Source organism: Apodemus sylvaticus, chromosome 1, assembly GCF_947179515.1.
Source record: "Apodemus sylvaticus chromosome 1, mApoSyl1.1, whole genome shotgun sequence".
Lineage (NCBI taxonomy): Eukaryota > Metazoa > Chordata > Mammalia > Rodentia > Muridae > Apodemus > Apodemus sylvaticus.
In genome coordinates this window covers 167454086-167526174 of record NC_067472.1, presented here as the reverse complement: position 1 = coordinate 167526174, position 72089 = coordinate 167454086, and the positions used below count along the sequence as shown (strand labels likewise).

Genomic DNA, 72089 nt, shown 5'->3' with positions numbered 1-72089 from the left:
AATATTTTTTTATTATTTAAAACAATTTTTAAATTTAAACATATTTTGGTCTTTTATCTGTTTTATTGATTATTTTATTTATTTGTGTTTCAAATGTTATGCCCCTTCCTAGTTTTCTCTCCACAAGCCCCCTATCCCCTCCCTCTCCCTGCATCTATGAGGATGCTCCTCTACCCTCCCATCCACTCCTGTCTCAGTGCCCTAGCATTCTTCTACCCTGGGACATCGAGTCTCCACAGGACTAAGGGGCTCCCCTCCTAGTGATGCCCACTTAGGCCATTCTCTACTACATATCCAACTGGAGCCATGGGTCCCTCACATGTGTACTCTTTGGTTAGTGGTTTAGTCCCTGGGAGCTTTGGGGGTTCTGGTTGGTTGATATTGTTGTTCTTCCTATGGGGTTACAATCCCCTTCAGTTCTACAGTCCTTGCACTAACTCCTCCATTGGGGTCTCCATGGTCAGTTCAATGGTTGGCTATGAGCATCCACATCTGTATTGATCTGGCTCTGCCAGAGACTCTAAGGGGAGAGCTACACCAGGTTCCTGTCAGTAAGTGCTTCTTGGTATCAGGAATAGTGTCTGCGGTTTGTTGTCTGCATGTGGGATGGATCCCTAGGTGGGGGCAGTCTCTGGATGGCCTTTCCTTCAGTCTCTGCTCCACTCTTTGTTCCTGCATTTACTTTTGACAGGAGGAATTCTGGATTAATATTTTTGAGGTGGGTGGGCGGCCCCATTTCTCAACCAGGGACTGTGCCTATCCACTAGATATGGTCTCTACAGGATTTCTCTCCCCTTTGTTGGGTTGTAGTAGTGGGGGAGGTGGAAGATGGGGTAAGTCACTAGAAAGTCCCTGATGCCAGGGACCCAAGAGGTTCACAGGATCCAACAGGGAAGATATATTTTGATCTTATTCTTCCCCTCACCCAAGTTTGTCCAGAGTCTTTGCTCTTCCTTACCTACCCAACTTTTAAGTTTTTTCTTAAAAAACAAACCAAAATCCCAATACAATAACAAACATCCCAAACCTAGAAAATAAAATACAATATTGCCCAAAAAGAAAAAAGCAAAGCAAAACTAGCCAACTAAAGAGCCCATACCCATCACATTGTGATCAAATAAAAGTATACAGACAAAACTGTGGGGTCTATTGTGTGTTAGTCAACTACTCCTGAATATAAGATCTGCTCTGAAGTGCTTGAGATACTCAGTGTCATCCCTTTGGAAAATACTGATTCTCGCTCTCTCAGAACATAGAGATGACAGTTCCATTGTTCTCCTCTATCATCCTAGTGGCAAAGTTTATATTCATTCATTCATTCATTCATTCAAATCAAAATACAATAAAGTAAAACAAAAATCATCACATCAAAGTCTGACAAAACAGACCAATGAAGGGAAAAGGGCCAAGACAGGGTGCAAGCATCAGAGAGCCACTTGTTTCCGTGCACAGGAATACTATAAAAACACTAAATGGGAAGCCATAGTATAAGTGTATAGGACTTGGTGCAGACCCGCTGTGCAGGCCCTGTGCATACTGCTTCTGTCTCTGTGAGTTCGTGTGAGCTTTGCTCATGTTAATCTAGAGGGCCTCCTTTCTTGGTGTCCTCAATCTCCTCTAGCTCCTATATTCTTTCTGCCTCTCATTCCCTGGGGTTCCCTGAGCCTTGAGGGGGAGGCAATAGATGGTTTTCCAAGGTCCTTGGCATCATTAGCCCCAGGAAACTTGCTAGGTATCCAGTACCGTAGTTCCTTTGGAGGACCTTTAATAGCAAGGAAAGGGCTCAGGATAAGGTAGACATGACAAGTAATATTTTCCTTGGTGGCAGCAATGGCACTGGGTGGTCATAAATTGATCGGGTAATGCTTGAAGCTAATGCTGAGCATGCCTGGTTCTGTGATGTCTGAAAAGATTGGCATTGAGATGAAAAAATGCAACTGAGGTATGGAATGCCTGGAAAATGCTGGCACACTCTAGCTGGGAACTTATAATGTGGTGGCACTGGAAGAAGTTAACTCAGGGCAGACTGAGAATTTACACAGAGCCATTCTTGAACATGTGTAGTTCAAGGTCCACCATTCACCCACATCAGCTGCCAGATGAACTAGTACAGTGATGGACACGTGCAGACTTGGGAATCAGGATCTCCAAGTCATAAGGTGAGGAAGCTTGGTTTTAGTACTACACGTTGATGTGCTTCTTCCTCGGAAATGAGATAACTGAAATCCTCTATTGATGCTCTTGGCAATACAAGGAAGACAATGTATGAAGGTACTCATTCTTAGGAACGCCCTGCCATGTGGAAATTATGGAACCTTTGTTGCAGGGGAGGAAAACATAAATGTAGAGAACAGATTACTGAGATCCAAAAAGTCCATGAACAGATTTTCTATTCTTGTTGACTATAAGCTTGCAGTCTGGTCTTTATTACAGCATAGATCCACGTTGATGTGATGTCTCATTCTTAGCTTGGACTAAAGAATCAAGCATCACTTTGCCAAAGGATAGACATTTTTTCTCAACAGCAAAAATTCAGTAAGATGAGAGTTGATGCTGGTACCTTTATGACTATAGGTACACATAGCTACACACAGGTATACAAAGAGGGGAAGGAAGGTCATGTTCTTATTTTTTTTTTAAATCTCAGTGCTTTATTAAACTTGAAGCCACATTTTAAGGATAACATGAATGATTTCCTAAATTTTGGTAATAGAGTTATTGGGAAATAAGAGATTTGACTAATGTATGGGGAATGCATTAGGAGAAGAAAAAAAATCTCTAAGGATATCTTTGTGTTATTCTTTAAGTAAAAGTTTTAAAATGTTTTGGTGCTGAGGACAAAACCTAGAGACTTACACTTACTGGATGAGCAATCTGAAACAGAGCCTCCATCCTTTTTGTTTTTCTTGTTTTGTATTGTTTTGTATTGCTTTGTATTGTTCTTTTGCCTTTGAAGAATAAACATTCTTTTCCTCAAGTTTCTGTTTAGGATGGACATCAATATTTGGTAGTTGGAAACAGACGAGTAATCATCTTGGATTTAGGTCTGGTAGGCTGGGGCAGAGGGTACTTGGATGCCCAGTTTAGTTGCTTCCCTGCTGGCAATGACACTGTAATGACATAGGAGCTGGGCTTTCAGCTGTTCCAATTTCCATTCTGACTCCTGGACCAGATATTTGTTTAGCTCCATGCTAAAGGAACACAATTGTATGTAGTACAACTCCGTAGGCATTTAGAAAGAACATGCTCCTTGGGTCTTGCTGGCCCTGTAGATAATCACGTGTGAGACAGGCAAAAGTCTCGTAGACAGTTTAACTAGAAGTTCCAATTGGGTAAAATTTTCCCTTTTACATAGACAAATAGTTTTCTAGAGCAACTAGTTCTTTATAACTTGGTTGATTTAGAGTCACTTTGCCAAAAGACTCAGGAATTCAGGATCTCTGTATTCAGTTGTTTAGAATCTATCACTTTCAGTCAATGATGTGAGTTCCATCTTCTGAGCCAAATGATGAATTCCTGCTCAGGAATCCTCCACTGACATTGCGAGGAAGCATGGACAACCCTTAAGTGCCTCTGGGTCAATCCTTGGTTCTCAGGCCCATCCTGCTCCGTGAGAATCTTCAGCCCTATGTTACAGAAGAGGAGCCAGGCTTTCACAGATTAAGAAAACTTTCAGAAGCTGGGGAGGCCTTGCTTGCACATCTGGCGTCTGCTGAGTCCAGTGCCTGGCTAGGTGTGGAACGTGTCCTTTACTGCAGTGTGAATATTTTCTGGCCAAATCATGTGCCCTGTCTGGATATACACCATTCCATGTATGTATATCATGTCATGACATGCCCTTAGAATTTCTGAGGAAGGAAAAGTTAAGTCTGAGATAGGATCTGTGAGACTTTGAGGAGAGAGAGTGTAGACTTTGCACAGTATTATTCTGTATTGTGACAGAAGATTTTGCTGAAGTTCAGGAATCAAAATGAGATGATCTCAGATAATGCTGGTCATGAGAATCAGCCCATCATGGGAGAGAACAGATTGTGGTTTAGGGCTAAGAGGATGTGTGATCACTTGGAAAAGCAGGCAGGTTACTATGCCTGGTGTGCTAGAAATCTCGGCATTTGAACTGTTAAAGACATAACGCCTGGGCCTGAGGTGATCACTCAAAGGGCATGCATGCCCCCATATAAGCATAAGGACCTGAGTTCAAATCTCTAGCATTCGTGTAAAAGGAAGGCATGATTGAATGTGCCTTTAATCCTTGTTAAAGGGTGGGGACAGAGATCCCAGGAGTTCTCTGGCCATCTAGCCTAGCTGACATAGCTAGCTTCAGTTTCACTGAGAGACCCTGTTTCACATAGGGAATCGCTGACATCCTCTTCTGGCTCCCATATGTTCACAGTGATGTCCCATCACATGTCCCATACTAGGGTGATGTAGAAACAAAGGATAAAATGGATTAACAAAAGCTAAAGGACATAAATGTGCCCCACCTCCAACCCCATCCCTGTGAGTACTGAGCAGGCCAGGCCTTATCTTGAGTTTATTATCCTGTTTCAGCCCAATTGCTGGGGTTCTAACCCACAAAACACAGGCTGGTTCTAACACACAAAATAGTTTACAAATACTCTTGACATCACTGGTTTATACTTTTCCTCACAGAACATCATGCTCCCATTTATTTAAAAGAACATAAAATAAAGAACAGCCTAATTGTAATAGATTGGGTAAGTGGGAAATAAAGATGAAGACATGTTTAATTAAGTCTTTGGAACAAACATGTAGAATGAGATGAAGAGATGAGATGTCCTTGTTTAGGAGGGCCAGCTCCATGTAGAAGTGTTGCTTAGATGTGTCCAGACAATGGAAGATGGTCACAGGCACATCTTTAAAGGGAGGACCCAGTGTAGGCTTGCTGAGCACCCAGAAACATTTTGGTGCACTGTGTAGGAATAAGCGTTTGTCTGAGATGAACTGCTCAGCAATGTGTAGGAGGAGGGTATAAATGAAGGGGACACCAGAATGAGGCATTTGAAGTAAGAGAAGAATTCTGAAACTCTAAGCTTTGTGTAGAGCATAAACCTACTTCCTTTTCTCTTATTGGGTGTCATGAGTGGAATTTGGTTTATAGAGAAAAACTTATGTGAGAGGATTCTTTTTTCTTGTAAATTTAATTTAAATTTTATTCATTCACTTTGCATCCCACTTACTGTGCCCTCCCAGTCACCCCCTCCCATAATCCTTCTCCCATTCTCCTTTTCCAAAGAGCAGGTGGGGGCCTCCCTGGGTATTGCCTCCACCCTGGCACCTCTAGTTTCTGTGAGACTAGGTGCTTCCTTTCTCATTGAGGCCAGACAAGGTAGTGCCGCTAGAAGAACATATCCCATGTGTAGGCAACAGCTTTTGGTATAGCCCCACTCCAATTGTTTGGGACCCGCATGAAGATCAAGCTGCACATCTGCTACATTTGAGCGAGGAGGCCTAGGTTCAGCCAGTGTTTGTTTTTTGGTTGGTGGTTCTGTAAGACCCTGGACAGCCTTAGTTTTCTGGGGACCCCCTGAATAAACAACATGGAGCAGGGAATCAATGCAAAAAGCAATAGGAATTTATTATTCCAACATGCATTGGAGTTGTCCTGCACTGGAAGGAGAAATGGCACCCCCCTCACCCCATTTGATCAGTCTTTATACAGTTTGTCCTGCGGAATGTGCTTACTAGCTCCAGATCATATCCCCAGGAGGCCGATGGCCTGTCTGTCCTGTGGAATGTTAATTAGCCTTCCCTTTCTGGAAGGGGGTCTGGTGGAATTTTCCAAAAGGTCCTGACCCTTCAGTTCAGACTCTGGGAGCCCCAAGGATCCAGGTTAGTTGACATAGTTGATCTTCCTGTGGAGTTCCTAGCCCCTTCAGTGCCCAGAATCCTTCTCTGTATTCTTCCATAAAAGTCCCTGGGCTCCATCCACTGTTTGGCTGTGGGTGTCTCTATTTGTCTGAGTCAGCTGCTGGGTGGAGCCATGAGAGGTAGTTGGAAGTTAGTTCAGATCCAATAAGAATTCAGGAGCCCCTTTTTGGATTCACAAAGGAGGCCATGGCTGTGATATCCAGATAGCTTGCTAGGGCAGGTCTGAAGTTGAAAGAGAAAACATCCTCCGGGAGTTCAGAGAGGTACCTAGCAGTGGATGTACCACCACCCCCTCAGGAGTTCAGAGAGATACCCAGCAGTGGATGTACCCCCAAGGAGTTCAGAGGTGCCCAGCAGTGGTACCATTCTGTGTTCTCAGACAAGCTCTCTCAGTCTTGATTGAGCAGGAAATGAATTTGAAGGAAATCAAGAAGCTCTATACACAGTACAATTCATATTGTTTTTTCTTATTAAAGCTGATGGTCCATAAGCACCAATGATCCTATTTTAGTGACTGTTTTACCTCAACATTTCAACCATATGTTAAAATCTCTTCACATAACACAGGAAAAATGAGATTAAATATTGAAGGAGGTTTTCCTGAGATCCTATCATCAAAATCAGGTCCAATACCAAGCTTGCTTAGCTGTTTTCTTTTTTTTTTTTTTTTTTTTTTTTTTTTTTAATCGATATAATTTATTTACATTTCAAATGATTTCCCCTCTTCTAGCCCCCCCCCACTCCCCGAAAGTCCCGTACGCCCCCTTCTCTTCCCCTGTCCTCCCACCCACCCCTTCCCACTTCCCCGTTCTGGTTTTGCTGAATACTGTTTCACTGAGTCTTTCCAGAACCAGGGGCCACTCCTCCTTTCTTCTTGTACCTCATTTGATGTGTGGATTATGTTTTGGGTATTCCAGTTTTCTAGGTTAATATCCACTTATTAGTGAGTGCATACCATGATTCACCTTTTGAGTCTGGGTTACCTCACTTAGTATGATATTCTCTAGCTCCATCCATTTGCCTAAGAATTTCATGAATTCATTGTTTCTAATGGCTGAATAGTACTCCATTGTGTAGATATACCACATTTTTTGCATCCACTCTTCTGTTGAGGGATACCTGGGTTCTTTCCAGCATCTGGCAATTACAAATAGGGCTGCTATGAACATAGTAGAACATGTATCCTTATTACATGGTGGGGAGTCTTCTGGGTATATGCCCAGGAGTGGTATAGCAGGATCTTCTGGAAGTGAGGTGCCCAGTTTTCGGAGGAACCGCCAGACTGATTTCCAGAGTGGTTGTACCAATTTGCAACCCCACCAGCAGTGGAGGAGTGTTCCTCTTTCTCCACACCCTCTCCAACACCTGCTGTCTCCTGAATTTTTAATCTTAGCCATTCTGACTGGTGTAAGATGAAATCTTAGGGTTGTTTTGATTTGCATTTCCCTAATGACTAATGAAGTTGAGCATTTTTTAAGATGCTTCTCCGCCATCCGAAGTTCTTCAGGGGAGAATTCTTTGTTTAACTCTGTACCCCATTTTTTAATAGGGTTGTTTGGTTTTCTGGAGTCTAACTTCTTGAGTTCTTTATATATATTGGATATTAGCCCTCTGTCTGATGTAGGATTGGTGAAGATCTTTTCCCAATTTGTTGGTTGCCGATTTGTCCTCTTGATGGTGTCCTTTGCCTTACAGAAACTTTGTAATTTTATGAGGTCCCATTTGTCAATTCTTGCTCTTAGAGCATACGCTATTGGTGTTCTGTTCAGGAACTTTCTCCCTGTACCGATGTCCTCAAGGGTCTTCCCCAGTTTTTTTTCTATTAGCTTCAGAGTGTCTGGCTTTATATGGAGGTCCTTGATCCATTTGGATTTGAGCTTAGTACAAGGAGACAAGGATGGATCAATTCGCATTCTTCTGCATGCTGACCTCCAGTTGAACCAGCACCATTTGTTGAAAAGGCTATCTTTTTTCCATTGGATGTTTTCAGCCTCTTTGTCGAGGATCAAGTGGCCATAGGTGTGTGGGTTCATTTCTGGATCTTCAATCCTGTTCCATTGATCCTCCTGCCTGTCACGGTACCAATACCATGCAGTTTTTAGCACTATTGCTCTGTAGTATTGCTTGAGGTCAGGGATACTGATTCCCCCAGATTTCCTTTTGTTGCTGAGAATAGTTTTAGCTATCCTGGGTTTTTTGTTGTTCCAGATGAATTTGATAGTTGCTCTTTCTAACTCTGTGAAGAATTGAGTTGGGATTTTGATGGGTATTGCATTGAATCTGTATAGTACTTTAGGCAAAATGGCCATTTTAACTATATTGATTCTACCGATCCATGAGCATGGGAGGTTTTCCCATTTTTTGAGGTCTTCTTCCATTTCCTTCTTCAGAGTCTTGAAGTTCTGGTCATACAGATCTTTCACATGTTTGGTAAGAGTCACCCCAAGATACTTTATACTGTTTGTGGCTATTGTGAAGGGGGTCATTTCCCTAATTTCTTTCTCAGCCTGCTTATCCTTTGAGTATAGGAAGGCCACTGATTTGCTTGAGTTGACTTTATAACCTGCCACTTTGCTGAAGTTGTTTATCAGCTGTAGGAGCTCTCTAGTGGAGTTCTTTGGGTCACTTAGGTAGACGATCATGTCGTCTGCAAATAATGATAGTTTGACTTCTTCCTTTCCAATTTGTATCCCTTTGACCTCCTTATGTTGTCGAATTGCCCGAGCTAGTACCTCAAGTACAATATTGAAAAGATAAGGAGAAAGGGGGCAGCCTTGTCTGGTCCCTGATTTCAGTGGGATTGCTTCAAGTTTCTCTCCATTTAGTTTGATGCTGGCTACCGGTTTGCTGTATATTGCTTTTACTATGTTTAGGTATGGGCCTTGAATTCCTGTTCTCTCCAAGACTTTAAGCATGAAGGGATGCTGAATTTTGTCAAATGCTTTTTCAGCATCCAATGAAATGACCATGTGGTTTTGTTCTTTGAGTTTGTTTATGTAGTGGATTGTATTGATGGATTTCCGTATATTGAACCAACCCTGCATTCCCGGGATAAAGCCTACTTGATCATGGTGGATGATCGTTTTGATGTGTTCTTTGATTCGGTTGGCAAGAATTTTATTGAGTATTTTTGCATCGATGTTCATAAGGGAAATTGGTCTGAAGTTCTCTTTCTTTGTTGGATCTTTGTGTGGCTTTGGTATCAGCGTAATTGTGGCTTCGTAGAAGGAATTGGGTAGTGTTCCTTCTGTTTCTATTTTGTGGAATAGTTTGAAGAGTATTGGTGTTAACTCTTCTTTGAAGGTCTGGTAGAATTCTGCACTGAAGCCATCTGGTCCTGTGCTTTTTTTGGTTGGAAGACTTTCTATGACTCCTTCTATTTCTTTAGGCATTATGGGACTGTTTAGATGGTCTAGTTGGTCCTGATTTAATTTTGGTATTTGGTATCTGTCAAGGAAATTGTCCATTTCCTCCAGATTCTCCAGTTGTGTTGAGTATAGGCTCTTGTAGTAGGATCTGATGATTTTTTGGATTTCCTCAGTTTCCGTTGTTATATCTCCCTTTTCATTTCTAAGTTTGTTAATTTGGATACTTTCTCTGTGCCCTTTGGTCATTCTGGCTAAGGGTTTATCTATCTTGTTGATTTTCTCAAAGAACCAGCTCCTGGTATTGTTGATTTTTTGTATGGTTCTCTTTGTTTCTACTTGATTGATTTCGGCCCTGAGTTTGATGATTTCCTGCCTTCTACTCCTCCTGGGCGAAATAGCTTCTTTTTGTTCCAGGGCTTTCAGGTGTGTCATTAAGCTGGTAATGTATGCTCTCTCCATTTTCTTTTTGGAGGCACTCAGGGCTATGAGTTTTCCTCTTAGCACTGCTTTCATTGTGTCCCATAGATTTGGATATGTTGTGTTTTCATTTTCATTGTGTTCTAAAAAGTCTTTAATTTCTTTCTTTATTTCTTCCTTGACCAAGGTATCATTGAGTAGAGTATTGTTCAGTTTCCACGTGTATGTGGGCTTTCTGTTGTTTCTGTTGCTATTGAAGACCACTTTTACTCCATAGTGATCAGATAGGAGGCATGGGATTAGTTCGATCTTCTTATATTTGTTGAGGTCTGTCTTGTGACCAATTATATGGTCGATTTTGGAGAAGGTACCATGAGGTGCTGAGAAAAAGGTATATTCTTTTGTTTTAGGATAGAATGTTCTATATATATCTGTTAAATCTAATTGGTCCAAAGCTTCAATTAGTTTCATTGTGTCCCTGTTTAGTTTCTGTTTTCCTGATCGGTCCATTGAGGAAAGTGCAGTGTTGAAGTCACCCACAATTATTGTGTTAGGTGCAATGTGTGCTTTTAGTTTTAATAAAGTTTCTTTTACGAAAGAGGGTGCCCTTGCATTTGGGGCATAGATGTTCAGGATTGACAGTTCTTCTTTTTGTATTTTTCCTTTGACCAGCAAGAAGTGTCCCTCAGGGTCTCTTTTGATGACTTTGGGTTGAAAGTCAATTTTATCTGATATTAAAATGGCTACTCCAGCTTGTTTCCTGAGACCATTTGCTTGTAAAATTGTCTTCCAGCCTTTTACTCTAAGGTAGTGTTTGTCTTTGACCCTGAGGTGTGTTTCCTGTAAGCAGCAAAATGTAGGGTCCTGTTTACGTATCCATTCAGTTAGTCTGTGTCTTTTTATTGGGGCATTAAGTCCATTGATGTTAAGAGATATTAAGGAATAGTGATTGTTACTTCCTATCATTTTTGACGTTATTTTTTAAATTTGAATGCTTAACTTCTTTTGGGTTTGATGAAAGGTTACTATCTTGCTTTTTCCAGGGTGAAGTTTCCCTCCTTGTATTGGTGTTGTCCTCCTATTATCCTTTTTAGGGCCGGGTTTGTGGATAGATATTGGGTAAACTTGGTTTTGTCATGAAATATCTTAGTTTCTCCATCTATGGTGATTGAGAGTTTTGCTGGATATAGTAGTTTTGGTTGGCATTTGTGTTCTCTTAGAGTCTGCATGAGATCTGCCCAGGACCTTCTAGCCTTCATAGTCTCAGGTGAAAAGTCTGCTGTGATTCTGATAGGTCTTCCTTTATATGTTACTTGGCCTTTTTCTCTTACTGCCTTTAGTATTCTTTCTTTGTTTAGAACATTTGGTGTTTTGATTATTATGTGACGGGAAGTATTCTGTTCTGGTCCAGTCTGTTTGGAGTTCTGTAGGCTTCTTGTATATTCATGGGCATCTCTCTCTTTAGGTTAGGGAAGTTTTCTTCCATAATTTTATTGAAGATATTTGCTGGCCCTTTAAGTTGTAAATCTTCACTCTCATCTATGCCTATAATCCTTAGGTTTGGTCTTCTCATTGTGTCCTGGATTTCCTGGATATTTTGAGTTACAAGCTTTTTGCATTTTGCATTTTCTTTAACTGTTGAGTCCATGGTTTCTATGGAATCTTCAGCATCTGAGATTCTTTCTTCTATCTCTTGTATTCTGTTGTTGATATTTGTATCTCTGTCCCCTGATTTCTTCCCAAGGCTTTCTATCTCCAAAGTTGTCTCCCTTTGAGTTTTCTTAGTTGTTTCTACTTCTGATTTTAGATCCTGGATGGTTTTGCTTAGCTCCTTCACTTGCATGTTTGTGTTTTCCTGTAATTCTTTAAGAGATTTTTGTGTTTCCTCTTTCATGAGCTCAGCCTGTTGACCAAAGTTCTCCTGTATTTCTTTAAGAGATTTTTGTGTTTCGTCTTTCATGACCTCAGCCTGTTGAGCAAAGTTCTCCTGTATTTCTTTAAGTGTTTTTTGCATTTCCTCCTTGTTGGCTTTTGTATTCTCCTGGATTTCTTTCAATGATTTTTGTGTTTCCCTTGCAAGGGCTTCTAACTTTTGATCCATTTTCTCCTGAATTTCTTTATGTATGACCTTCATGTGTTCCTGTACCAGCATCATGACCAGTGATTTTAAATCCAAATCTTGTTTTACTGGTGTGATGGGGTATCCAGGACATGTTGGTAGAGGAGAATTGGGTTCAGATGTTGCCATATTGCCTTGATTTCTGTTAGTGACGTTCCTGCGTTTGCCTTTTGCCATCTAGATCTCACTGGTGTTAGTTTATCTTGTCAGTGCTGGACTCACCAGTGCAAGCTGCCCCTTCCCAGTTGGCCTCTGGTGCACAGCTTACCTCCTGCACTGCTTGTAGACAGTGTGCTGCTGCCCAGGCTGTTCAGATCCCAAAGCAGGCACCCGAAGGCTCCCGCTGGGGCCCGCTGGATTCACTGGAGCACACTGACTTCTCCCAGCTGGCCGCCTGGAAGCCCAGCTAGCCACTTGCAGGACTTGGAGATGTAATGCTGCCGCCCAGACTGATCTGGATCCGGAAGCCGAGAGAGTAGAGCTAAGGGCTTCTGCCTGAGGCCTTGCCCCAGATTGTGTCTGTGGAGCAGATGGAGCCTGTGTGCACTCCCAGGGAGTGCGGAAGGTGTATGCTACTGTGACCTCCCCTGTGTTCCGCTCACTCTGCTGGGCAGCCGATCTGCCAACCGGGCTGTCGCACACAAGGTTAGCCTGGCCGCCCAGTCCCTGAGTCCAGGCAAAAGCCTGGGAGGCCAAGGTCCGAGCAAAGTTCCCCTAGAGCTATGACTGTTAATTGGGTTTGCCAGGTGACTAGGATGGCGGGCGTGCGCGCCCGCGCTCCCTGAAAGCGCCGGGAGAGTCTGCTTTGCTAACAATCACCTGGGCGGGTTGACTCACAGATTGCCCACCAAGCCGCCCAGTTCTTGGGGTCAGTCCTGTGCCTTTTGGGGCCTGGACCCCCGCTTTGTTAGCCTTAGGCTATGCCTGTTACAGGTCTGCCCGCCTGAGCTCTCTGTCGTCCTGCAGGCAAAATGGCGGCGGCGCGCTCGCAGGCCTGGGCAAAAAACCTCCTGGCTGGGTTGGCACCCCGATGGCCCCCCGACCCGCCCAGGGCCTGGGTGCAGGCCAACGCCCGTCGGGCTCAGACCACCGCGGTGTTGGCCTCGGATTATGTTTGTGTACCTCAGTCTGTCCGATTCCTGGAGTACGGAACCAAGATGGATACTCCTCTCCTGACTGGTGGGAGGCCGAGTTCTGAAGTGGCCTCCGTGCAGGAAAGGCGCCGCACAACTGCAGCTGCTTGCTGCCCGGCTGGTCAGCGAACGTCAGTGGTCGTGGGCGCAGGGCCTAACTGGTCCCTGTGACGCCTTGGTTCCACTGCTGATGGCCCTTCAGCTGGAGCAGCCACTCGAGTTCAAAACTTTTAATCGCTTAGCTGTTTTCTATTCCATCACTTTATTTCTGAGGAGCTCCTCACAAACCTACTTGTCAACAGGATCTGCCATACCATCAGGGGCTGTAGAGACTGCTACATCTCCTCAGAACCCACTCTTCTTTCCTGGCATATAGTGGCTGTTGATATTTTAATCCAGAGAAAGTATGCAATTCTTTAGTTTCTCTTGATGTCACATGGCACCATGTAAACAATTGGATGTGAGCAGAAAGAGTTCAACCACCTCTTGGATCATGAGTTTAATAGTAGCATAGCCTTCTGCAATGGTTAGTCTTGGCTGCAAACTTGATAGGAACCAGAGTCACTTGGGAGACAAGCCAGTGAGATTATCTAGATTGGGTTAATTGTAGTAGAAAGATCTATTCTGTAGGGACATCATCCCATGACTGGTGTGGTGGTTTGAATAAGAATGTCTCCTACAGGCTTTTGTATTTGAACCCTTGGTTCCCCACTTGGTGGCAGTGTTTGAGGGGGCTGAGGGGTGTGGCCTTGTTAGGGGAAGTGTGTCACTGGGAGTGGGGTTTTAGAGCTTAAAAACTGGTGTCATTACCAGTTTGCTCTCTGCTTACAGATGTGACTTATCCTGCTCCAGCCACCATGCCTCCTGCCATCATGGATGGATGCACTTGTATCCGTCTGGAACCTTAAACCCAAATAAACTCCCTTAAGTCACCTCATCTGGGACATTATCACAGCAGGAGAAAAGTGTGTAATACAGCTGGGCTTCTGGAGTGGATAAAGTGGGGAAGGCTGGCTGAGTGTGAGGGTTCTCCAATCTCAGCTTCCTGACTGCAGGCGTCTACTGCTCATGCCTTCACTGCACTCATGGGCTGTATTCTCAAACTCTGAGCCCCAGTAAACTCTTCTTAAAGTTGCTCTGAAAGCTTGTCACAGCAGCGAGGCAAGTAACTAACACATGTCCTGTTCCTGCTTTCCTTTTCTAAAAATAGACTGTTGATATTCATGGGAGTATACCATTTTTATAGTATAATCAATAAATAATATGTTTCTACTTCCTTTTTATAGTTTAATAGTGTTTTTTTTTTATTTTTTTATTTTTTTTTTGGTTTGTCCTTGGTAGTGCTTTCTAGAGGCAAACAAAATTGAAGACTGTGTTGGAATGTATCCCAATGGTAGAATACTGTGTAGAATGTGAGTCCCTGAGGTTCAGTCTCAGCACTGAATGGAAAAGAAAAAAGCTAAAAGCACAAAGCAATAAAGCATACATTTTCCTGTTCCTGATTTTCTCTCTGGTGACTGTTCTAGGCAGGCATGGCCAGGAGTGCGGAGAGCACAGGAGTGGCAAAGCAGCTGGGACAGGGTCCTTCTGGGCCCCATCTGGACCCAGGAGGTGGGCTGAGCCACAGCCCTCTGTACCAGGGGGAGAGCTGGTCTCCTAGGGGTGCTGAGACAAACTTGCAGGACCACAGGAGGGACAAGTGCCAGTCAGAGACAGTGGGACCAACTAGCACCAGAGATAACCAGATGGAGAAGGGCAAACACAAGAACATTACCAACAGAAACCAAGGCGACATGGCACCATCCAAACCCATTTCTTCCACAACAGCAAGTCCTAGATACCCCAACATACCAGAAAAGCAAGATTTGGATTCAAAATCACAGCTTATGATACTGATAGAGGACTTCAAGAAGGACATAAATAACTCCCTTAAAGAAATGCAGGAAAACACAATCAAACAGGTGAAGGAATTGAACAAAACCATCCAGCATCTAAAAGTGTAAGTAGAAAAAATAAAGAAATCACAAGGGGAAACAACTCTGGAGATAGAAAACCTAGGCATGAATTCAGGAGTCATAGATGGAAACATCAACAACAGAATACAAGAGATAGAAGAGAGAATCTCAGGTGTAGAAGGTAACATTTGCCTGTTACTGTTTTGTGAATAATAAAATACTATTATCAGCACACATTCAGTCTTTTTTCTTTCCCCCCTCATTTTTATTAGTTATTTGAGAATTTTGCACAATGTGTTTTGTTCACAGTCACTCTAATTCCCTCCCCACCCAATTTTGTGTCCTGCCTTAAAAAACCCTCACTGTATTAGTTAGGGTTTTTTTTTTATAGTAACAGAACTGATAGAATGAACATTCATTAGATTCTTTAGATTTTCTCCCAGAATGTGGTCCGTGTAGTGCAGCAGTGGATGCTCCACCTTGGAAAAGGCAAGAATCTGGTTGTTGTTCAGTCCATGAGGGTGGATGTCTCTATAGTTCCAATCTGGTGCTAAATGCCTGCTGGGTTCCTGGAGAGTTGCTGACGTTCAGTCTATGTTGGAGTTTTGAAAAAAATTCATTCTAATATTGGTAAAGAAATGCCACAGCGACAGGCTAGATGAACTTGCTATTAAGAGTGAAGGCCAACAGGCAAAAAGCAGAAGCTGCTGCCCACATTTCATATCCTTTTTTATCTGGGATTCAAGCAGAAGATGCTGTCCATGTTTGGGCAGGGATCTATGTTCCCTCACAGGAGTGTTCAGCAGCTTGTGTCTTAGTTCATTCTAGATGCAGTCAAGTCTGCAGCCACACCCACCAAGTACTTTATGCTTCCCACATGCTCTACCCCACCTGGAGTCTTTTCTTTCCCTAAAGCATCTCCAGGAGGAAATGGTGCTTCACCTTTGTTTGCTCTAAGGTGCTTGCTTAATAGTGCATTGTGGCTTTCATTTAAATATACTGATTGTTGCAAACAGTGCCCTTTTGAGATATTACTTGTTTATTCCAGTTTGGGCTGCTTGTTTACTCCTGGAACCTTTTTGGGCAGGTAAAAAGCTTTGCAACGCACATTAGACAAGGAGGCAAGGGGGATAGCCTCTCAGTTGGAGAACCAATGTAGGCACTTTCTCAGTGTTCCTGAGGTGACTCTAAGAGGCAGTGTTCTCCATATGAAGGCAGAGTCAAAGAAAGGATGTGTGAATGAGAGTTGGGTGGGAGAAATATCTGACCCCATTTGAAAGTCTTTTTTTATTATTATTTTCTATATTCTTTGTTTACATTCCAAATGATTTCACCTTTTCCAGTTGCCCACTCCCTATAAGTCCCATAAGCACTCTTTCTGCACATTCCCCCAATCATCCCCACTCCCACTTCTCTGTCTTAGTACTCCCCTACAATGCTGCATCAAGCCTTTCCAGGACCAGGACCCTCTCCTTCCTTCTTCTTGGGAATCATTTGATATGTTAACTGTGTCTTGGGTATTCAGAGCTTCTGGGCTAATATCCACTTATCAGTGACTGCATTCCATGTGTATTCTTTTGTGATTGGGTTACTTCAATTAGGGTGATATTTTCCAATTCCAACCATTTGCCTAAGAATTTCATGAATTCATTGTTTTTAATTGCTGAGTTGTATTCCATTGTGTAAATACAACACATTTTCTGTATCCATTCCTCCATTGAAGGACATCTGGGTTCTTTCCCGCTTCTGGCTATTATAAATAAGGCTGCTAGAGCATAGTGGAGCATGTATTCTTATTGCATGCTGGGGAATCCTCTGGGTATATGCCCAGGAGTGGTATAACATGGTCCTCCGGAAGTGTCATGCCTAGTTTTCTGAGGAACAGACAGACTGATTTCCAGAGTGGTTGTACCAGCTTGCAATCCCACCAGCAGTGAAGGAGTGTTCCTCTTTTTCTACATCCTCGCCAATACCTGCTGTCTCCTGAGTTTTTAATCTTAGCCATTCTGACTGGTGTGAGGTGAAATCTCAGGGTTGTTTTGATTTGCATTTCCCTAATGATTAATGATGTTGAACATTTCTTAAGGTGCTTCTCGGCCATTCGAATTTCTTCAGGCGAAAATTCTTTCTTTAGATCTATACCCCATTTTTAATAGGGTTATTTGGTTCCCTGGGGTCTAACTTTTTGAGTTCTTTGTATATATTGGATATTAGCCCTCTATTGGATATAGGGTTGGTGAAGATCTTTTCCCAATTTGTTGGTTGCTGTTTTGTCCTTTTGACAGTGTCCTTTGCCTTACAGAAACTTTGTAATTTTATGAGATCCCAGTTGTCAATTCTTAATCTTAGAGCATAAGCTATTGGTGTTCTGTTCAGGAACTTTCCCCCTGTGCCTATGTCCTCAAGGGTTTTCCCCAGTTCTTTTCTATTAGTGTCAGTGTGTCTGGTTTTATGTGGATGTCCTTGATCCACTTGGAGTTGAGCTTAGTACAAGGAGATAAGAATGGATCAATTCGAATTCTCCTGCATACTGACCTCCAGTTGAACCAGCACCATTTGTTGAAAAGGCTATCCCTTTATATATATATATATATATATATATATATATATATATATATATATATATATATATATATATATATATATATATATATACACCACCCATATATACCTCAATGGAGGAATGGATACAGAAAATGTGGTATATATACACAATGGAGTACTATTTAGCAATTAAAAACAACGAATTCACGAATTTTTTAGGCAAATGGATGGAACTGGAAAATATCATCCTAAGCGAGGTAACACAATCACAAAAAAATACACATGGAATGCAATCATTGATAAGTGGATATTAATTAGCCCCGAAGCTCTGAATACTGAAGATACAATTAGCATATCAAATGATTCACATGAAGAAGGAAGAAGAGGGCCCTAATCCTGGAAAGGCTTGATCCAGCATTGTAGGGGAATACCAGGACAGAGAAAAGGGAGGGGGAAAGATAGGAGAATGGATGGAGAGAAGAGGACTTATGGGACATATGGGGGGGTATTGGGAAAGGGGAAAGCTTTTAGAATGTAAACAAAGAATATAGAAAATAAATAAAAAATAAAATAAAATTACAGAGATTATAAAAAGAGAAAATTCTGTTTAGCTCTATACCCCATATTTAATAGGGCTATTTGGCTCTCCGGAGTCTACCTTTTTGAGTTCTTTGTATATATTGAATAATCCTTTTCCCAACTCTTCCATAAGAGTCTTTGACTTCCATCCAATGTTTGGCTGTGTATATTTCATATGTTTCAGTCAGCTGCTGGGTTGTGCCTCTCAGAGGACAATTATGCTAGAGTCCTGTTTGCAATTACAACATAGTATCATTAATAATTTCAGGGACTGGTATTTGTCCATGGAATGGGTTTCAAGTTGGGCCAGTTATTGGTTGTCTATTCCTTCAGTCTCTGTTCCATTTCTTTTAGACAGGATACATTTTGCATAAAAAGTATTTTGGGTAGGTTGGTGTCCTTATTACTCCAGTGTGGGTCCTGCCTGACTACAGGAGGTGGCTTCTTCAGGTTCCATGTCCCCACTGTTAGGCTTTTTGGGTAAGGTCAACCGCATTGACTCCTGGGAGCTTCTGAGACTTCCTAAAGATTTCCCTACCCTCACCCCTGGTAGCTGTAGTTTTACACTCATTCTCTGTGTCTCTATCCTGACTCTTAGCACACCTGATCCTGCCCCCTCATTCCCATCCTCTCCTGGACCACCTACTTCCTTTCCCCTCTCTGCCTCCTATGACTATTTTGTTCCCCCTTCTAAGTGTGATTCAAGCGTCCTCACTTGTGCTTTCCTTCTTGTTTAACTTCCTAGGCTCTGTGGGATGTATCATGGGTACTCTATACTTTATAGCTAATATCCACTTAGTGAGGACATGCCATGCATGTCCTTTTGGATCTGGGTTACCCAATTTAGGACACTATTTTCTAGTTCCATCCATTTGCCTGCAAAATTCATGATATCTTCAATTTAAATAGCTTAATAATATTCCATCTTGTAAAAGTACATTTTTTGTATTCACTCTTCAGTCGAGGGACATCAGGGTTGTTTCCAGTTTCTGGTTATTACAAATAAAGCTTCCATGAACATAGTGGAGCATGTGTCCTTGTGGTGGAGCATCTTTTGGGTATATGCCCAGGAGTGGTACAGCTGGGTCCTCAGGTAAAACTATTTCCAATTTTCTGAGAAATCATCAAATTGATTTCCAGAGTAGTTGTACATATTTGAAATCCCACCAGCAATGGAGGAATGTTCCTCTTTCTGCACATCTTTGTCAGCGTGTGCTGTTGCTCAAGTTTTTGATCTTAGCCATTCTGATTGATGTAAGGTAGAATCTCAGGATCATTTTCAGTAGCATTTCCCTAATGACTAAGGATTTTGAGCATTTCTTTAAGTGCTTCTAGGCCACTCGATATTCCTGTATTGAGAATTCTTTAACCCTGCACTCTATTTTTAATTGGGCTTTTTGGTATGCAAAGCCATATTTAACAAGTCCCATACTGAAATAATTTTTCATGTTGTATCATGTCATGATGGAATAAAGCTAGAAGTCAACAGCAAGAGAAATGTATAGAATGTATACAGAAATATACAAACACACTGAGATTGAAAATACAACTTTGGATAATTAAAAAGTCATAGAAGAAATCAAAGAAAAATAAGTTTACTAGAATGTAATGAAAAGTAAAAAACATTACTTACCAGAACTGTGGGATATCAATGATGAGTAATATACCATTATTACATATATACACACACATATATACACACATATATATACACACACATATATAACTTATAGTCCATGTGAGTGATAGGCTTTATGTTTACACAATAACATATTACTCAGAAACTATCTCCATCCATAAATGAGGATTGACATTATAATAAACATCAACATACCCACCACTAACATGGATCATATACTATAAATTTTGCCATATAGTTTCCCCATTTCCATCTTAAAATAAACAAACAATGCTACTGAAATAAAATGAATAATATGTCAATGTTCAGACCTGCATTAATTTTCATCTATATTCTTTGAAACATCTGAAATGACTATATATTATTTTGTTGTAGGTGTAAAACATGTTCTATATGAAATATTAAATGCTGCAGATATTGTATTTCAAAAGAGGTACATACAAATGCTGACCATGAGTTTTTGATAACTGGTGACAGGCTCTTAAACTATCATTAGTATTGATTATTAATATGTCAAGAATATGTTCATTTTAATTAAAAAATGAAATACTTCTTCTGTTCCCAATTTTGGACCTATTGTCACTATGAATTATCTCTTTCCCCATCTTCATCTGTCTCCAAGTTACTTACTGTTTCTTTGATAATATATAATTATATTTCTATTAACATATATTGAAAAAGGAAAGTGAAATATATATAGAGTTAAAATAGAAAAAAAATCAATCTAACTCACTGAAGTGGTAGTGGTACATGCTAGGTAACTGCTAGTTGTTATCAACATGCACCCCTCCCTCCCCCACATACCCACCCTTACCCCACCCCAGCCCCAACCCCTGCAACACACACTTATCCCCCAGCAACCCCCACCACATATACACCACACCACCACACACAACACAGACACAACCATACACACACACACACACACACACACCACATAAACCACACATATACATATACCCCCACTCACCCTTACTTCCCAGCCCCCATCACCCACAACATATACCTACCCCAAGCATCTACCCCCATACATATATACCATACTTGCACATGCAACACGGATACATAACATACATACATATCCACCACATCACACATACCATACACACATGACACCCTACCACCACATACACAACACACACACACACACACACACACACACACACTTTTTCTTCAATTTTTACCATGATTTTAACATGATGGAACAACTGTGCCAGTATAGACAGGTGTTTGCAAAGAGATATCTTCTTCAACATTCTGTATCCTTCTAAAGAACAGTAGTCAAATTTCACCATGTTTATAATCAGCATTGCTATACTGACAATATCAGTTTCTAGTATATACCATAGCATCTTACAGAAAGAGCTGTCCCAGTGGTGGGAGGAGAGTGTGCAAGTTGGTTATACTCACAGTGTAGACTCTTCTGCTTCTGATGACTTCAGTTCATGTCAGTGGCTTGATATCTTGTTCTAAAATAGACTCCAAACTACCACTTGATCTCCCCAATCCAACTTTCAGATCTACTTTTCTAGTTTTTCCAACATTTCAATGGATTGGTCTTATTTCTGTACTATTATTGAGCATTAAATATCTGCTTATCATTCTTAAGGACAAAGGCCTTGATTTTAACCCAAAACACAAGACAAATTTGTCATCACACCATAGGAAAAAAAAACCTATCAAAATACCTCTCATATGTCTGACCACCTGCACTGTTCCACACATATGGAGGGTGTCTGTGAGGGAGCTAGTCTCCTTAGACTGGAGACACTGGCCATCCTCACATGTGGTAGAACTCATTCTGTCATGACAAAGCTTACTGTCTTGTGCACTGGGAGAATCACAAGATATAAGATCCTCTGGTAAATGGCCCCGAGTAAAAACATTTTATAACTTTATGTTCTCAGTTTCAGATGTATGATTTGAAAAAGAACTTTTCCATGATTAAAAACTGCAAGAAAAAGTGTTCAATGAGAAATTTTTGGAGGATATTTGAGAAATTCTTTGACAGTGCCAAGAAAGTTGGAGAAATTCTTATTTCAGGTTCCTTTCATCATTATAAGAAAATCAGATTAAAAAAACAAACCTTTGAAAGCATTGCGACCACTGAGGCCTTTCTGACAGAAGAGCAAGCTAATGTTGTATTGACTCTCAACATCTGCTTTGTGACATCTCAGTGGTTTCCTGAAGATGGCTGTCGGTATATTCATCCTCCTCAGCATTGTCTGCCAAAGCCCTCTTTAGAACCATTTTGAGGGACTGATGCTTTTTACGCTGCCTAAAGGAGCCTACAAGGAAGTAAATGACGGGGTTGGCCGAGCTGTTTACACAGGACAGGGCCACAGTAACTTGGGAAATATGACAAAAGGGATGATGAGAATCAATCTTAAACCAGTATAACAGGAACAAGTAAAGCCCCAGAGGCAGGCCACAGATGAGGTAGACCATCACTGTGAGAGAGATCGTAATGTATAGCCTGGACAGTGGTTTCTGCCTGGAACCACAGAGAATCCTCACCAGTAGGGTCAGACTGGATCCAGAGAGAAGCACAGATAAAAAAATCAGAAATGCAGTTACAATGAAGTTAACATTTTTCCACAAATGATGATGAGTCTCACCCAGGAATGCTGAGAAGAGCCAATCAAGGATGCCCATGAGAAAGGACAGAACCCAGATTAGGGCACATATGATGACTGACATGTTTTTTGGGCGGTGGCAGTGGTACCAGATTGGCCACAATACAGACAGGCAGCGCTCCGTGCTAATAGCACTGAGGATGCTCAGGCCTGCGATATAGGGAATGATTGCTGTGTTGCCTAAGATTTCTGTGCTTAATTTATGGGCATAGATGCCATAGAAGTCTATGATCCATAGCAGAGAGTCAATGAAGTGGCAGCAGAGGAAGAAGGAGTCTGCCAGAGCCAGGTTGAGGACGTAGACTGAGATGGCTTTTCTGCTCATGCGGAATCCCAGGAGCCAGAGTACGATGGTGTTTCCTGCCAATCCAACCAGGGCAATGATGAGGACCAGGACGGAAGGAGTGAGGATTGGACTGCACTGGGAATGGCCAGTTCCATTCAGTGGTATAGATTCTGTGTTATGGGATGAGGTGGTTGGATCCATGCTCACAAATCTTCCAGTAGTGTCCCTGAGAACACAAACTATATTTGAGCATCTTAACATTGCCCCTTTTTCTCACGATCATAACGTAATATAGATATTGTTGTAGACATGGTTAAATAAAATAATTTATAAATAAAAGTTGAGTAACATGACTGCATGAATTAAGAATTCTGCACTGTACATTCATATTCATAGCTTGTTTATCCTCTATAGTCTGGGTCATTCTTCCTGTGTATAGCTCATGACCTTTAAATCACATGGAAATGATTCATGTTATTCTATTTCTTGTCTGGGTATTCTACGAGACAAACTTCCCCAATCAGTGGACTACGTGGAGTGAGCACTACTCTGTTCTGGACCAGATATTTTTTGCATGTAGAAGGACTGAGAAAAACACAGAGGTGATCATGACACCCCCGCAACCAAGATGGCTCCTTCATCCATGGAGAATGGATAGCACATTTTAGGGCTACAGTGCTAAAGTGAATTTTTTCTAGGACATTTGTTAGGATGACTGTGTCTGATGATCTAGATGGGACCCAGTGGGGGATAGTTCTTAAAGACAAAGATGCTTTCTATATTTTCTATGGTTTAGCTTTTTGTGTATCAAAGTGTGCTCTTTTTTGTAAAAGTATGTAAAATTAAAAATTCCATTTAAAAAGTGTGTGTGTTTGTGCACGTGCACACGCGTGTGTCCTTGTAGAGATCAGACTTGAAAGGTTTGGTTCTCTCATCATCTTTGTCCTGGGGATTGAATTTAGGTGGTCAGGCTTGACAAGGGAGTACCTTTTCCCACTAAGCCATCTCTCTGTCCTACATTGTTGCATAAATATTTTCTTAACAATTGAAAGAACAAATGAGGTTGCTTCTAGCAGTAGATAATTTGGATTAACTAAAAAGAATAAGTTAAAATAAATGAAAAGAATCAACATACACACATATATTACAAAGTTATAAGGTAAAATTTCATTCATTGAAATTATTTCATAGATAGGTTTGTATATTTGGAATGATATTTATGGTCAAATAATTGAATGTCTTTGTTATGAGAATTCAGGGTGACTTTGGCTAGCATCTAGAAACATTTTGTTACACAGTATGAGTTTAGTGCTTGGGCTGGAGCTGAAGTTTTTCATCAGTACAGAAGAAAAAGTAGTAGGTTAGAGAGAGGTGTATGTAAAGAGGATATGGAAATAACAATGAAGATGTATTAAGAATATGTTTTAAAGATATGCATGATATCATTTTATTCCTGTCTCTCTAAAGATTGCTAACGAAAGCTTGTGTATTAAGAGAATATATTTTGATGGTAGACGTATAAAAATGTGTGCATGTACACACACACAAATGTGTGTGTGTGTGTGTGTGTGTGAGTATTTATATATCAAATAGAGAAAGAGGAGATGACAAGATGACAGCTTGAATGGTGAGGGGACTAATTAATACCCACTGCTTCTGACTTTGGCATATGGTGAGGTTAAACAGCCCGGCAAGAGCACATTGTGTAGCAAAGAGGCTCATGTAGTGGAGGGGCAGGAAGCAGAGATGGGGTGCCTATGCCAGATTCTCCCTTCTTTCTCTTTTGTTACATTTCAAAGAAGCACTTGGCTTTTCTGATGGCTCTGTTTACATTCCTCCTTGGACTTACTGTGTTGATGCTTGCCTGCAGTGACCTTTCAGACATACCAAGAAGTGTGATTTTCTAGACTTATTTTATTGAATATATTCTTCATTTACATCTCAAAGGTTATAACCCTTCCCAGTTTCCCCCCTTCCTGAAAACCCCCAACCTATCCTCCCACACCCTGCCTCCAAGAATATGCTCCTCCACCCAACCCACTCCCATGATCCCCACTCGATTTTCCCACACTGGGGCCTCTATTGAGCCTTCACAGGACCAAGGACCTCTCCTCCCCCTGATGCACGACAAGGCATTCCTCTGCCACTCTTTTGGCTGGAACCATGTGCACCCCTTGGTTGATGGCTTAGTGTCTGGGAACCCTGGGGTGTCTGGTTGGCCAACATCATTGTTCTTTCCATGGAGCTGCAAACCCCCCAAGCTCCTCCAGTCCACCCTCCAACTCCTCCATTGGGAACCTCTCACTCAGTCCAATGGTTGGTGGCTAGTATCTGCCTCTGGATCTGTAAGGCTCTGGTAGGGCCCCTTGAAAAGACAACCATAACAGGCTGGAGGGTATGGGAATGAAACTAGGATCTTTGTTGTCTGGAGAAGGTGTCTTTTGGTTTGAGCATGTGGTTTTAGTCACTGGGAGATAATCACCAGGAGACTGGAATGGGTGGTGAGCAGTGAACTTTTGGCTCCTAGCTCTTGACCTGTAAGGTTGTGAGTTGGCAAAGGCAGTGACTCTCCACTTGCATGACTGTCCTTTTCTGCGACTTTAATCCTATAGCTAGGATTTATTCTTCCCTGGGAAATGCTTCTTCTCTTGCTATGTATAGGGTTTTGCACGCCTTGTGGTGAAAAACCATGTATTATCAGTATCCCTCAATCCTGTCTATGACTGTAAGCATCCAGCTTAAGGCAAATATTTCAGCTCGTGCTAACATTTTTTGACACCTTCTCAGGTCTCAGATATGTAAAGGAGAACAACACTGAAAAGCAACTAAAACAACGAGATCTGGTTAGTAGCAGTCAGTCTGGGAAACAAGGTCTGAATGTGATCCTGACCTATTCCCCACTTTTCTTTCTTTCATTTTGAGACAGAGTTTTTCCACGTAGCTCAGGCTGGGCTGCAACCTTCTGCGTATCCCAGGCTGACTTCAATCAAATGTAATCCTCCTACCTCATTCTCCAAGTACCGAGATCAAGGGAGCATGCAACCTCATTAAGCATTCACTTTGCCTCATAAATGAGTGTAAGATGCACCCTTCTTCACATGGCAACACACTGGAAACACTGGGATAAAAGAAGGGTGACACTCTCCCATATTTAAGGTTGCTAACACTCTTTTTAAAGGAAGCCGCATGTCTCCATCCTTTCCTTGAAGGAAGTCCAATGGCCCCCACATGCAGCTTCTCGGTATTAAAACAGAAGGATATGAACATAGACAAATATTTTTTTTTTTTAACAAACTCTGGAAACAAACATATCTGGGCACAAATCTTTACCTTTCTTCCAACGCTCTGTCAGGAGTTGAAGAGCTGACTTGTGCTGAAGTTGAAGTCTTCTGGGGCTGTGGATGCTAGAACAACCTTTTATATCCCCCAAGAAATGCTGGTAGGAGCGTAAGAGCTGCTTAACTTATTCACTTTACATCCTGCTTACTGCCTGCCTCCTGGTAAAACCTCCTTCCAATTTTTTCCCTTCCTCCTTCCCCCTCTCCTCTGAGCAGGTGGGGACACCCCTGGGTATATCTCCATCCTGGCACATCAAGTTTCTGCGGGGCTTGGCAGATTCTCTTCCACTGAAGCCAGACAAGGCAGTCCAGCTACAAGAGCATATCCCACATATGGGCAATGGCTTTTGAGAAAGCTCCTGCTCCAGCTTGTTTGAGACCCACATGAAGACCAAGCTGCACATCTGCTACGTATATGTGGTGAGGCCTAGGCTTAGACCATGTATGCTCTTTGGTTGGAGTTCAGTCTCTGAGAGCCCCAAAGGTCCAGGATAGTTGAGTCTGTTGGCCTTCCTGTGGAGTTCCTTTCCCCTTTTAGCCCACAATCCAGAGGTCAAGTGTTATAGGCTTGAGAGGTTTATGACCTTTGCTGGGACTGGTGTTAGGATGGCTGAGCCTGGTGGGTTACAAATGGCTCACCTTGACAGCTGCTGAAGACAGAATCCATTTTTACATTTTATATTAGGCACACTGCTGTCAGTGTGTGGCTGTCAGTACTGCACACTATGATCTCACTGTTCAGTAAATGAATGAATGCATGAATGCGGAACCTGATGGTAATAGGATATTTGGGTTAATTGAAAAAATGAAAAATTAAAGCCACAACAGCACATAGCTGTGTTGAGATGATGAAGGAAATTGCATTTAATACAATTCTTTTTGCAAATATTTCCTTCTGACTTTGGAGCAATTACTTACATGGGTTGGTCAAAGTAATTGAGTTTTAGCATTACATGCTTTTAAAGTGTGTACTCAGTGAGGCTTTGAGCACTTTAGAAACATTTTAATGCTCACTGTATGTGGGGTTGGGCTCGTATTTGAGCTAATTTACCCAGAAATATAGGGAAGGAGGGGTCAGTGAGGAGAGGTCTGGATACCATTGAAAGGAGGTATTTGAAGAAGAGACAGCTACAGAAGACTACTTAGTGAGGTGTATAATGTAAACACCCATTTTTTTGTCTCTGAGGACATCTTCAGTAGAATTAGTTTTCATATGTTTTTTCCTTGAGAGGAGCCCAAGGAGAACATAGGTAAAGTACAGTGTTTGGGATATAAAGAAGTACTTAAGATGATTTCTACTCACAACTTGCTCATTTCTGGGTCAAAATCAGCAGGTAACTGGGTTTAGCAGATATTTTCCCCTTTAGTCCTTGAATGCACTTCTGATATAAATGCACTTTTCCTTCTTTACAGAGAATGGTATTATAACCCACATGGCCTCATGTATTATGAACTTGAATTCAGCATGTCAGCCCAAAGGCCTGTTGATTTTTTTCTATTTTAATATTTTAATCAAAATATAATTACATCATTTCTTTCCTTCCATTTACTCTCTTCGACCCCTCCAGGCCCCTTTTATTCCCTGTCAAACTCATGGCTTCTTTTTATTTAGTTATTACTGTTATACATTTGTAAGGAAAAACGTGTAGATACAACCTACTGACTCACTAGTGTTCACTAGTGTTGCTTATAAGCATGATTTTAAGGCTGAATGCTTGATATTATATAGCCAACTAGGGGCTAATACCTGTGGAAAATTAATTTTCTATTTGTAGTTCTTAATTACCTATAGTTTTTTCTAGGGATTGGTTCCTATGAGATCTCCTCCCTCCATGTCATGGTCATTATTATAGGCATTTATCTTGTTGCAGTATCATGGGTGTAGCTTTCCTGTCATTTTTTTTTTTTTTTTTTTTTTTTTTTTTTTTTTGGGAGATACGATCTTGAAGCAGACTTCATGAGCCTATGGTTCTTACAATTTTTCTTTACCTCTTTCCAAATGTTCCCTGAGCCTTGGGTACAGAGGTTGTCTTATATATTTATCTTTTGGGGCTGGGTACCCCATGGTTAGTTGTTCTCTACATTGTGACTGGTCTTGGTTGTCTGTGATGGCCTCTACTGCTGCAAAAAAGCTTTGTTGAAAGATGAGAGCTGCACTTGGTGTGGTTATAAGCATATTTAGAATACAGTTGGGAATTATGCTGATCTAGAAAGGTGGCAATAATAGATTCTCTTGCAAGATGTCTGACATCACTATGTTTGGGTAGTTGTATAGGTTTCTAGTATCAAGCATAGTTTTCCTCTTGAACTGGTCTTGAATCCAATTAGAGAACTGTTAGTTGCTCCAAAGCTATAAGTACCACTACCATACCTCAAGGAGTATCCTGCCATGCTCTCAGTGTTGTGGTTCATAGGCATCACAGATGGGTATAATTCTTTTCCTCCCTTTGGCGACTTGCACACACCTTCTGGTCCTATGAAAGTTAGTGCTCAGGGAGATGTTCAACTCTGTCTTAGGGTTTCTATTTCTGCACAAACATCATGACCAAGAAGCAAGTTGGGGAGGAAAGGGTTTATTCAGCTTAAACTTCCATATTGCTGTTGATCACCAAAGGAAGTCAGGACTGGAACTTAAGCAGGTCAAGAAGTAGGAGCTGATGCAGAGACCATGGAGGGATGTTACTTACTGGCTTGCTTCCCCTGGCTTGCTCAGTTTGCTTTCTTATAGAACCCAAGACTACCAGCCCAGGGATGGCACCACCCACAGTGCCCCCACTTTATTACTAATTGAGAAAATGCCTTACAGCTGGATCTCATGGAGGCATTTCCCCAACTGAAGCTCCTTTCTCTGTGATAACTCCAGCTTGTGTCAGGTTGACACACAAAACCAGCCAGTAAGTACAAGGTCAGATACAGTTTGATTTCCCTGAGTACTGTGTCTGAAATACATGGCATCTTTAGCAATAGGGATTTATCTTCAGCTTTTTGGGAGGCAACTAAGAGCAACAGCAACAGTCTATACTGTTTTGGGAGCCATTTTGAGTTCTCTGAGTAACAACTTGAAAAGATGTTTCTCATGCTTGGTGTTTTGTTAGGTGGTCTATGGAGCTTGTGAGGACTATTGTCAGCCCAAGTGGCATAACTTCATTATATATATTATATGCACTTTTAAGTAAATACAAATTAATGTTTCCTTATGGATTCTCAAACATATTTAATGTTATTTATCCTTCCTCCCTCTTCTGCTGTATTGGCTTCCCTCCCCCTTCCCAATCAAGGCTCCTCTTGCTAGTTTCCCATTTCTCTCTTTATATCACTCTATCCCACTATTCCCCTCCGTAGGTCTGCCCTCTCATAACCTTATTTTTCTTTCTTGGTTTCTGTGGCTACCTCAGATTATATATTCTCATGTGAATGTATGTAGTTTGAAAGAGGACATGTGTATTTGTCTTTCCAGGTTTGAGTTACTTTGCTTGATATAATCTTTTTTAGTTCCATCTATTTACATGCAAATTTCATGACTTCATTTTTTTATAGCTAAATAGTACTCCATGGTGTATATATGCCATATTTTCACTGTGCATTTATCAGTCAGTTGAAGGTTGTTTGTATTTTCTAGCTATTGTGAATTGAACAGCAGTGAATATGGCTGACAAGCATCTGTGGAGTAGAATGTCAGGTCCTTTGGCCATGTCCCAAGGAGTGGCATAGCTAGGTCACGTAGCTGATATATCATTAGCATTTTGATAATTGTCCACATTAATTTCCAGGGTGGTAGCACTGGTTTGCAATTGCACAAAGAGGGACTGAGGGTTCCTTTCCCTCTACAACCCCTCCAGACTTTATTGTGAGTTGTAAGATGAAATCTCAAATTTATTTTGATTCATATTTCTCTAACTACTAAGGATGATAAACATATTTTGAGATATTTATTAGTCATTTTAATTTCTTCTTTTGATAATTCTCTGTTCCGTCTTGTAACACATTTTTTAGGATGGGTTGATTTCTTTTTTTTTTTTAATTTTTTTTATTCGATATAATTTATTTACATTTCAAATGATTTCCCCTTTTCTAGCCCCCCAACTCCCTGAAAGTCCCGTAAGCCCCCTTCTCTTCCCCTGTCCTCCCTCCCACCCCTTCCCACTTCCCCGTTCTGGTTTTGCTGAATACTGTTTCACTGAGTCTTTCCAGAACCAGGGGCCACTCCTCCTTTCTTCTTGTATCTCATTTGATGTGTGGATTATGTTTTGGGTATTCCAGTTTTCTAGGTTAATAACCACTTATTATTAGTGAGTGCATACCATGATTCACCTTTTGAGTCTGGGTTACCTCACTTAGTATGATGTTCTCTAGCTCCATCCATTTGCCTAAGAATTTCATGAATTCATTGTTTCTAATGGCTGAATAGTACTCCATTGTGTAGATATACCACATTTTTTGCATCCACTCTTCTGTTGAGGAATACCTGGGTTAATTCCAGCATCTGGCAATTATAAATAGGGCTGCTATGAACATAGTAGAGCATGTATCCTTATTACATGGTGGGAAATCCTCTGGATATATGCCCAGGAGTGGTATAGCAGGATCTTCTGGAAGTGAGGTGCCCAGTTTTCTGAGGAACCGCCAGACTGCTTTCCAGAGTGGTTGTACCAATTTGCAACCCCACCAGCAGTGGAGGAGTGTTCCTCTTTCTCCACACCCTCTCCAACACCTGCTGTCTCTTGACTTTTTAATCTTAGCCATTCTGACTGGTGTAAGATGAAATCTTAGGGTTGTTTTGATTTGCATTTCCCTAATGACTAATGAAGTTGAGCATTTTTTAAGATGCTTCTCCGCCATCCGAAGTTCTTCAGATGAGAATTCTTTGTTTAACTCTGTACCCCATTTTTTAATAGGGTTGTTCGGTTTTCTGGAGTCTAACTTCTTGAGTTCTTTATATATATTGGATATTAGCCCTCTATCTGATGTAGGATTGGTGAAGATCTTTTCCCAATTTGTTGGTTGCCGATCTGTCCTCTTGATGGTGTCCTTTGCCTTACAGAAACTCTGTAACCTTATGAGGTCCCATTTGTCAATTCTTGCTCTTAGAGCATACGCTATTGGTGTTCTGTTCAGAAACTTTCTCCCTGTACCGATGTCCTCAAGGGTCTTCCCCAGTTTCTTTTCTATTAGCTTTAGAGTGTCTGGCTTTATGTGGAGGTCCTTGATCCATTTGGATTTGAGCTTAGTACAAGGAGACAAGGATGGATCAATTCGCATTCTTCTGCATGCTGACCTCCAGTTGAACCAGCACCATTTGTTGAAAAGGCTATCTTTTTTCCATTGGATGTTTTCAGCCTCTTTGTCGAGGATCAAGTGGCCATAGGTGTGTGGGTTCATTTCTGGATCTTCAATCCTGTTCCATAGATCCTCCTGCCTGTCGCTGTACCAATACCATGCAGTTTTTAACACTATTGCTCTGTAGTATTGCTTGAGGTCAGGAATACTGATTCCCCCAGATTTTCTTTTGTTGCTGAGAATAGTTTTAGCTATCCTGGGTTTTTTGTTGTTCCAGATGAATTTGATAATTGCTCTTTCTAACTCTGTGAAGAATTGAGTTGGGATTTTGATGGGTATTGCATTGAATCTGTATATTGCTTTTGGCAAAATGGCCATTTTAACTATATTGATTCTACCGATCCATGAGCATGGGAGGTTTTCCCATTTTTTGAGGTCTTCTTCCATTTCCTTCTTCAGAGTCTTGAAGTTCTTGTCATACAGATCTTTCACATGTTTGGTAAGAGTCACCCCAAGATACTTTATACTGTTTGTGGCTATTGTGAAGGGGGTCATTTCCCTAATTTCTTTCTCAGCCTGCTTATCCTTTGAGTATAGGAAGGCCACTGATTTGCTTGAGTTGATTTTATAACCTGCCACTTTGCTGAAGTTGTTTATCAACTGTAGGAGCTCTCTAGTGGAGTTTTTTGGGTCACTTCGGTAGACTATAATGTCGTCTGCAAATAATGATAGTTTGACTTCTTCCTTTCCAATTTGTATCCCTTTGACCTCCTTATGTTGTCGAATTGCCCGAGCTAGTACCTCAAGTACAATATTGAAAAGATAAGGAGAAAGGGGGCAGCCTTGTCTGGTCCCTGATTTCAGTGGGATTGCTTCAAGTTTCTCTCCATTTAGTTTGATGCTGGCTACCGGTTTGCTGTATATTGCTTTTACTATGTTTAGGTATGGGCCTTGAATTCCTGTTCTCTCCAAGACTTTAAGCATGAAGGGATGCTGAATTTTGTCAAATGCTTTTTCAGCATCCAATGAAATGACCATGTGGTTTTGTTCTTTGAGTTTGTTTATGTAGTGGATTGTATTGATGGATTTCCGTATATTGAACCAACCCTGCATTCCCGGGATAAAGCCTACTTGATCATGGTGGATGATCGTTTTGATGTGTTCTTGGATTTGGTTGGCAAGAATTTTATTGAGTATTTTTGCATCGATGTTCATAAGGGAAATTGGTCTGAAGTTCTCTTTCTTTGTTGGATCTTTGTGTGGCTTTGGTATCAGCGTAATTGTGGCTTCGTAGAAGGAATTGGGTAGTGTTCCTTCTGTTTCTATTTTGTGGAATAGTTTGAAGAGTATTGGTGTTAACTCTTCTTTGAAGGTCTGGTAGAATTCTGCACTGAAACCATCTGGTCCTGTGCTTTTTTTGGTTGGAAGACTTTCTATGACTCCTTCTATTTCTTTAGGCTTTATGGGACTGTTTAGATGGTCTAGTTGGTCCTGATTTAATTTTGGTATTTGGTATCTGTCAAGGAAATTGTCCATTTCCTCCAGATTCTCTAGTTGTGTTGAGTACAGGCTCTTGTAGTAGAATCTGATGATTTTTTGGATTTCCTCAGTTTCCGTTGTTATATCTCCCTTTTCATTTCTAAGTTTGTTAATTTGGATACTTTCTCTGTGCCCTTTGGTCAGTCTGGCTAAGGGTTTATCTATCTTGTTGATTTTCTCAAAGAACCAGCTCCTGGTTTTGTTGATTTTTTGTATGGTTCTCTTTGTTTCTAATTGATTGATTTCGGCCCTGAGTTTGATGATTTCCTGCCTTCTACCCCTCCTGGTTGAAATAGCTTCTTTTTGTTCTAGGGCTTTCAGGTGTGTCATTAAGCTGGTAATGTATGCTCTCTCCGTTTTCTTTTTGGAGGCACTCAGGGCTATGAGTTTTCCTCTTAGCACTGCTTTCATTGTGTCCCATAGATTTGGGTATGTTGTGTTTTCATTTTCATTGTGTTCTAAAAAGTCTTTAATTTCTTTCTTTATTTCTTCCTTGACCAAGGTATCATTGAGTAGAGTATTGTTCAATTTCCACGTGTATGTGGATTTTCTGTTGTTTCTGTTGCTATTGAAGACCACTTTTACTCCATAGTGATCAGATAGGAGGCATGGGATTAGTTCGATCTTCTTATATTTGTTGAGGTCTGTCTTGTGACCAATTATATGGTCGATTTTGGAGAAGGTACCATGAGGTGCTGAAAAAAAGGTATATTCTTTTGTTTTAGGATAGAATGTTCTATATATATCTGTTAAATCTAATTGGTCCAAAGCTTCAATTAGTTTCATTGTGTCCTTGTTTAGTTTTTGTTTTCCTGATCGGTCCATTGAGGAAAGTGCAGTGTTGAAGTCACCCACAATTATTGTGTTAGGTGCAATGTGTGCTTTGAGTTTTAATAAAGTTTCTTTTATGAAAGAGGGTGCCCTTGCATTTGGAGCATAGATGTTCAGGATTGAGAGTTCTTCTTGTTGTATTTTTCCTTTGACCAGCAAGAAGTGTCCCTCAGAGTCTCTTTTGATGACTTTGGGTTGAAAGTCAATTTTATCTGATATTAAAATGGCTACTCCAGCTTGTTTCCTGAGACCATTTGCTTGTAAAATTGTCTTCCAGCCTTTTACTCTAAGGTAGTGTTTGTCTTTGACCCTGAGGTGTGTTTCCTGTAAGCAGCAAAATGTAGGGTCCTGTTTACGTATCCAGTCAGTTAGTCTGTGTCTTTTTATTGGGGCATTAAGTCCATTGATGTTAAGAGATATTAAGGAATAGTGATTGTTACTTCCTATCATTTTTGACGTTATTTTTTAAATTTGATTGCTTAACTTCTTTTGGGTTTGAGGAAAGGTTACTATCTTGCTTTTTCCAGGGTGAAGTTTCCCTCCTTGTATTGGTGTTGTCCTCCTATTATCCTTTTTAGGGCTGGGTTTGTGGATAGATATTGGGTAAACTTGGTTTTGTCGTGAAATATCTTAGTTTCTCCATCTATGGTGATTGAGAGTTTTGCTGGATATAGTAGTTTTGGTTGGCATTTGTGTTCTCTTAGAGTCTGCATGAGATCTGCCCAGGACCTTCTAGCCTTCATAGTCTCAGGTGAAAAGTCTGCTGTGATTCTGATAGGTTTTCCTTTATATGTTACTTGGCCTTTTTCTCTTACTGCCTTTAATATTCTTTCTTTGTTTAGAACATTTGGTGTTTTGATTATTATGTGACGGGAAGTATTTCTGTTCTGGTCCAGTCTGTTTGGAGTTCTGTAGGCTTCTTGTTTATTCATGGGCATCTCTCTCTTTAGGTTAGGGAAGTTTTCTTCCATAATTTTATTGAAGATATTTGCTGGCCCTTTAAGTTGTAAATCTTCACTCTCATCTATGCCTATAATCCTTAGGTGTGGTCTTCTCATTGTGTCCTGGATTTCCTGGATATTTTGGGTTACAAGCTTTTTGCATTTTGTATTTTCTTTAACTGTTGAGTCCATGGTTTCTATGGAATCTTCAGCATGTGAGATTCTCTCTTCTATTTCTTGTATTCTGTTGTTGATATTTGCATCTCTGTCCCCTGATTTCTTCCCAAGGCTTTCCATCTCCAAAGTTGTCTCCCTTTGAGTTTTCTTAGTTGTTTCTACTTCTGATTTTAGATCCTGGATGGTTTTGCTTAGCTCCTTCACTTGCTTGTTTGTGCTTTCCTGTAATTCTTTAAGAGATTTTTGTGTTTCCTCTTTCATGACCTCAGCCTGTTGACCAAAGTTCTCCTGTATTTCTTTAAGTGATTATTGCGTTTCCTCCTTGTTGGCTTTTATATTCTCTTGGATTTCTTTCAATGATTTTTGTGTTTCCCTTGTAAGGGCTTCTAACTTTTGATCCATTTTCTCCTGAATTTCTTTAAGTATGTCCTTCATGTGTTCCTGTACCAGCATCATGACCAGTGATTTTAAATCCAAATCTTGTTTTACTGGTGTGATGGGCTATCCAGAACATGCTGGTAGAGGAGAATTGGATTCAGATGTTGCCATATTGCCTTGATTTCTGTTAGTGACGTTCCTGCGTTTGCCTTTTGCCATCTAGTTCTCACTGGTGTTACTTGGTCTTGTCAGTGCTGGACTCACCAGTGCAAGGTGCCCCTTCCCTGTTGGCCTCTGGTGCACAGCTTGCACCCTGCACTGCCTGTAGACAGGGTGCTGCTGTCCAGGCTGTTCAGATCCCGAAGCAGGCATCTGAAGGCTCCCGCTGGGGCCCGCAGGATTTACCGGAGCACACCGACTTCTCCCAGCTGGCCGCCCGGAAGCCCCCGCTAGCCTCTTGAGGGACCTGGAGATGTGGTGCGGCCGACCAGGCTGATCTGAAGCGGAGAGAGCTGAGCTGAGGGCTTCCGCCTGAGGCCTTGCCCCAGATTGTGTCTGTGGACCAGATGGAGCCCGTGTGCACCCCCAGGGAGCGCCGAGGGTGTATGCTGCTGTGACCTCCCCTGTGTTCCGCTCACTCCGCTGGGCAGCCGATTCCCCAACCGGGCTGGTGCACACAAGGTTAGCCTGGTCGCCCAGGCCCTGAGTCCAGGCAAAAGCCTGGGAGGCCAAGGTCTGAGCAAAGTTCCTCTAGGGCTATGACTGTTAATTGGGTCTGCCAGGTGACCCGGATGGCCGGCGTGCGCGTCCGCACTCCCCGAAAGCACCAGGAGAGTCTGCTGTGCTAACAACCTCCTGGGCGGGTTGACACACAGATGGCCCACCAAGCCGCCCAGTTCTTGGGGTCAGTCCTGTGCCTTTTGGGGCCTAGACCCCCGTTTTGTTAGCCTCAGGCTACGCTTGTTAGCCGTCTCTGCCCTCCCGAGCACTCTGGGTCCTGTAGGCAAAATGGCGGCGCGTGCGCCGGCCAGGGCAAAAAAACCTCCTGGCTGGGTTGACACCCTGATGGCCACCCGAACAGCCCAGGGCCTGGGTGCAGGCCAATGCCCGTCGGGCTCAGACCCCTGCGGTGTTGGCCTCGGATTATGTTTGTGTACCTCAGTCTGTCCAATCTCTGGAGTCCGAAATCAAGATGGAGGTGAGTCTCTCCTGACTGGCGGGAGGCCGCGTTCTGAAGTGGCTTCCGTGCAGCAAAAGGCGCCGCACAACTGCAGCTGCTTGCCGCCCGGCTGGTCAACGAAGGTCAGTGGTTGTGGGCACAGGGCCTAACTGGACCCTGTGTCGCCTTGGTTCCACTGCTGATGGCCCTTCAGCTGGACCAGCCACTGCTGCACTGCTGCCGCCGTCCCGTATGGGTTGATTTCTTGATGTTTGATTGATTGAGTTTGACTTTCCGAGTTCTTTGTGTTCTGGCTGCTAAGCATTTGTCAGATGTATAGCTGGTAGAGATTTTCTCCTATTCTGGGAGTTTCCATTCCGTTTGATTTATTACTTCCTTAGTGGTACAGAAGTTGTTTTTAGTTCTATGAATTTCCTTTTGTCACTTCTGATATTAATTTCTGGGCAAATGGAGTCAGATTCAGAGTCTTCTCCTACACCTATATTCTGTATGATACTGCCTGTGTTTTCTTCTAGTACTTTCAAGTTTTTTTGAAATTGATTTGAGTTAGGTATTACTTTTTGCAAGGTGATATATACAGGGAGCAGAAGACACTCAAATAGAAGATGATGCTTCATCTTCTGAAGATACAGAGAGGCACAAAGGGAAGAAAGCATCTACCACATGCTCTCTTAAAGATCCCACAGCCTGGCTGCCAGACAGAATGTGGAAGGAAAACCAGAACCTCTGTTAGTCCCACTCAGCATCTTGTTTCCAAACCTCTTTTTATGGTGTGATATGTTTAATTTCATTACCAAAACTGGACCTCCATAAGGACTAGGTCCCATCTTCTTTCGTTCAGAATTGAATTTCCATCATTACAGTGTGTTCCTTTCACTCTGTACATTGTAACAGCTTTGATAGATATTGGAAGAGAGGATGACTTTTGCCATCAGAAGGCTTTCACCAGGATCATGTCATGAAGAACACTGGAGTGGCACTATTTAAAGCTTTTACACTGTGTGTGTGTGTGTGTGTGTGTGTGTGTGTGTGTGTATGTGTGTGTATGTGTGTGTGTATGTGTGTAGTGGTGATGGTGTGCAGGTACATGCAAATGTGAAGCAGAAGTACAACCTCAGGCATCATCTTCAGGAAGACCATTCAACCCCTTTGAAACAGAGTCATTCACTGGCTGGCCAGCAAGCCCCAGAGGTTCTCTTGTCTTCATGTTCCCAGTGCTGGGATTTCAAATGTGTGTCACCATGTCCAGCCTTTTCATGTGGGTTCTTGGGGAACAAACTCATGCCCTCGTGCATGAAACATCATTCCTCTCATCTGTTCTTTATTTTTTATGCTATACTATTCATTAATTTTGAAGCACTCCTAAAAATGTTCAAATGAACACAAAAGTTGAGAGAGTGTTTGGGACTGTAATTATTAGTATAACCTCCATTTGACTTATATTATATAATGAGTGGAATTATTATACTGGAGAATACCACGTATCTTGGCTTCCTGTCGTGCTCAAAGGTACCATGTGTTTAGTACTGACCAATGACATAGAAGCAGAAGTGATGTGATCTACTCCAGAGACTTGGGGTCAATTAAAGCTTGTAGTCACCATTTCCTATCTCCTTTTCTCATCTGGGCTGTAATATAGATGTGCTTAGGAGACATTAATGATTATGAGAATGAGGTCATGTATCTAGGTTTGGGGAACTGCACTTTGAAGTGGATGCTGTTGACCTGGGGTATCTAAGTTGCTTCCTTATTTATGTTGTTGTTTTAATGGGTCTCCATAGAACATTGGAACTTCATTCCAATAAAAGTATTATGCTTTAACTTGCAAAGTTTTGTTCCATTTACAAGGCATTTTTATTGCTTTTTAAAAGTGAGAGAAAGGAATTGAGAATCCAAAAAAAGGGAAAACAAATGGAGATAAGAACTAACTCAGTGAGATTCAGATAGAGAAAATCCCAGGATATATGAGAAGAATATAACAAGGTGTGAGGGATAAATCTTAGTTGCCAAGAGGATTTTTATTTTTTCCTTTTTGACTTCCTTTGACTCCATGAACAAGGCACATGTTTGACCACAGGCTGTATGTGGGCACTCCAGTACCTCTCTTGCCTGGTCTTATACTATTGCAGCTACAGCCAGAGTGGCTTTCTCTTTGACACCTGTGTTCCTTTAAGACTCAGGGTGGAAATAGGGTTACATTAATGCTTGCCTTAGAACATTGTACAATGCGCTACCAAGTTTCTTTAACCTAGCCTAACTTTGAAAATAGTGTCTTCTTGAGGTAGTCCTCCCATTTTCCAGCCTGGTCCCTTGTTTCATCTTTTATACCATACACATACACAGTTTGTCATAATTTTGGAAATCAACAAATACACTGGATTCCTATTCTATAACAGCTCATGACTAAAATGAAGGGACTGCCTGTCATTTTGTTCCTTATGTGAACCTAAGAGTCATTGTTGTCTATGAAAACATGTTTCAGTAGCAGCTCTGGGGAGATAGACCAGAAAGGAGAAAAAACTGGAACTGTTCAATGAGATTAGGACATGAGACTGACCACTCAATATAAAGTTGAAACTATATTTCCCATCTTATGTTCAGCTCTATTTTAAAATGTTGTTTTAAAATGTATTCAATGAATAGATGATTATACCAAGGAAATACAATTTTTAACTTGAAGTGTAAAAGACTTTTAAAGCCTACCACAAGCTTAGGTTCCTGAGTTTCTTAAATATGTTGGATATTGCTCTTACTGGATGCAAGTCTTGAAATTACTTTCTCCCAAGGTTGAAGGTTTCCCCACTGTTAGCCATTTCCTTTGTTGTGCAGATGCCAGTGTGATGTGATATGTGTTTGTGTATGCATATATAATTTTAGGTTGACACAGAAAGAAATTGCTGTCACAGTGACATTTCCAGGTATGTATATCATTTTAATTTATTTTTATCAGTATTTTCCATTTACCTCCTTCCACTTTCCTTTGCTTGTCCCCTTCATTTCTTTAACTATTTTTCTTCTTTCATTATATACATAGCTCATAATCTGTGTGCACCTCCCATCTCCTACCTTTTAAACTTCTTTCAAAAGACCCTTGCAATACTGTTTGTGGGGGTGTAAATTAGGATAGCCACTATGGAAGGCAGTATAGAGGCTCCAAATTCAACGCAATACCCATCAAAATCCCAACTCAATTCTTCACAGAGTTAGAAAGAGCAATCCTCAAATTCATCTGGAATAAAAAAAAAAAACCAGGATAGCTAAAACTATTCTCAACAATAAAAGAAATTCTGGGGGTATCAGTATCCCTGACCTCAAGCAATACTACAGAGCAATAGTGTTAAAAACTGCATGGTATTGGTACAGTGACAGGCAGGCGGATCAATGGAACAGGATTGAAGATCCAGAAATGAACCCACACACCTATGATCCTCAACAAAGGGGTGGAAAACATCCAATGGAAAAAAGATAGCCTTTTTAACAAATGGTGCTGGGTCAACTGGAGGTCAGCATGCAGAAGAATGGGAATTGATCTATCCTTGTCTCCTTGTACTAAGTTCAACTCCAAATGGATCAAGGACCTCCACATAAAACCAGACATTTTGAAGCTAATAGAAAAGAAACTGGGGAAGACCCTTGAGGATATCAGTACAGGGGGAAAGTTCCTGAACAGAACACCAATAGCTTGTGCTCTAAGAGCAAGAATTGACAAATGGGACCTCATAAAATTACAAAGTTTCTGTAAGGCAAAGGACACCATCAAAAGGGCAAATCGGCAACCAACAAATTGGGAAAAGATCTTCACCAACCCTACATCAGATAGAGGGTTAATATCCAATATATATAAAGAACTCAAGAAGTTAGACTCCAGAAAACCAAATAACCCCATTAAAAAATGGAGTACAGAGTTAAACAGAATTGCTTAAGTAGCATAACATTCATCCTCTGCAGATCCACTGGAGTGAGATGAACATTTAAACAACACTTGCACCCCCTAGTGACTTGAGTTGAAATTACGGACATTATATTTAATAAATTCTTTTTAAAATATGTGTCTAAATCATAAAACAGAACAAAAATAAGAATTCGTATCCTGAAAGGAAAGATACGGTTTTACACAGTTGGGGGTGGATTATTAGTGTCTGTTTCTTGTCTCAGAATTGACCAGTTGCCTTGACCTCTTTGACCCTCAGCAGTTGCTGAACTGTGGTAGAGGATGTGGAGAATTCCCACTGCCTTCCTGTAGGTATATATGGCTTCCAGTGAAATACTGGAAGGCATACCAAGGAGGCAATCAGACCTTAGTTGCTACAGATATAAAAGCAAAGTGTGTCTTAGTCTGCTACAACCTAGAGAGGTAAGGTTAGACTCATAAATGGATGCTAGCCTCTGAGTATATGCTATGTTCTAGAAAGTTCCCTAGCTGATATAATTGTGAGCAACATAAACTAAATCAAGGAGAAATTAAAACCTTCAATATTCTCTTCTAACCAAGGATTATTATTCCTAACTATTATTTGATGCAACTCTGATCTGAGAAATATTTTCAACAATGACATTGTCTAGAGTCTTGGGCCTTTAAGGATATTTGTGACTCACAGTTAAAGTGGTTGAGCTGTTCTTAGTTCTAAAAGTGGATTGGGGGGGTATTGATTCAAAGTTTGTTCTGAAATGGTTCAGTGATCATGGCTTCAGCCTATTGGAGAAAGGAGAGAAGATGCAGACATGGGGGGTGTGTATGCTCATAACTCATTGGACCTGGAAACCATCTTAGCATAAGTGCTTCTAGTATCCTTTTTTAGAGGTGAAGCCACTGGACACTATGATGAGCGTGTAGTCAATTTTCTTTAGCAGATTGATGTTTCCCATGTGTTGATAAGGAGAACAAGCATATTTCAAATAAGTGCAACCTTTTAGAGGTGAGTTTGCAAGGTTTATATATTTTCTTCTGTAAACATTGCTATGTTTTAAAATGTTGAACATCAAGAATGCATAATTACCAAGTAAAATAGATGTTTTGAAAAGAAGTCATATCTTCAGTGATCTAGTGAGACACACATTACTCAATAAGATTGGTATACAATAATTATTTTTTCTGCTTTTTTGATATTTTCACAGTTTATTTGACTAATGTAAAGACTGTAAGCTTGCAAGTGTGCAGTTAGCTCTTTATCCTTAAAATACAGCAGGCTCGCCCTACTTTGGCTCCTTATATTATTGTAGGGCAACATGATTGAGTGTGATCAGTGGAAATGACCTAAGTTGCTTTGTAGCCATAGCAGTTAATATTCATTTTTAGTCTCTCTAGAAACACTGGGATCTAAGATTCCTTTTGAGGCACAAGTATTCAGGATAGGAACTGTTTGAAATTCTTGTGATGGGCTTTCCTCATATATCCCTATAAGAAATTATGTGAGCTATAATGTGGGTAAAGGCATGTGGGTTAGTTCTTGGGTACTCTATTCCATGGTGTATATGTCTTGTTCTTTTTAATCTCATTTATACACATTTTTGTTACTAAGGAGCTGTAGTTTTATTTGAAAGTATATATTGTATTATCTCCAGCATTATTTCTTCTTAGAGTTGCTTTGGGTATTTGAAATCTTTTGTGGTTTCATATGAATGTTCTATTTTTCTACTTAGGTTTATAATGTCACTAGAATCTTATGGGTATCTCATTAGATCTGTAGATAATTTTCAGCACCAGGCCTGCACCCGTGTTATGACATTCTTCTTTCTGGATGACTTTAGTTAACACCACTATGAATCTCCAGAGGGCATGGCTAGGATGAGGTATGGACTGTAGATGGAGCAGAGGTAAGGCAGTCTCTAGAAACAAGATATAGATACACAGTGTAAACTGTTAGAGTTGGATTTTAGTATAATATAGATGTGGGACTGAGATAGGCTCTGTGACTACTTTGTTATTTTATGAAACATTTTTTAGCATATCAGAATCTCATTTTGACTTTATATAGCTAATATAGTGATATTATATATATCATCATATAATATAGTGATTTAAAGAAACATACATGCTTCCCAGCAAATATGTAGCAGATGTACAGCTTGGTCTTCATTTGGGTCTTGAACAACTAGAATGGAGGCTATCCCCAAAGCTGTTGCCTGTACATGGGACATATTCTACTAGTGAGGCTGCCTTACTGGCCTTAGTAGGAGAGGAAGCACCTAAACTCACAGAGACTTGAAGAGTAGAAGTACAAGGGTGGGGAGATATCCAAGGGGCCTATCCAGAGGAAAAGGGGAGGAGGGGAGAGAGAAAAGATTGTGGGAGGGGGGTGACTGACTGGAAGGAGGGCAGTGAGCAGGATGCAAAATGAGTAAGTACAAAATAAAGTTAAATTTAAAAAGAAAGAAACACACACAGAGTACACAAACAATAGAAACAGCTCAAGAAATGCTAGTGAGGATAAGAATAATGATATTGCTAATGATAATAACAACAATATCAGCCTACATGGTAGAAGCTTTCTTGTACAAACTATAGTGGTGAGAGGACTTCCCTAACATTTATCCACATTTTCATGAAAGAGGTTACTTATTCTGGTATTAAATCAATTCAAAACAATGAACTTGACTGTTGATATAGGCCCATATTTTCTGATTTGTAATTTTAAAATTGTCAAAGTCTTGTTTTTCTAAGTTTGATACCAATGTACCCCCACATTATACCAGAATATTGTGTGCCTCTTTTACACATTTTGTGCTATATTATTTATCAGTGCTGAAGAATTTCCAAAATTTTTTCATGTGATCACATAATCTCAGAGACAAGCAGGGACTGTAGATACTGACACCTTGGACATGTTTAGATTTACATCTTGTAACAATTCTGATATTTTAAAATCAGGTCTCAATTATCAGCTTCTCTTGATGATAGAAGGTAGTATGTTCTCAACACTGACCAAGTGCATGGAAGCACAAATAGGACCAATCCTGGGGTCTTGAGATTCATTGAAGATGAATAGCTTCTATTTCCCATCACTTTTACCCCTGGGCAGGAATTCTGATGTGCGTGAGAGTCATTAGTAACTGTAAAAATGAAATTGCACATCTAGGTTTGGGAAACTGCAATTTGGACCGGATTCTGTTGACTGATACCACAGAGCTGCTAGCCTATGTCTAGATTGCTCCTTAATTAAGTCATTACTTTAATGGGTTTCTATTAGAGTTACAAAAGCTATATCTCAACTGAAGTATTATGCCTTACCTTTTAAATTACATCCCATTTACAAGGCTCTATTGTTTGCTTTTTAAAAGTTAGAGAAAGAAAGTGACTGAGCACAGGAACTCCATTGGAGGAGTTACAGGAAGGACTGTTGGAGCTGAAGATGATTGCAACCCCATAGGAAGAACAACAGTATTAACTAACCAGACCTCACAGAGCTCCCAGGGACTAAACTACCAACCAAAGAATATACATGGAGGAAGCCATGGCTCCAGCTGCACATGGAGCTGCGCATTGATGCCTTATTTGGCATCAATGGGAGGAGAGGCTCTTGGTGCTGTGGAGACTCAATGCCTAAGTGTAGGGGATGCTAGGTCAGGGAGGCTGGAGTGGGTGGATGGGTGGGAGAGTACCCTCATAGGGACAGTTGGGGGATGGGATAAGGGGGTTCGTGGAGGGGAAACTGGGAAGGGGGACAGCATTTGAAATGTAAATGAATAAAATAACCAATAAAAATAGATAAATAAGTTTAGAGGCTGCCATCTCCACTCCCAGACAGACAGGATAGGCAGCTTCAGGTACACAGAGATATCCTGAGTTTAACATCACTTGGAACACAGACCGCCAGGCTTCTGCCTGCACCCAAGACCTGGGCAGCTCTGCGGTTCATCTGTGTGCCAGCTCTGATGTGGGTCATTTGCCTTGCAAAGTAATTGGCACTCAGAGGGGCTCCCCACTGCCATCCTTGCTCCCAGATGGATAGGAAAGGCAGCTCTAGGTACACAGAGATATGCTGAGTTTAACATCACTTGGGACACAGACCTCCAGGCTTCTGCCTGTGCCCAAGACCTGGGCAGCTCTGCTGTTCATCTGTGTGCCAGCCTGTCGTGGGTCATTTGCCCTTCAGAGTAATCAGCATTTGGAGGGGCTCCCCACCATCCCACCACCATCTTTGCTCCCATATGGACAGGACAGGTAGCTCCAGGTACACAGAGACAACCCCTAGTATAACATTGCTTGGGGCAAGGCACACCAGGGCTCCAATGGCATCCAAGAGTAGGGCAGCCTATCAGCAATCTGTGCCAGAGGAAACCCAGTCATCCAGAGGAGTAGAAGGAGGCTTACAGGAGGGTCAAGCACCAGACAATGGCAACAGGACCAACTAACGCCAGAGATAAGAAAATGGCAAAAGGCAAAAGTAGGAATGTTACTAACAGAAATCAAGGCAATATGGCAGCACCCGAACCTACTTCTCTGACAACAGCAAGTCCTGGATACCCCAACACACCAGAAAAACAAGATTTGGATTTAAAATCACTGGTCATGATGCTGTTATAGGAACACAAGAAGGACATAAATAAATCTCTTAAAGAAATATAGGAGAAAATGGATCAAAAGGTATAAGCCCTTACAAGGTAAACACAAAAGTCATTTAAAGAAATTCAGGAGAATATGGGTCAGAAGATAGAAGCCAATAAGGAGGAAATGCAAAAATCACTTAAAGAAATACAGAAGAACTTGGGTCAACAGGCAGAAGTCATGAAAGAGGAAACACAAAAATCTCTCAAAGAATTACAGGAAAACACAAACAAACAAGTGAAGGAACTGAGCAAAGCAATCCAGGATCTAAAAACAGAAGTAGAAATAACTAAGAAATCACAAAGGGAGACAAGAAAGCCTTTCTTTTGGAGATAGAAAGCCTTGGGAAGAAATTAGGGGTCGTAGATGCAAATATCAACAACAGAATACAAGAGATAGAAGAAAGAATCTCAGATGCCTAAGACCATAGAAACCATTGACTCAACAGTCAAAGAAAATGCAAAATGCAAAAAGCTTGTAACTCAAAACATCCAGGAAATCCAGGACACAATGAGAAGACCAAACCTAAGGATTATAGGTATAGATGAGAGTGAAGATTTACAACTTAAAGGGCCAGCATATATCTTCAACAAAATTCCGGAAGAAAACTTCTCTGACCTAAAGAGAGAGATGCCCATGAACATACAAGAAGCCTACAGAACTCCAAACAGACTGGACCAGAACAGAAATACCTCCTGTCACATAATAATCAAAACCCCAAATGTACTAAACAAAGAAAGAATATTAAAGGCAGTAAGAGCAAAAGGCCAAGTAACATATAAAGGAAGACCTATCAGAATTACACCAGACTTCTCTCCAGAGACCATGAAAGCTAGAAGATCCTGGGCAGATCTCATGCAGACTCCAAGAGAACACAAATGTCAGCCAAGACTACTATACCCAGAAAAACTCTCAATCACCATAGATGGAGAAACTAAGATATTCCATGATAAAACCAAATTTACACAATATCTTTCTACAAACCCAGCCCTACAAAGGATAATAGGTTGATAAATCCAAAACAAGGAGGGAAACTACACCCTGGAAAAAAGCAAGATATTAACCTTTTTTCATCAAACCCCAAAGAAGATAACCACTCAAATATAAAAATAACATCAAAAATAACAGGAAGTAATAATCGCGATTCCTTAATATCACTTAACATCAATGGACTCAATTCCCCAATAAAAAGACATAGACTAACAGACTAGATGTGTAAACAGGACCCTACATTTTGCTGCATACAGGAAACACACCTCAGTGTCAAAGACAACTTTTACCTCAGAGTAAAAAACAATTTTACAAGCAAATGGTCTCAGGAAACAAGCCAGAGTAGCCATTCTAATATCTGACTTTCAACCTAAAGTCATCAAAAGGGACATGGAAGGACACTTCTTGCTGGTCAAAGGAAAAATCCACCAAGAAGAACTCTCAATTCTCAACATCTGTGCGCCAAATGCAAGGGCACCCTCATTCATAAAAGAAACTTTACTAAAGCTCAAAGAACACATTGCATCTAACACAACAATTGTGGGTGAATTCAATACTCCACTTTCCTCGATGGATGGATGAGGAAAACAGAAACTAAACAGGGACACAGTGAAAGTAATTGAAGCTTTGGACCAATTGGATTTAACATATATATATCAAACATTTCATCCTAAAGCAAAAGAATATACCTTTTTCTTAGCACCTCATGGTACCTTCTCCAAAATCGACCATATAATTGGCCACAAGACAGACCTCAACAGATATAAGAAGGTCAAACTAATCCCATGCCTCCTATCAGATCACTATGGAGTAAGAGTGGTTTTCAATAGCAACAAAAACAACAGAAAGCCCACATACACATGGAGGTTGAACAATACTCTACTCAATGACACCTTGGCCAAAGAAGAAATAAAGAAAGAAATTAGAGACTTTTTAGAATTTAATGAAAATGAAGGCACAACACACCCAAATCTTTGGGACATAATGAAAGCAGTGCTAAGAGGAAAACTCATACCCCTGAGTGCCTCCAAAAAGAAAATGGAGAGAGCATACACCAGCAGCTTAATGGCACATGTGAAAGCCCTGGAACAAAAAGAAGCTAATTCATCCAAGAGGAATAGAAGACAGGAAATCATCAAATTCAGGGCTGAAATTAATCAAGTAGAAATGAAGAGAATCATACAAAGAATCAACAAAACCATAGTCTAGTCTAGAAGATGGTAAATTTGAATGAAAGCTTTGTGTGAAGAGTGAAAAGAGACACGAAGTTGCAGCATTTGAAATATGCATAGTGATTTACAGTCTAGTCATGGTTACAACTAGTCTCTAGTCGCTAAAGGAATAGGATAAGCTTCCATGTGGCCTAAATGACTGCATTCTTCAAATGTTTACCTATATTGTCACTTTGAATCCTCCCTAGTACACAGTGTGCACACAGGTATTTGTAGAAGCTATAGGCTGACATGAAATTTTCTTCAATAGATCACTACCTTATTTTTTTTTTTTCCTGTATATATTTTTTTTTATTATTCGATATAATTTATTTACATTTCAAATGATTTCCCCTTTTCTAGCCCCCCCACTCCCCGAAAGTCCCGCAAGCCCCCTTCTCTTCCCCTGTCCTCCCACCCACCCCTTCCCACTTCCCCGTTCTGGTTTTGCTGAATACTGTTTCACTGAGTCTTTCCAGAACCAGGGGCCACTCCTCCTTTCTTCTTGTACCTCATTTGATGTGTGGATTATGTTTTGGGTATTCCAGTTTTCTAGGTTAATATCCACTTATTAGTGAGTGCATACCATGATTCACCTTTTGAGTCTGGGTTACCTCACTTAGTATGATATTCTCTAGCTCCATCCATTTGCCTAAGAATTTCATGAATTCATTGTTTCTAATGGCTGAATAGTACTCCATTGTGTAGATATACCACATTTTTTGCATCCACTCTTCTGTTGAGGGATACCTGGGTTCTTTCCAGCATCTGGCAATTACAAATAGGGCTGCTATGAACATAGTAGAACATGTATCCTTATTACATGGTGGGGAGTCTTCTGGGTATATGCCCAGGAGTGGTATAGCAGGATCTTCTGGAAGTAAGGTGCCCAGTTTTCGGAGGAACCGCCAGACTGATTTCCAGAGTGGTTGTACCAATTTGCAACCCCACCAGCAGTGGAGGAGTGTTCCTCTTTCTCCACACCCTCTCCAACACCTGCTGTCTCCTGAATTTTTAATCTTAGCCATTCTGACTGGTGTAAGATGAAATCTTAGGGTTGTTTTGATTTGCATTTCCCTAATGACTAATGAAGTTGAGCATTTTTTAAGATGCTTCTCCGCCATCCGAAGTTCTTCAGGTGAGAATTCTTTGTTTAACTCTGTACCCCATTTTTTAATAGGGTTGTTTGGTTTTCTGGAGTCTAACTTCTTGAGTTCTTTATATATATTGGATATTGGCCCTCTATCTGATGTAGGATTGGTGAAGATCTTTTCCCAATTTGTTGGTTGCCGATTTGTCCTCTTGATGGTGTCCTTTGCCTTACAGAAACTTTGTAATTTTATGAGGTCCCATTTGTCAATTCTTGCTCTTAGAGCATACGCTATTGGTGTTCTGTTCAGAAACTTTCTCCCTGTACCGATGTCCTCAAGGGTCTTCCCCAGTTTTTTTTCTATTAGCTTCAGAGTGTCTGGCTTTATGTGGAGGTCCTTGATCCATTTGGATTTGAGCTTAGTACAAGGAGACAAGGATGGATCAATTCGCATTCTTCTGCATGCTGACCTCCAGTTGAACCAGCACCATTTGTTGAAAAGGCTATCTTTTTTCCATTGGATGTTTTCAGCCTCTTTGTCGAGGATCAAGTGGCCATAGGTGTGTGGGTTCATTTCTGGATCTTCAATCCTGTTCCATTGATCCTCCTGTCTGTCACTGTACCAATACCATGCAGTTTTTAACACTATTGCTCTGTAGTATTGCTTGAGGTCAGGGATACTGATTCCCCCAGATATCCTTTTGTTGCTGAGAATAGTTTTAGCTATCCTGGGTTTTTTGTTGTTCCAGATGAATTTGATAATTGCTCTTTCTAGCTCTGTGAAGAATTGAGTTGGGATTTTGATGGGTATTGCATTGAATCTGTATAGTGCTTTAGGCAAAATGGCCATTTTAACTATATTGATTCTGCCGATCCATGAGCATGGGAGGTTTTCCCATTTTTTGAGGTCTTCTTCCATTTCCTTCTTCAGAGTCTTGAAGTTCTTGTCATACAGATCTTTCACATGTTTGGTAAGAGTCACCCCAAGATACTTTATACTGTTTGTGGCTATTGTGAAGGGGGTCATTTCCCTAATTTCTTTCTCAGCCTGCTTATCCTTTGAGTATAGGAAGGCCACTGATTTGCTTGAGTTGACTTTATAACCTGCCACTTTGCTGAAGTTGTTTATCAGCTGTAGGAGCTCTCTAGTGGAGTTCTTTGGGTCACTTAGGTAGACGATCATGTCGTCTGCAAATAATGATAGTTTGACTTCTTCCTTTCCAATTTGTATCCCTTTGACCTCCTTATGTTGTCGAATTGCCCGAGCTAGTACCTCAAGTACAATATTGAAAAGATAAGGAGAAAGGGGGCAGCCTTGTCTGGTCCCTGATTTCAGTGGGATTGCTTCAAGTTTCTCTCCATTTAGTTTGATGCTGGCTACCGGTTTGCTGTATATTGCTTTTACTATGTTTAGGTATGGGCCTTGAATTCCTGTTCTCTCCAAGACTTTAAGCATGAAGGGATGCTGAATTTTGTCAAATGCTTTTTCAGCATCCAATGAAATGACCATGTGGTTTTGTTCTTTGAGTTTGTTTATGTAGTGGATTGTATTGATGGATTTCCGTATATTGAACCAACCCTGCATTCCTGGGATAAAGCCTACTTGATCATGGTGGATGATCGTTTTGATGTGTTCTTGGATTCGGTTGGCAAGAATTTTATTGAGTATTTTTGCATCGATGTTCATAAGGGAAATTGGTCTGAAGTTCTCTTTCTTTGTTGGATCTTTGTGTGGCTTTGGTATCAGCGTAATTGTGGCTTCGTAGAAGGAATTGGGTAGTGTTCCTTCTGTTTCTATTTTGTGGAATAGTTTGAAGAGTATTGGTGTTAACTCTTCTTTGAAGGTCTGGTAGAATTCTGCACTGAAGCCATCTGGTCCTGTGCTTTTTTTGGTTGGAAGACTTTCTATGACTCCTTCTATTTCTTTAGGCATTATGGGACTGTTTAGATGGTCTAGTTGGTCCTGATTTAATTTTGGTATTTGGTATCTGTCAAGGAAATTGTCCATTTCCTCCAGATTCTCCAGTTGTGTTGAGTATAGGCTCTTGTAGTAGGATCTGATGATTTTTTGGATTTCCTCAGTTTCCGTTGTTATATCTCCCTTTTCATTTCTAAGTTTGTTAATTTGGATACTTTCTCTGTGCCCTTTGGTCAGTCTGGCTAAGGGTTTATCTATCTTGTTGATTTTCTCAAAGAACCAGCTCCTGGTATTGTTGATTTTTTGTATGGTTCTCTTTGTTTCTACTTGATTGATTTCGGCCCTGAGTTTGATGATTTCCTGCCTTCTACTCCTCCTGGGCGAAATAGCTTCTTTTTGTTCCAGGGCTTTCAGGTGTGTCATTAAGCTGGTAATGTATGCTCTCTCCATTTTCTTTTTGGAGGCACTCAGGGCTATGAGTTTTCCTCTTAGCACTGCTTTCATTGTGTCCCATAGATTTGGGTATGTTGTGTTTTCATTTTCATTGTGTTCTAAAAAGTCTTTAATTTCTTTCTTTATTTCTTCCTTGACCAACACTACCTTATTTTTTTTGAGACAGGTTTTTCATTGAACATGACTCAATAGCAGACTAGCACTGTGAGGGATCCTCTGGTCTCTGTATTCTCAGCACTGAAGTGATGGGCATGCCTTTGCAGGCCTGGATTATTCTGGAAGCTGGAATATATGTTCTCATGCTTGTACTGCAATTATTTATACATTAAGCCATCTAACCTGGAAAGGATTAATCCATTTACAAACTCTTCATACACTGCAACACTGTGTGGATTGGAAAGTAGTAAAGAAAAGCGCAGGAGACTTACCCACAAGATAAACAAGATGGCAATCCCAATTGTGGATGAATGAAAACTTGTGAAGCAGCAGGGGAGAAGCATCAAATGGGGCTAAGAATGGAGACAGTGGACATCAGCTGCAGTCAGCAGAAATGTGGTTAAGGTGGTGCTCACCTGTAACCCTAGTGCTTGGTAGGTAAGTCAGGAAGATCAGAAGTTCATGATTTTTCTCCATGACTGAGGGAGTCTGAGGCCAGCCTGGAATCACAGTAACCAGTCTCCCATTTCTCCCAAACCTGTCCTCCAAAGTCAATACTCTTAGCTATCACCAGGATCCAGGGTTTCTTTACTGCATTTAAGCAAATACAGCTTCAGAGGCTAGATCAGCCACCAAAGCAGGAGACTTTCTGATGGAAAAACATCCTCCTCCTATGGAGCAGAGATGCATGCTGGGGCTGTCTCCTCCATTAACTCTGAGAGTAACTGGCTCTCTCACATTGGTAACTTGAGTAGATGGGGGAAGAAGAACAAAAATTCTATGTCTGCTTATGATCACTCATACTTTGAAAATATGTTTGCATGGTGTGATGTACTCATGTCCATGAAATGTGGAGTTCTAGAAGGACTAAGTCATGCATCAATCACTTTCCTGATTATTCTCAACTGGGAATACTCTCCTGAAACATCATTTGCTGTCATGCTGTATCAGAGAGGAAGAACTAGATAGGGTATTCTGGAAATCAAATTAATATCATATCCTTGAGTTTTCTTTTACCTCACTTCTGATTTTTTTTTTTTATCTGTTCTGCACTGTTGTCCCCGATTTTGAGAATGTACCAAAATCTTCATATGATACAATACTTGAGAGACCTTCATGACCTTTACAGATTGCTAGAGAGACCAAGGTTCTGAATTTCTTTCTTAACAAATTATCTGAGTTTTAACTTAAAGTAGATTCCAGTTCACATTCTTTTGATCCTGATGTCCAAAGCATTACCAGAAACTGAAGATTCAGAGCCAAGTAGAGAAATGCAGCAAAGTTGAGTCAGGAGCAGAGCAACCCTTCTGCTTTTCTCTGCATCTTCCCTACACTGACACTCTGATGTGGCTGAGAGTCTTTGCCCACAGCACGCTGACACCCCTTTAGATCTGAGAAACAGCAATGCAGCAGTTCTCATGTCTGATGTGGTGCAGCTGCCTACCCATGCAGAACAACTTTCTTGCTAAGGTGTTCTGTAAGTCTGTATTTGAGTGACCACTCTTCTACTCTAGCCAATAAGAACTATGCTGCTATGGACAAACTTAAGTGTAATCTTATGTTGTTTACCATGGAGGGCATCTCTAAAAGCAGCATTAGAAGAATAAGATGCAAACAGGACAAAAATAACTCTGATAGGGATGATCTCATGATAGTTAAATCTGCAAACCTAGTGGTGGAAGAAGACTTGCATGTGAGGAAGTGTTTCCTCCCATTGCTCTCTCCCTCACCTGATAACTTACAGAAGTGCTTGATCTGGGCTCTAAGAGGGTTTCTTTCTCTAATTTTCCTTTCATTTAAGGCAGTTGGTGACTTTTTATGGACCATGGAGAACAGAAGGAAAGAGCTTTGCGATTTTTTATTTTTTTGTCTCTTTCCTGGTCAATTGTGTGTTGACAGCAATTATCCCCTTACAACAACATAGTTATAACTATGGCAGCCCCCTCCCCCGTCTCTCATGCCACCAATTACTTTTGCTGATTATCGAAGCCAAGGATTGGACATCTTTATCCACTGCTTTGCTTTCTCATAGTCCCCATGCATCCTCTGTCCCTAGGACACATGGTTTTTGTAAATAAACACTTCCTTTGGTATTTCTTCAGTTACTCAAATTCTAACCATCAGTTTCTTCCAAGAGGCAACATGCACATGGTGGATCAGTTTTTGGAACCAGCAATGCACCTTTTTAGAGGTTTTTCCCCCTAGGAAACAAACTATGCACATCACCTTCCTTCTTAAAGGAGTGACAGGGATGAATATGAATGATTTGAGGGAAAGTAAGAGAAGTGTTTAAGCCAGGCCACCTCTCTGTTTGAAAGGGAAGCCTCTGTCTGTCTCATGCCTTCTCAGGAGAAGGCCTAGACCATGAATGTTGCATTTTGCCACAGCAACACAGGAATGTGAACTCAGCATGACAGTAACTCTGAACATTTTTGGGATATATCCTTACCTTTATTCCATTTTTTTTTTTGTTCTAGAGGTGGAGAGAAGACAAGGCAGAAGACCCTTCCACAGATTGATTCTAGACTCTGCTTCCTTGCTCTGGAATTGAGATATGCCTTCAGGAGCTGAGTGAAAGTTTCTGACCCAGGTGAGGCTTATAAAAGCACTGAGCAGATCATGTGATTTCCAGTATGAATGAATACTGGGAACAAGTCACACACCAGAGACCTTTCTAGATGCCCCCTAAGATGTTTCTTGGCATTTGCCCCATTTCACTCAGAGATTGGCCTCTCCCATCCCATCCAATTAGGTGTACCTGCCTCCAAATAATTACTATTTCTTCCTTTAAGGACCAACTCAAGTTGTTTGTATTTGGGCAGTCTCCAAAGAACTTCTCTACTGCTTGTGAAGTAGCTGATGTTCCGAGCACAGCTACTTAGCATCTAAGGCTATGTCAGGAAAAGATGGTACTTTGGATTAAACTCTCTTTCTGTTCTCAGGCTGAGATTTCTTTTTCAGGGTTAGGAGAATGGAAGCCCTCACTGTGAACAATACACTTGACAGGTATCTATCAAATGAGAAAAAATGGAGCCAGTGTGAGTGTTATGAAGGAAGTATTGCTTCTACTACAACCTGTGTGAGAACAGTTGGGATATGTAGGCTGGGTCTGTATTCCAAATTTAAAAAGGAGAAGTAGAGTAGCTTTGGAGGACATCAAGCATTTTTCTTTTCTGTTATAACACACATGTCAAGGGAGCATAATAGATAATTAAGAACAATGACAAAAAACAATGAGTGTTAATCTCAAAGGAAGTTAAAACTGCAGAAAAGAAATTCAAACAAGGTTCAGGGCTACTGCAATGAATTCCATGATTCCTCAAGCCATGAAATGCTCAGTTTCTTTTTCTGCATCAGGAATAGAAAGTGAAATACAGCTGGATGCAGCCTCTAATCTGACTGATTTGCTTATCCCTGTATGCCAGCCTACACTGAATTGTCCTGCCCCTCCTTGCCCAGAGTACATCTCTAAGCATGAACTCAGACCACAAGCCCTTTGATGAAGCTGGTCTGAAATTGCCCTCAACCCACCCCATGTATACTCTTTCTGTTTGACAATGAGCAGAACTGTTTTGGTGGATCTGATCTTTCTAACATGTGTTTGCATTATTCAGATTCCAATGGAAGAAAGATGCCTCCAATTATGTGTGAGAAAGCAATTCATTAGAATAGACAAGTGATGGAGAAAATCTCTATACTCCCAAACATCTTTGGTAGTCAACCCTAAGTATATTCAGAATTATTCATGCATGCAGAAAAAAAAAAAACTAATGTTGTTCGTTGGCAGGACATTGAAGTAAGGACCCAACACTGCCTTGCAGAGTGGCAGGAATCACTTAGGTGCACAGCTTGGGGGTGGTTGTAGTTCAGAGAAGATTGCTCAGCAGAGGGAGGGGAAGGGAAGAGTGAAGTCTGAGTGCCTCTGCTTAGAGGGAACTGAATCACGAGCATGTCTCTTGAGGGACTGCGAAGGTGAAGTGCTGTAAATAAGAAAGACAAACCCAACAAAACATGAGCCTTCTCCTTAGTTTCTTCTAGAAGATGAGGAGTTTTCTGTAATGATGAAAGTTTTCTATGCAGATCATCTGAAAAAAAGATGAAAATGAATAGTGATGGGCATGTAATTGCTACAGGGCAATGTCATTCTTATGACGAATTCATTGTTTTTATTAAAATAAAGTTTTTCATATAATATTTTCTGACTATGGTTTTCCCCTACCTAACTCCTCGTACACAGTCCCTGACTCCCCACCAACCTAAATCCTTGCTTTCTTGTTCTTCTCATTAGGAAAAAAAAAACATCTAGAAAAGAAAGCATCTAGAAAAAAATATGATAAAATAAAAACAAACAAAATAGGACAAAACAAGTAGGAAAAGTTGAGCCAAAGAAAAAGCACAAGAAGCAAGTATAGACACTAGACACACACACACACACACACACACACACACACACACACACACACACACACACACACAATTCTGTCTTACAGATACATCATTAAACATAATGCTAGACATAATATGTAAGCAAAAGATCTTTAATTTAAAGAAGGTGAAAGGAGGAAGAGAGCAAAGAAGAAGAGGAGGACAAAAAAGGAGGAGTACAAAAAAGAAGGAGCAGAAGGGGGAAGAAAAAGTAGGAGGGAGAGGAGGAGTAAGAGCAGCATGAGCCCAGATAAAATATATGACATCATGAGACAAAACATTCTTTAAATACCATTGAGCTTGTTTTTTGTTGCTCACCTACTGCTGGGCATCAGGCCTGCATTTAAGTGTCATTTTTGTATAAGCAGTGATATATTATTGGAGAAAAGTAATTTTTCATTTGCAAGTGTTTATCAATTAGAAATTGCTTCTGGATTAAGGATGGTGGTTTTTGTTTACTTCTCTCAGCTCTAGGACCGCATTTATTGCAGACCTACATCAGCACTGTTCAGGCTGCTACATCTCTGAGTTTAGATGTGCATCAATCCTGTTATGTCTAGAAGCGCAAGTTGGTGCCCTCCATTACCTCTGGATGTTACAATCTTTCTGCTTCCTCTTCTACATCTCTTCCTGAGGAGGCAACAGGTTGATAGAGACAACCTGTTTAGGGCTGATTGCTCTAAGTTCCCTCACCCTCTGCACATGGTTCCATATGTATCTCTGTATTTCTTCCTGGCTACTGCAGGAGCAAGCCTCACTGATGATCACTGTATAGTGTACTGATCTATGAGTATGTTGGAATATCATTAGGAGTTATATTGCCATATTCTTTTACTTTCCTCCCAGGTCAATTATCTAGTCTCAAAGTGTTGGGCACCTGAAAAATGGTGGGCCTGGGTTCTCTCTCATTAAATCCAAAGAGGTAATGGTTTGTTACTTGTACAGCTATTGTGACAATATTGAAACAGCGTATCTTGTAGGCAAGTCACCATTATAGACTGAAATGTTTTTAGTGGGTTTGTGTTTACCATTCTCCTCTGGTAGTGTACACAGTACCTTTTGGTACTAAGCAGTAGTCTGTATGGATAAATGCTCAAGGTAGGTACCTGTGTACGTGACTTCTCTGTGTTCAATGAGCTAAATACATCAGTTTGTTTTTTTTTTTTAAAGTTATCTGTATTTTCTATTCTTAATCCTCCCAAGTACCTGTTAGGTAAAAATGTGTATGTTTGCATGTGTGTGTATGTGTGTGTGTGTGTGTGTGTGTGTATGTTTGTGATTGTGTGTGTGTTTATGCATGAGTATGAGTTTGTATGTTGAATTTTTTTGACGATTTATTTGGAGCATACCTGGATTTTAAAGTGTGGATTTAAATATAGAAAGTCAGGCAAATCCAAGAACGTATCTAAATGACCATTGATCATTATTAAGTAGGTTTCATCCCAGGGATGCAGGGAAGGTTCAATATATGGAAAACCATCAACGTAATCCACTATATAAACAAAATCAATGAAAAAAACACATGATCATTTCATTAGATGCTGAGAAAGCTTTTGACAAAATGCAACATCTCTTCATGATAAAATTCTTGGAAAAATCAGGAATTCAAGGCCCATATCTAAACATAATAAAAGCAATATACTGCAAACAAGTAGCCAACATCAAATAGTATGGAAAGAAACTTGAAGCAATCACACTAAAATTAGGGAATAGACAAGGCTGCCTACTCTCTCCCTACTTGTTCAATATAGTACTTGTCCTAGCCAGAGCAATTAGACAACAAAACGAAGTCAAAGGAATACAAATTGGAAAGTAAGAAGTCAAAATATTATTATTTGTAGATGATATTATAGTATACTTAAGTGACCCCAAAAATTCCACCAGAGAACTACTAAACCTGATACACAATTTCAGCAAAGTGGGTGGATATAAAAGAAATCAGTGGCTTTCCTCTACTCAAAGGATAAACAAGCTAGGAAAAAAATTAGGGACACAACACCCTTTACAATAGTCACAAATAATATAAAATATCTTGTTGTGACTTTAAGCAAGTGAAAGATCTGTATGACAAGAACTTCAAGTCTTTGAAGAGAGAAATCAAAGATCTCACAAGATGGAAAGATCTCCCATGTTCATGGATTGGCAGGATTAAAATAGTAAAAATGGCCATACAGTAATATAGTATTTAATGTAATCCCCATCAAAATTCCAAGTTCATAGATCTAGAAACAGCAATTTGCAAATTCATTTGTAATGACAAAAACAAACAAAACAAAACAAAAAACAAAAACCCAGGTTATCCAAAACGATTCTCAATAATAAAGAACTTCTGGCAGAATCACTATCCCTGACCTCAACCTGTACTTAAGAGTAATCATGATAAAAACTGAATCATATTGGTACAGTGACAGGTAGGCAGATCAATGGAATAGAATTGAAGACTCAGAAATGAACCCACCCACCTAGGGTCACTTGATCTTTCACAAAAGAGATAAAACCGTCCAGTGGAAAGACAGTATTTTGAAGAAATGGTGCTGGCTCAACTAGCAGTTAGCATGTAGAAGAATGCAAACTGATCCATTTTTGTCTCCTTGTATAAAGCTCAAGTCTAAGTGTATCAAAGACCTTCACATAAAACTTGATACACTAAAACTAATAGAAAAGAAAGTGGGTAAGATCCTCGAACACATGGGCACAGGGGAAAATTTCCTGAATAGAACACCAATAGCTTATGCTCTAAGATCAAGAATTGATAAATGGGACCTCAAAAATAGCAAAGCTTCTGTAAGACAATGGACACTGTCAATAGGACCAAATGGCAATCAACAAATTGGGAAAAGATCTTTACCAATCCTATATCTGATAGAAGACTAATATCCAATATATACAAAGAACTCAAAAAATTAGACTCCAAAGAACTAAATAATTCTATTAAAAATGGAGTACAGAGCTAAACAAAGAATTCCCAATGGAGGAATACTGAATGGCTGAGAAGTCTGTATCATTTGCAATGTTTTGTAATAAAATTTCAAGCTCAATAGTACATTTTTGTTCTTAATGATATATGTAGGTTTAGTACATTATTTTAATTATTCTATATGTTTTAGTGAATAACTATCTTCAAATTTATGCATCTTTTTTCTTCTTATTGGACAGCTAGGCCTTTTTAGCTTTCCATAATTATTTACAAGATCAACAAACTACATTTTTTTGTGAGTACAGTACACTGTATTGATGGTATTCAAGAAATTAGGGATCCCTAAGTCATCCTCTTCTTATGGGGTTCTGGGATGGAAACTGAGATAGAGATGTTCAGTGTTGAGGCCTGAGATGGGGCATGGACTCTTTAGGGGTCCAGAACCTCTCTGTTCTTTCAAGTTCTTTCTAGAGTTGGTAGTTCATGGCTTCTTACTCCATGGAGGCCATGTAAGCCATGAGATCCAACACCTTGTTGCTATAGCCATATTCATTGTCATAGCAGACAATGGCCTTTATATACTTGCCACTGAGAGCAATGCTAGCCCTAGCATCAAAGATAGAAGAATATCACTGCTAAAGTTGCAGGACACAACTTGATCCCCATTGTATCCACAATGTCTTTTGTTAGGGGCCCCAGTACATGTTTCACCAATTCCTTGATGTCATCATACTTGGCAGCTCTCTCCAGGCAGCATGTCAAACCTACCACAGATACAATGGGAGTAAGCACATGGAAGGCCATGACAGTGAGCTTCCCCCTCAGTTCTGGGATGACCTTGTCCCAAAGCCTTGGTAGTACCAGTGGATGTAGGAATGATGTCTTTGGTAGCCCCAAGGCTACCACTTCATAACTTCTCAGAGGGATCATCCATAGTTGAAAACTGGTGACAGTTATGGCATGGAGTGTTTCCACAATGCCAAATTGCCAGCAGAACTAAGCAGTTGGTGGTGCAAAAGGCACTGCTGACAATCTTGATTGAATTATTATGATTTTCATGGTTCATACCCATCACAAACATTCAGGCATCAGCAAAAAGAGCAGAAACGATGATCCTTTTGGATTGACATTTCAAGTACATCCTGACCTTCTCAGTGGTGGTGAAAACACCAGACTCCACAACATACTTGGTACCAGCCTCACCCCATTTGATGTTGGTGGGATCTTGCTTCTGGATGTAGTGATGGCCGTCCCATTGATGACAAGCTTCCCTTTCTCAGCCTTGATGGTTCCATTGAACTTGCCATAGGTAGAGTCACACTGGAATGTGTAGACTATGTAGTTGAAGTCAATGAAGGTGTCACTGATGGCAGCAATATCCACTTTGCTAGACATTAAAGAAGTCCCGGTAACTAAGGACCCAACTCAGTCAAATGGAGTCTCAGGGACAAGACTGGTACTGCAGGAGAAGATGCAGCTGTCTCTCAAATGGAGAAGAGCAGAGAGTCAAACTTTAACTTTTTCATGTATATCTGATAGTTTCTGAAGCTAGATATGAATATTTTCAACTTTCTTAAGTATCATCAAACCAAATAGCTAGAAAAGTAATTACTACAACTATCATAGTAGCTATTTCTAGTACCACATTGATGACAAGCTTCCCTTTCTCAGCCTTGATGGTTCCATTGAACTTGCCATAGGTAGAGTCACACTGGAATGTGTAGACTATGTAGTTGAAGTCAATGAAGGTGTCACTGATGGCAGCAATATCCACTTTGCTAGACATGAAAGAAGTCCTGGTAACTAAGGACCCAACTCAGTCAAATGGAGTCTCAGGGACAAGACTGGTACTGCAGGAGAAGATGCAGCTGTCTCTCAAATGGAGAAGAGCAGAGAGTCAAACTTTAACTTTTTCATGTATATCTGATAGTTTCTGAAGCTAGATATGAATATTTTCAACTTTCTTAAGTATCATCAAACCAAATAGCTAGAAAAGTAATTACTACAACTATCATAGTAGCTATTTCTAGTACCACACGAAGATTTTGAGATTGGGTTATTTTCTTCCATCTGTGTTGAAAAATATTTTCCATTCAATTTTTTGTTACTCTGATGAGAATGAAGTCATAACTGCAATAAACACTTCTATTTACGCATTAAAAAAAATAAAAAATATATTCCCCAAATTCCATTCTTTTTTAAAATCTTTCTTTTTTTATTTATTTTCTATATTCTTTGTTTACATTCTAAAAGCTTTCCCCTTTCTCAGTTCCCCCCTCCATATGTCCCATAAGTCCTCTTCTCTCCATCCATTCTCCTATCTTTCCTCCTCCTTTTTCTCTGTCCTGGTACTCCCCTACAATGCTGGATAAAGCCTTTCCAGGATTAGGGCCCTCTTCTTCCTTTTTCATGGGAATCATTTGATATGCTAATTGTACCTTCAGTATTCAGAGCTTTAATATCCACTTATCAATGATTGCATTCCATGTGTATTCTTTTGTGATTGCATTACCTCGCTTAGGATAATATTTTCCAGTTCCATCCATTTGCCTAAAAAATTCATGAATTCATTGTTTTTAATTGCTGAATAGTACTCCATTGTGTATATATACCACATTTTCTGTATCCATTCCTCCATTGAGGGATATCTGGGTTCTTTCCAGCTCTGGCTATTATGAATAAGGCTGCTACAAACATAGTGGAGCATGTGTCCTTATTGCATGCTGGGGAATCCTCTGGGCATATGCCCAGGAGAGGTATAGCAGGGTTCTCTGGAAGTGTCATGTCTAGTTTTCTTAGGAACTACCAGACTGATTTCGAGAGTGGTTGTACCATCTTACAATCCCACCAGCAGTGAAGGAGTGTTCCTCTTTCCCCACATCCTCGGAAACACCTGCTGTCTCCTGAGTTTTTAACCTTAGCCATTCTGACTGGTGTGAGGTGAAATCTCAGGGTTGTTTTGATTTGCATTTCCCTGGTGGCTAATGATGTTGAACATTTCTTAAGGTGCTTCTCCTCCATCTGAATTACTACAGGTGAAAATTCTTTGTTTAGGTCTGTACCCCATTTTTCAATAGGGTTATTTGGTTCCCTGGGGTCTAACTTCTTGAGTTCTTTGTATATATTGGATATTAGCCCTCTATCAGATGTAGGGTTGGTGAAGATCTTTTCCCAATTTGTTGGTTGCCATTTTGTCCTTTTGACGGTGTCCTTTGCCTTACAGAAACTTTGTAATTTTATGAGATCCCATTTGTCAATTCTTGATCTTAGAGCATAAGCTATTGGTGTTCTGTTCAGGAACTTTCTCCCTGTGCCTATGTCTTCAAGGGTTTTCCCCGGTTTCTTTTCTATTAGTTTCAGTGTGTCTGGTTTTATGTGGAGGTCCTTGATCAACCTGGAATTGTGTTTAGTACAAGGAGATAAGAATGGATCAATTCGCATTCTCCTGCATGCTGACCTCCAGTTGAGCCAGCACCATCTGTTGAAAAGGCTATCTTTTTTCCACTGGATGTTTTCTGCTCCTTTGTTGAAGATCAAGTGACCATAGGTGTGTGGATTCATTTCTGGGTCTTCAATTCTATTCCATTGGTCCACTTGCCTGTCCCTGTGCCAATACCATGCAGTTTTTAACACTATTGCTCTGTAGTATTGCTTGAGATCTGGGATACTAATTCTCCCAGAAGTTCTTTTACTGCTGAGAATAGTTTTAGCTATCCTGGGTTTTTTGTTATTCCAGATAAATTTGAGAACTGCTTTTTCTAACTCTGTGAAGAAATGAGTTGGGATTTTGATGGGCATTGCATTGAATCTGTATATTGCTTTTGGCAAGATGGCCATTTTAACTATATTAATCCTTCCAATCCACGAGCATGGCAGATTTTTCCATTTTTTGAGGTCTTCTTCGATTTCCTTCTTCAGAGACCTGAAGTTCTTGTTGTAAAGATCTTTCACTTGTTTGGTTAGAGTCACACCAAGATACTTTATATTGTTTGTGGCTATTGTGAAGGGTGTCATTTCCCTAACTTATTTCTCAGCCTGCTTATCCTTTGAGTATAGAAAGGCAACTGATTTGCATGAGTTGATTTTATAACCTGCCACTTTTCTGAAGTTGTTTATCAGCTGTAGGAGTTCTCTAGTGGAGTTTTTTGGGTCACTTAAGTATACTACCATGTCATCTGCAAATAGTGATAATTTGACTTCTTCCTTTCCAATTTGTATCCCTTTGACTTCCTTATGCTGTCTAATTGCTCTAGATAGAAATTCAAATACTATATTGAAAAGATAAGAAGAGAGAGGGCAACCTGTCTAGTCCCTGATTTTAGTGGCATTACTTCAAGTTTCTCTCCATTAAGTTTGATGTTGGCTACCGGTTTGCTGTATATTGCTTTAATTATGTTTAGGTATGGGCCTTGAATTCCTGTTCTTTCCAAGACTTTTAGCCAGAAAGGATGTTGAATTTTGTCAAATGCTTTTTCAGCACCTAATGAAATGATCATATAGTTTTTTTCTTTGAGTGTGTTTATGTAGTTGATTGCATTGATGGATTTCCATATATTGAACCATCCCTGCATCCCTGGGATGAAGTCCACTTGATCGTGGTGGATGATCGTTTTGACGTGTTCTTGGATTCGCTTGGCAAGAATTTTATTTAGTATTTTTGCACCGATATTCATGAATTGGCCTGAAGTTTTCTTTCTTTGTTGGATCTTTGTGTGATTTTGATATTAGTGTAATTGTGGCTTCGTAGAATGAGTTGGGTAGTGTTCCTTCTGTTTCTATTTTTTGGAACAGTTCCAAGAGTATTGGTGTTAGGACTTCTTTGAAGGTCTGATAGAATTCTGCACTGAAGCCATCTGGTCCCGTGCTTTTTTGGTTGGGAGACTTTCTATGACCTCTTTTATTTCTTTAGGGGTTATGGGACTGTTTAGATGATCTATTTGATCCTGATTTAATTTTGGTGTTTGTTATCTGTCTAGGAAACGGTCCATTTCCTCCAGATTCTCCAGTTGTGTTGAGTATAGGTTTTGGTAGTAAGATCTGATGATTTTTTGAATTTCCTCAGTTTCTGTTGTTATATCTCCCTTTTCATTTCTAATTTTGTTAATCTGGATACTGTCTCTGTGCCCTTTGGTTAGTCTGGCTAAGGGTTTATCTATCTTGTTGATTTTCTCAAAGAACCAGCTCCTGGTTTTGTTGATTCTTTGTATGGTTCTCCTAGTTTCTACTTGATTGATTTCAGCCCTGAATTTGATGATTTCCTGCCTTCTACTCCTCCTGGGTGAATTTGCTTCTTTTTGCTCCAGGGCTTTCAGGTGTGTCATTAAGCTGCTAGTGTATGCTCTCTCCATTTTTTTTTTTGGAGGCACTTAAGGCTATGAGTTTTCCTCTTAGCACTGCTTTCATTGTGTCCCATAGTGTTGGGTATGTTGTGTCTTCATTTTCATTAAATTCTAAAAAGTCTTTGATTTCTTTCTTTATTTCTTCCTTGACCAAGGTATCATTGAGTAGAGTATTGTTCAGTTTCTATGTGTACGTGAGCTTTCTATTGTTTTTGTTGCTATTGAACACTACTTTTACTCGATAGTGATCTGATAGGAGGCATGGGATTATTTCGATCTTCTTATATTTGTTGAGGTCTGTCTTGTGACCAATTATATGGTCAATTTTGGAGAAGGTACCATGAGGTGCTGAGAAAAAGGTATATTATTTTGCTTTAGGGTGAAATGTTCTCTATATATCTGTTAACTCTAATTGGTCCAAAGCTTCAATTAGTTTCACTGTGTCCCTGTTTAGTTTCTGTTTTCCAGATCGGTCCATTGAGGAAAGTGCAGTGTTGAAGTCACCCACAATTATTGTGTTAGGCTCAATGTGTGCTTTGAGCTTTAGTAAAGTTTCTTTTATGAATGAGGGTGCCTTTGCATTTGGAGCATAGATGTTCAGGATTGAGAGTTCTTCTTGGTGTGTTTTTCCTTTGACCAGCAAGAAGTGTCCCTCAGTGTCTCTTTTGATGACTTAAGGTTGAAAGTCAATTTTATCTGATATTAGAATGGCAACTCTGGCTTGTTTCCTGAGACCATTTGCTTGTAAAATTGTCTTCCAGCCTTTTACTCTAAGGTAGTTTATGTCTTTTACACTGAGGTATGTTTCTTATATGCAGCAAAATGTAGGATCCTGTTTATGTATCCAGTCCGTTAGTCTATGTCTTTTTATTGGGGAATTGAGTCCATTGATGTTAAGAGATATTAAGGAATAGTGATTATTACTTCCTGTCATTTTTGATGTTATCTTTTATATTTGATTGGTTATCTTCTTTTGGCTTTGATGAAAGAAGATTACTATCTTGCATTTTCCTTCCTTGTATTTATGTTTTCCTCCTATTATCCTTTGTAGGGCTGGGTTTGTGGTAATATAATTTGTGAACTTGGTTTTGTCATGGAATATCATGGTTTCTCCATCTATGGTGATTGAGAGTTTTGCTGGGTATAGTAGTTTTGGCTGGCATTTGTGTTCTCTTAGAGTCTGCATGAGATCTGCCCAGGATCTTCTAGCTTTCATAGTCTCTGGTGAGAAGTCTGGTGTGATTCTGATAGGTCTTCCTTTATATGTTACTTGGCCTCTTTCTCTTACTGCCTTTAATATTCTTTCTTTGTTTAGTACATTTGGGGTTTTGATTATTCTGTGATGGGATGTATTTCTGTTCTGGTCCAGTATGTTTGGAGTTCTGTAGGCTTCTTGTATATTCATGGGCATCTCTCTCTTTAGATTAGGGACGTTTTCTTCCATAATTTTATTGAAGATATTTGCTGGCCCTTTAAGTTGTAAATCTTCGCCCTTTTCTATGCCTATAATCCTTAGGTTTGGCCTTCTCATTGTGTCCATTGTGTCCTGGATTTCCTGGATGTTTTGGGTTACAAGCTTTTTGCATTTTGCATTTTCTTTGACCGTTGAGTCCATGGTTTTTATGGTATGTTCGGCATCTGAGATTCTTTCTTCTATCTCTGGTATTCTGTTGTTGATATTTGCATCTATGGCCCTTGATTTCTTCCCAAGGTTTTCTATCTCCAAAGTTGTCTCCCTTTGCGATTTCTTAGTTGTTTCTACTTCTGTTTTTAGATCCTGGATGTTTTTGCTCAGTTTCTTCACTTGCTTGTTTGTGTTTTCCTGTAATTCTTTGAGAGATTTTTGTGTTTCTTTCATGACTTCTGCCTGTTGATCAAATTTCTCCTGTATTTTTTAAGTGATTTTTGCATTTCCTCCTTATTGCCTACTATCATTTGACCCATATTCTCCTGAATTTCTTTAAGTGATTTTTGTGTTTCCCTTGTAAGGGCTTCTAGCTTTTGATCATTTTTCCCCTGAATTTCTTTAAGAGATTTATTTATGTCCTTCATGTGTTCTTGTAATAACATCATGACCAATGATTTTACATCCAAATCTTGCTTTTCTGGTGTGTTGGGGTATCCAGGACTTGCTATTAATGGAGAATTGGGTTCAGATGCTGCCATATTGCCTTGATTTCTGTTAGTAACGTTTGCCTTTTGCCATCTAGATCTCACTGATGTTAGTTGGTCTTGTTGTCAATGCAGGACTCACCGCAAGCTGCCCACCTGCAGCCTGCTTCCAGATGCACCGCTGGCCCTCTGCACTGCTTGGGGATGGGGCACATGGCCCAGGCTGCTCCCGATCTAGAGGTGGCGACCGGAAGGCTCCCACCAGAAGCCTCCGGATGGATCCTCCGCTTTGCCGGGTCAGATGGACTCACCCGAGCAAGCTGCCTTCCTGTGGCCGGCCTCCGGATGCACTGCTGGCCCTCTGCATTGCTTGGGGATGGGGCGCATGGCCCAGGCTGCTCCCGATCCAGAGGTGGCAACCAGAAGGCTCCCGCCAGAGGCCTCCGATGGATCCAAATTCCATTCTTTAAACCATCACATCTAATCTCACTCTAATTATTTTTATCATTTGTATTTCTAAATAGAAACTTATCTATGTTTTTTTTTATTGAGTATCTTCTTCATTTACATTACCAATGGTAAAACCTTTCCGAATTTCCCCTTCCCAAAAGCCCCCTCCCCAACGATTCCCTGCCCCTCCTCCCTCCCCTGCCTCCATGTATATGCCCCTCTACCCAACACAGTCCCACCTCCCCCTCAACTCCCCCCCCCCATCTGTTTCCCTTTGTTGTGGCCTCTTTTGAGCCTTTGCCTGACCAAAGACCACTCCTCCCACTGATGCCCAAAAAAGCATTCCTCTGCCACATTTTTGGCTGGAACCATGTATACCCCTTGGTTGATGATTCAGTCCCTGGGAGTCTTGGGGTGTCTGGGTGTACGAAGTCATTGTTTTTCCCATTGGGCTATATACCCCTTCAGCTCCTCCGGACAACCCTTCAGATCCTTTGTTGGGGACCCCAAGCTCAGTCTAAGCTTGGTTGCTAGTTTCTGCTTCTGATTTGTAAGACTCTGGCAGGGCTCCTCTGGAGACAGCCATGGCATGCTCCTTTTGGTACATGCTTCTCATCGTAGTGTTGGGTTTGCTCACTATTTATAGGATGAATCCCCAGGTACGGCACTGGCTGGGTGGCCTTTACTTCAGACTCTGCTCCACACATTGCCTCTCTTGTTGCTCCTGTGAGCATTTTGTTCCCTTTCTCAGAGGAACCATAGCTCCCTCACTTAAGTCATTCTTCTGGAGTTTCCTGTATTGGGTGAATTGCAACTTGTTTATTTTGAGCTTTTGAACTAGCATCCACTTATTAGTGAGTGCATACCATGTACTTTCTTTTGTGACTGGGATACCTCATTCAGGATGACACTTTCTAGTTCTATCCATTTGCTTAAGAATTTCATGAATTCATTGCTTTTAATAGCTGAATAGTACTCCATTGTGTATATATACCACAGTTTTTGTATCCATTCCTCTGTTGAGGGACATCTGGGATCTTTCCAGCTTCTGGCTATTATAAATAAGGCAGCTATGAACATAGTGGAGCATGTGTCCTTATTACATGTAGGATCACTGTCTGGGTATATGCCCAGAAGTGGTATAGCTGGGTCCACAGGCAGTATTATGTCTAAATTTCTGAGGAATCGCCAAACTGATTTCCAGAGTGGTTTTACAAGCTTACAATCCCATCAACAGTGGAGAAGTATTCCTCTTTCCCCACATCCTCTCCAGCATCTGCTGTCCCCTGAGTTTTTCAACTTAACCATTCTGACTGGTGTAAGGTGGAATCTCAGTGTTGTTTTGATTTGCATTTCCCTGATAACTAAGGATGCTGAACATTTCTTTAGGTGCTTTAGAGCCATTTGAGTTTCCTCAGTTGAGAATTCCTTGTTTAGCTCTGTACCTCATTTTTTAATAGGGCTTTTAATTCTCTGGATATAGTCAATAGGACAAAATGGCAACCAACAAATTGGGAAAAGATCTTTACTAACCGTACATTCAATAGAGGGCTAATATCCAACGTATACAAAGAACTCAAGAAGTTGGTCTCCAGAGAATTAAATAACCCTATTAAAAAATGGGGTATCTATGTTTTTTGTTAGTTATATTCTTTATTTACATTTCAAATGTTGTCCCCTTTCCTGGTTCTCTCTTCCCCCAAAATTCCATAAACCATCTCCCCTTCTCCAATCAATCCTTTCCCATGTCCCTGTCCTGGTATTCCTCTACACTACAGCATCAAGTCTTTCCAGGACCAAGGCCTCTCCTTCCTTAATTGTATAACAAGAGTGCCCCTCTCTATATTTGTCATGCATTAGGAGTGCCTCCCATGTGACAGCTATATCTGGCTTTGGTCAGTCAGCACTTGTGGGCATCCACAATAGTGTCTGGGTTTTGTAACTGTATATAGGATGGATCTTGGGTGGGGTAGTCTCTGGATGGTCTTTCCCTCAGACTCTGCTCTACCTTTTGTCTCTGTATCCCATTCTGTGGGTATTTTTCTCCCTTTCTACAAAGCACCCAAGGATCCATACTTTGTTCTTTCTCCTTTTTGGGCATCATTTGATATGTGAAATGTGTCTTGAGCATTCTAAGCTTCTGCATGAAACTACAGTGAGACTATAGTGACCTGAGATTACACAGAATGTGATTCTGCTTTTGTGAAAATCCATTGAACAGTATTCCAGACAATGAAACTTTGTGGTTTTCTGCCAGGGACTGCCACCTGCTCATTGCTTTTCTTCCTCACTGTGAGACTCCAGAGATCATAACCAGCTCCCCACCAGAGATTGTACAGTTACCACAAGTGGCAGGAGGTTCAAACCCTTCACCTTGTGGGACTCATGAGAGCCATGCCACTACTATGACATGGCATTAGTTGTTCTAGCAAGCTTTGAGAACCAGGACAGGGGAAATGAGTTCCCAACTTCTTGACCAAGGCACCATGGACACCAAATTGTAGCCACCAAACAGAATATCTTTGATAGAGGTTATAGCCCTAAATACCAATAAAAAGAGGACACCCACATCTTAACCACTCTATGAATTAGCTATTATCTTAGTGTTGCAGAAATCTCTGTTGAAAGAAGGCTAATTAGAGAGAGAGAGAGAGAGAGAGAGAGAGAGAGAGAGAGAGAGAGAGAAAACCCAGATACTTAACTGTAGCTTGCTTTTGCTAAGTTGTGGTTTCTTTTTTCTTTTACCCTTTCCCATACTTTTTTTCAACATTTTATCCCCCTACTAGTAGATATGAGAAAAAAAAGATAGAGAGGAAAGGGGGGATATTATTGTTAGACTAATTCTAATCCTGCTGATTAGAAAAGTGTTGAGTTCCTTGGGGCAAATTTTATCTTTGCCCTCACAATATCTGATTTCTTCTTCCCTTTTTTCCTTTCTTTATCCAGGACTACTTAACAAAGTACAACCACCAACATCCAACAGTAAGCAACCAACAACCATTAATACCCCACCAAGAACAACAATAGTGCTTTCCTGAGCCTAACATTTACATAGACTCTGAAAAGTCCCCAAAATTTCAAACATCTTCAATTACAGTAACTATGTGCTTTTGGTAAAATTTACACCCTTCTAGAGCATGAGGCAAATCACAGGCAGCCACTGTAGACAATCTGAAGCAGTCCCATATCCCACACTGGGGTTAAAATGAAAATTTATTCCCATATTATTTCTGCTTTCTTAAAAGAAACCAAAATTCTCACTACAATCAACCAACAAACCAATTCTTGGGGTGCAAGTATCAAATGCAGAAAGGAAAACATTTGGGAAAAAAAATCAGTAACAATATAACAGGTCTTGAACTCGTAGAGATATGTCTGGCTCTGCCTCCTGAATTGTAGAATTGTGTTACACCAGGCTCAACAGAATACAGTTTTAAAGTATGTTGCTGTCATCCTCTGGATTTCCTTGGTGTCTGTTACAATGTCTCTCTTTACATCTCTAATTTTATTAATTTGGAAATTCTTTCCCAGTCTTTAGTTTGGAAAAGTGTTTGTTAATCATGTAGATTTTCTTCTAGGACCAACTCTTTTTTTCAGTGATTATTAGTATTTGTTTTTTCTTTTCTTGTCACTTGTTTCTATTTTATTGATTCTATTTTATTGAGCAAGGAATTTGATTATTATTTGACTTCAATGTTTAGGTGTATTACTCATTCTTATTTTTTGGAGTGTTCATATTTGTTGTTAAGTTAAATATGAGATTGCTCTGGTTATTTGTCCCGACCCGCAGGACAGTCAGCAGGGTCCTGGAACCACCTAGGGGAATGGCGAGAGACAAGACAGACACAAAAGAACCGGATAGCAAGTCTGAATCCCGATCAAGCTGTCAATCTTTAATTTTCACACAAGGCGTTATAAAGGCAAGCAAGCAGGTGTGGGGAGGGGTGAAGGGGGAAAGTCATTGTATTTGGGGAACAATCTCAGGGGGCTAGCGTCATATCTCAGGAACAGTTTCTCAGAATTGTCTCTCAGGGTCTCAGCTAAGATTTGGCAGGTGCAGTAGGAACTTGGCATCATGTTTCAATCATGAGGAGGTGAAGTGGAAAGGAGTTGCTATGGTAACTTAGCCACAGGTGAGCTTCATTTGTACGAGCCCACTCAGGTGAGCTCTGCACGTACTGACCATCTAGCTTACTTGGCTAAGCTTTAAACTAGTACATTTCCTTCTAAAATCAGCCTAGAGAAAGCAAGCTGGAAATGGCTGAGAGGAGGGAGTTTTTGAGATCTCTGTGAGAACGGCTCCTGGCAGTTATTGTTTTTAATGTAGGCATTTAGTGGTATGAACTTGCTTTTTAGAACTGCCTACATTATGTCCTATCGGTTTGGACATGTGTTTTCATTCTCATTTGGTTATTAAATGAAATTAAAAGAAAAGCTTTTTCTTTTTCTTTTCTTCACTCAATTTTCATTCTGTAAGGAGTAATTCAGTTTCCATAAGTTTGCTGTTTCTTCTGTTGACATTCAGCTTTAACTCATCGTTTTCAAGTAGGATTCAGTCTTTTATCTCAGTTTTATTTGTTGACACTTGCTTTGTGTTATGTGGTTAAATTATCAGAAAGTTTTATGGACTGCTGATGTTGGAAGGGATGGGAAAGAGAACCTGAAATGGAAGTTTTTGGTTTCTTTAGAAGTTCAGTTGTGTCATATAATGTTTTCATTGAAGTCTTGTGAGAGTATATGGTATTTTGCTGAAAACAGACACTTGAGAAGGCATATGATATTTGGAAAGAATATAAATAAGAACCCCACAGACAGGAGGTAGACACTCTGCATTGCTAGGTCTGTAATGCTTCACTGGTCTTTCCTGGTCTTCACTCTGTCACTTCTCAGAGAGGAACATGTCAAGGAACATCTTGTGGTATCCTGGCTGCTTCCATCTGCTTCTGCTGGCTTGTGCTGATTCACTGGAGCCCTGGTGCTTCTGATAGATCATGGTGCCGCTGCTGATTTATTTGATGTTTGCTATTGGACAGGACTTCTAGTATCCTGACAATGATGAACTGGTACTGATTCATGTTTGGTGTTTAGTATTGTACTGGACTGCTGGTATCCTAACAATGAAAATTGGAATCACCCAAGGAACTACTTCAGAGAGGTCTGCAACCCCTTCTTCTTGTTTTTTTTTTAATTGGGTATATTCTTTATTTACATTTCAAGTGTTATCCCCTTTCTCTCTCTTTTACCCCCTCTTGTAAAGCCCCATCCCATTCTCCCTCTTTCTGCCTCTGTTAGGGTGTTCCTCCACCTATCCACTCTTACCTCCCCACCCTCTATTCCCCTACACTGGAGCATCTATCAAACCTTTATAGGACCAAGAGTTTCTATTCTCATTGATGCCTAACAAAGCAATCCTCTGCTACATATGCAGCTGGAGCCATATGTACCCCTTGGTTGATGGGAGCTCTGGGGGTGGGTCTGGTTGGTTGGTATTATTGTTCTTCCTATGAGGTTCCCCTTCAGCTCCTATAGTCTTTTTTCTAATTCCTCCATTGGGGACCCCATGCTCACTCCAATGGTTGGCTGTGAACATCTGCCTCTGTATTTGCACAGCTCTGGCAGGGCCTCTCAGAAGACAGCCATATCAGGCTTCCTTCAGCAAGCACTTGTTGGCATCCACAATAGTGTTGGGGTTTGGTGTCTGTATATGAGATGAATCCCCAGTAGGGACAGTCTCTGGATGGCCTTTCTTTCAGTCTCTGCTCTACACTTTATCTACATATTTGCTCTTGGGGGGTATTTTGTTCCCCTTCTCAGAACAACCAAAAGCACCCACACTTTGGTTTTTCCCTCTTCTTGAGCTTCAAGTGTTCTATGAATTGTGTCTTGGGTATTCTGAGCTTTTGAGTTAATATCCAATAATGCAATCAACTTATCAGTGAGTGCATACCATGTGTGTTCTTTTGTGATTGGGTTACCTCACTCAGGATGATACTTTCTAGTTCCATCCATTTGCCTAAGAATTTAATGAATTCATTGTTTTTAGTAGCTGAATAGTACTCCATGGTGTAAATATACCACAGTTTCTGTATCCATTCTCTGTTGAAAGACATCTGGGTTCTTTCCAGCTTTTGGCTATTATAAATAAAGCTGCTATGAAGATAGTGGTTCATGTGTTCTTATTATGTGTTGAGGCATCTCCTAGTTATATGCCCAGGAGCAGTATAGCTGGGTCATGAGGTATTACTAAGTTTAAT

The 72089-nt window shown here is 40.6% G+C and overlaps 1 protein-coding gene and 1 pseudogene across 1 annotated transcript; both read right to left on the bottom strand.

The window, feature by feature from the left end:
• Positions 1–21797: 21797 nt before the first annotated feature.
• On the bottom strand, positions 21798–22769 carry LOC127682262 (mas-related G-protein coupled receptor member X1-like). Its single transcript, XM_052178641.1, has one exon. The coding sequence runs from the start codon at positions 22767–22769 to the stop codon at positions 21798–21800; it is 972 nt and encodes a 323-aa protein (XP_052034601.1).
• A 35656-nt stretch (positions 22770–58425) lies between these two features.
• On the bottom strand, positions 58426–59720 carry LOC127692283 (glyceraldehyde-3-phosphate dehydrogenase-like; annotated as a pseudogene).
• Positions 59721–72089: the final 12369 nt, after the last annotated feature.

Excerpts from the sequence above, each read along its gene's own strand:
- LOC127682262 (XM_052178641.1), bottom strand. The coding sequence starts at position 22,769 with ATGGATCCAACCACCTCATCCCATAACACAGAATCTATACCACTGAAT.